Source organism: Heterocephalus glaber, unplaced genomic scaffold (assembly GCF_053883595.1).
Source record: "Heterocephalus glaber isolate CG9 unplaced genomic scaffold, H.glaber_assembly_v1.0 deba00000281, whole genome shotgun sequence".
NCBI lineage: Eukaryota > Metazoa > Chordata > Mammalia > Rodentia > Bathyergidae > Heterocephalus > Heterocephalus glaber.
The window spans coordinates 5,837,395-5,909,483 of record NW_028258139.1 but is presented as its reverse complement, the minus strand read 5'-3'; the positions used below and the strand labels follow the sequence as shown (position 1 = coordinate 5,909,483).

At 34.3% G+C, this 72,089-nt stretch overlaps 1 long non-coding RNA gene across 1 annotated transcript; it reads left to right on the top strand.

The window, feature by feature from the left end:
* The first annotated feature begins 36,187 nt into the window (after positions 1 to 36,187).
* Positions 36,188 to 63,755, top strand: LOC147830196 (uncharacterized). Its single transcript, XR_015440676.1, has 3 exons — positions 36,188 to 37,032; positions 38,660 to 38,739; positions 62,289 to 63,755. It is a non-coding gene; the product is annotated as an uncharacterized LOC147830196 (long non-coding RNA).
* Positions 63,756 to 72,089: the final 8,334 nt, after the last annotated feature.

The window sequence follows — 72,089 nt, the reverse complement described above, 5'->3', positions numbered from 1 at the left end:
CCATTTAAAAATCATTCTTCATTTTTAATTTATCAAAAAAGTTTATCACTTCACAGACTCCCCAAGTTCATTAAATGTGAATGAAGGAATCATCTCAAGATCTTAGCTCCTATGATTTGTTCCAGTTAGTGGAAGAAGAGAGAGGGAGAGAAGGAGGAAGAGGAAAAGAGGAGGAAAGGAAGGAAGAATAAGAGGAGGAAGAGAAAAAGAAATACAAAGAGAGAACATGACAGGAAGAATTCAATATCACTTAGAATGCTAAGCTGAATCATGATGCCAAGTTAAAATTGTGTATGTGATAATTCTGTGTTTGGAAACTCTTCAGTTGTTTTATGAATTTAATACTTTTTAATTTGGTAATCAGAGAGCATTTTATAGAAGAAAACTTCAGAGAGAGAATTTTGAAATAAATAAACCTAGATTTTATTTTTAAAGGCAGAAAAATATTTTAGATACAAAAGACTTATTATTTTGTGATTTGAAGTTATGCAAAGAAACCTCATAAGAAAAAGCCATGACCACTAGCACACTTTACTTCAATCCTGGGCTTTCCTTTTCCACATCTAATAAGTCACATTTTATTATTCTCCAAACAATAAGTAGCACATTTTTAATTTCCATCATATGGTTATTTTCAAATTTATGCTAAGCAGGGAGCTAAGAAGACTTCAATTACTCAGCTTGAAAAATTGATGAATTTTCTATATGGGTTTCCTATGTATACAATAACCCAAAAGCTACATTTGTATTTGAATACTTGTCTGTCATCTATAAGTCAGATGTACATTAGGAAAATTCTACTTCTAAAACTCAAGATATGGATGGGGTCTTATGGGAAATTGTACTTGTGATTCTTAAACAGGGAAAAAGTAAAATAGTATGTAATAGGAACAATACTTCACTTAGAAGCTCTCAATTAGAATTTGTATTTTTCTCAAAGTACTTTTGTTTTTGTGGTGATCACAGCATTTCAGAATGGGTAAGAATTGGTGCCAGAGTGAAAATATATTGTTGTCCATGATAAATGCTAAGGAAAATCTGTAGCTTCTAGAATAAGACAAAATGAAACAAACTTCCTTGTTGTGCTGGAATTTAAGATACTTGATCATACTACCACATATTCTTGAGCAAGACTGAATGAGGAGCAATTGTAAACTTAAATTACTTAGGTTTGGGCAGCTGATAGCAAGTATTCTCTTCAGTAGATTCCTTGTTTCTGCTGACAATAGGTCTATATCTGTAGATTCCCCGACATTTTGCACAGCACCCAATTTTGAGATTGCGTCATATACAATGCTTGCTTTCTGGACCACTCACACAGAGTGGGAGAGAACTCCACTGCCAAACGTTCGCACTGTACCGATTGTGAATAGTCTAGATGAAAGAGACTGTTCTGTTAAGTCAAGGAATAGCTCTGGTAGGAGATTTATGATTTTGCTTACAAATACTACAGCCAGAATCTGGCATTTTTAGAAGTATTTGCAAATATATAGGCTTAGGAGTAAAGTGATTGGAGTACATAAAGTCCACATATGCATCAAATTTCCATAAAAAATAACAGTTTCAAATGTCTTGAAATACATCTTTGTCTGGAATAGTCTTCTTTATACTTTTCATTCGTTTTTTTTCTATATAGGATACACAGAAGTGCAAAATATTTTATTTCCTTCTAAATATACCATGACAAATTTTAGTCACTCTCTTACAACTATTTATTAAATATTGCTGGAATGATTCAGAAAGATATTCTATGCATTCTTATGATTGCTGACAGATGTACTCCTCAAACCCACAAAATAGAAATAAATTGGCATGGATTGAATTTATAAAAGCTTGAGCACATAACATTGTTTGCTGGGAGTCCTTAGCAGAATTAGTTTAGAAGCTGGATTCCCAGCTGTTCTCTGTCATCACTTAGTTAAAGGTGTTGAAGATATTCTTTCATTTACAAGTTAGAATAATAACTATATCACAGTATTATAATAAATATTAAATGACAAATTTGATACATTAATATCATGCTACATATTCTGTATGACTATACCAAATACACACACACACACACACACACACACACACATACACGGATACACAAAAAAAGGGGCTGCTAGGGTAAGCATTTGCCTGCATGTGCCGTTGTAATGCAGAAGCCTGGCTTGCAAAAGTTGGTGCATAGGAAATGCTGGTTACATTCATGTACATATTGAGCCAAAAAAATTTATTGTAAATTTACATTTATTTTTATTATTCATTAGACAGCAAAATATCTATGGGTCTTACAGGCAATCAACAAAAACTGAAAAATCCCCTCCCAGGACTACATGTAATGGGACATAAACAAATCATTATAGACTGGTAAATAGATATTTGTTGGCATGATTATGAATTTTAGAATATGAAGCTAGAATTAAGGTTTCTCAAAATCAGAATTCCCAATTTAAGACAGATAATTGTAACTTTTATGTTACTTTTTTCTCATACAAAATTCTATCTAAACGGCCAGAAGACTGCCATCATTGAATATAATTCTGGAATTATTTTATTTTTAAATAAAATTAAAGAATGTTGGCAATTCAGTTGAGGATCTATATATTTATGATGATGTATTTAACTTTATCCAGCACAGGAAGAAGCTGTCCATAAGCGTAAACTGACTATCATGTCCCCTCTTCTCCACTCTGAATTATATTGGGTTATGGAAATGCCAAGCCAGCTGCACTTGATGCTGCATACTCTTTCATGTCATTTTAAAAGGTGGAATTTGGAAAAGTAGGCTCTTCAACCTTTAAAAAGGTGAAGGATGCTTTTCAAAAATGCACAAACCCTTTGCCATTGTTTGAATGCTACAAATCAGGTTAGAATTACAAAGTAACCATGAGTTTTCTCCAAATCCTTAACAAAATCTTACACTTCCTGCATAACAGAAATGTGCTTTGACAGGATCACAAGTTGTAGTGTAACATGGGACAGCCACACATATTAAATGGAAGAAATTTATGATTGCATTCACTTTTCATATGTTTGACAAATGAGACTGGAACTAGAAATTTGCCTTAAAGTTTCCAGTAAACATTTATTCAAAGGTATACCTAACTTTTTTCAAATGAGGTGAGGAACATCGAATTTAAATTTCCTTATATTTTAAATTTTATTTTTAGGAGGTCATATCATACTCCATGTAACCTAAAGTGAAACAAGTTTAGCTAAATTAAGAAAAAAATTTACCATTTCCTAACTATGCTTTATTTTCAAATGAATTAATATATTTTAATCTATTAAGAAACAAAAAAATTACAAAAATAATTTATACACACTTGGGGGCAAAGACTAATTGTAGCCAGAGTTACACAGAGCAATCAGAGCCACTTATCCTTGTAGATACAAAAATATGTGCTTCTTAGAGAATTAAATCTACATTTTCATATTAATCATAATAAATCTATGCTTAAAGTACTCATTAAAGAAGAATAAAATAGACCACATAATGGAACATAAAAATCATAGGTTTAGAAATGAATCACCACCCTGTTTCCTCAGGAAAAACATAACACAAGCAATACACTAAAGGCAACAGAGATTTTGAGGTTTAGTAACATATAGTCAATCCTAGAGAGACTTCAAGACTGGGACTTCATCTTATTAAAAAGCTTTTGCACACCAAAAGAAATCACCAAGAGAGTGAAGAGACAGTCCACGGACTGGGGAAAAAATGGAGCCATCAGTTCCTCAGACAAGGGACTAATATCTAGAACATATAAAGAATTGAAAAAAACATTAGTCCACCCAAATTTAAAGACCCAATCCAAAAATGAGCATCTGAGATGAATACACACTTCTCAGATGAAGTAGAAACAGCAAATAAATATATGAAAAAATGTTGAACATCACTGGTCACTAGAGAGATACAAATTAAAACAATGCCATCCACTCCAGATAGAATGGCTATGATCAAGAAATCAAACAACAACAAACGCTGCCTGGGCTGTGGTGAAAAAGGAACACTGTTCACTCTTGGTGAGGATGTAGACTTGTGCAATCACTGTGGAAATGAGAGTCAAGATTCCTCAAAAAACTAGGGTCAGAGGTCCCATTTGCCCCAGCTATTCTCCTGCTGGGGATCTTCCCAAAAGAATTAAAAGTGTCATCCCACAGTGATAGATGTGCACCCACGTTTATAGCAGCACAGTTTGCAATAGCTAAATCTTGGAAACAATTCAAATGCCCATCAACTGATGAAGGGACCAAAAAAGATGTGTTTACTTTTATAGTAGAGTATTATTAGGCCATAAAGAATGATAAACTTTAGATATGTCTTGGTAAATGGGTGCACCTTGAGAACATACTCTTAAATGAAATAAATCTAACACATGTGTAAATATCTCATTGTCTCTCTGGTGTGAGAAACTGAAAGTGAGAATAATGACCACAAAGAATAATAAATATTGTGAAATAGGAAGAAATTGTTCAAAATTATACAGAATGTGAGGTACTTTGTCAATAATTAAAATGTTCTAGCAAAAAAAAGTTATAGTATTATTAGGAATTGAGCTGAGAGATAGATTAGCAACTAAAAATATATTATTTTGAGATCCTGATACACAGTGTATTTACCATGGTTATTCTCTAGTAATATTTGTTATGAAAAATTATATTTTCTTTATTAATATCTTCTTGTAATACATTAAAATAAAAATTTTTTAAAAAGATGAATAGAGAAGGGAGGGAGAAAAGGAAAACTTGATAAAAAAGAAAAGGAATTAAAATGGATTACATGTGCCCATTCCCTGCAAGGAATATAGACATTATGTTTTACAAACGTCTACTAATAAAAAAATGAAGGAATAAAAAGGCAAAATGAAATGAAAGTAGGCCCTTGATTCTTCATCCAAAAAAAAAAATACTGTTAGCACCTAGTTCATAAGTAGATACAGTGCTCAATAATGTTTTTCTTTCTTAATGCCTTAGTTAGATCAGTCACAGTCCTAATTTTATGCCTGCTTTTAACTTCCTTTCCAATCCTGCACCATTATATTTACTTAATATTGATGTTACTCCACTCAACATGTGGAAAGTGATTTTTCTGTGTGTTTTGTTTTGTTTTAGTTTTTGATACCACTTGAGGAACCAGAATAATGTTACTTAATAAATAATTTAATAAAGATGAGAGAAAAATGAATGGATGCAAATGATTCTTCTTAATCTGAATATCTCCATTATGATCATCTCTTAGGATGTTAGGGGATTGCTGCCATTGGCCACTTGGAGTTTAAGAACCAAATGGAAATTCTTGACTTAAAACCCAGTATGCCTACTTCCTCTACACTGTGTTGTTTTAAGGGTACAGGAGCTAAAAATCCCTAAGTACAGTGCTTTTGTTCTTTAACTTATCCACAAGGTGAAATATGTCATCATTGTCTTTCATCAGTCAAGTGGATCAAAAGTGAGCAAGGTCAAGTGACAAGAGACATAGGAAACTGTCACATAGCAGTGACTCTGGTGTAGGCAGCTCTCAGGACAGAAAGCTTCCCTGGGGCAACTATGAAACAAGCCTGGTGTCTACTCCAATCCCTCTAATAATAAACCCTTGTATGCTTTAAATCTCCAATTCACTGCGCATGATTAGTCATGTTAGTTTAGAGATTTCATTGTTAATGTTTTAGAAATCCTATAATATTCCAGGGAGCTAGGAGAAGAGAAACTAAGGAACAGATGGTTTGGAAATGTTATACTGCGGTCTCTGAACTTTCAAGTAAAGCCCTGGTCCAGGGTGGGAAGTCATTTGTAGGGTGTGCTTCAGTTTCAAGAAGGCCAAATTAAAAATGATTTCTACATCGAACAGATAACAGTTTGTACTCCCCATTTTTAATACTGATGTTTTTCAAGTAGGTGTATGTATGTAGGTTTACCCATATGAAACGTATTTTTACGTATTAACATCTTATCTCTACATCATTTTCTCTCCGTATTCAGAGTGACCTCCGTGCCTTCTTCATTTAATTAATCAGACATAATGGGCAAATAGTCATGGATACAGCAAACCAGTAAGATCATGTTTGAGAGTTGCTGCCCTGAGTTTTTCTCTAAGGGGAGAGAGTGAAGGATCCATGAATAGCTCTGAAGGAATTGTGCAGATTTAGGAGCTGAGTATGCAGTGAAGGTTTTCATGCTGCATCCATTTTAATCTGGCAGTTATGGGAAGACTTTCTAAATGCTTACACCTGAGAGATGAGAAAGAGCTGGCACCAAGAAGACTCGGGGCGGAAGCATGCAGGCAGAATTTTAAAGAAACAAACTACAAGTTCACAGGTGAAAAACACTAAACAGTTACAAGATAAAAAGAGTTTGGCAATTAGCAAAGAGAGACTAAAGTGGATTCGGAGCAGGAAGTCGGAACATAGTCATGCAGAGTATATATTCATTTGCACAAATCATCTCTTGTTTATTTGTTTATATTCCATGTCCAGAAATAATAAGGTCTTGGAAAAATCATAATCAGATCTTTGGTGATCTGACAGATATGTAGAAAGATGTCTTCCTGGAACAGAAACTCATAAAAGCTCAGAGAGATAGTTAGGAATGTTGATTGTATCATGTATGCCTAGATTTATCAATCATTATAATATCACAAATAAATCCACCATAATAAATAATTTTAATGTTATCAAATTACAAAACAATATCCTAAAGCCTAAAAATATGTATACATTTTGAGTATATGTATATTAAGTAATACTATAGTTGTATTTTGTAAATGACATTAGAGGAAATATGCATCAAAAGGAAAGAGGATGAATAAAGAAATAAATTACGAAATAAAAATGCAGCAACTCAAGGCAAATGAACTGAAGCAGCATAATTCTTACAGAAACCAATATTAAATTAAGGAATCTGTGAGGAAATTTAGAGATGAATTTTCTGAAAGAAAAGAGGAAATAAAAAATACTTTTACATTTGTATTACTATAGCTTCATTAACACATGTTTTAAATTGTATTTTTTTCATGAGAAATATGAAGTTCACTCATGACCATATATTACTTTCTTTACTAGGAAAATATCATTGGTAATAAAATATTAACTCAATAATTCAATAAATAGAATACAATTTAACATAAAACACAATGTATTAATATAAGCTGGATAATTTACAAAACATACATTCATACAATATGCTATTCAATTTCAAAAATTAAATTTTAATTGCTGATATAAAAGTCTTACCAGATTTCAGTGATTAAAACTACATTTTATTATACTTTTATTCTCTAATCATTCATAAGTCTACATTTATTTACCTAACTACAATTCCTTGCAAATTTCTACTTATAGGAAAGCATATATGAAGACTTATAAAAATAGAAATTTCCCATAAGCCTATTTGTACTTTCAAGCTCAGAAGGTAACTATGTTTTGAATCTTACTTGATTATATTAATGTTACTCCTTTTCAGGAAAAACAATTTGCAATTTGTGGAGCATAATGTAATATTTAAATCCCCAGAACTAATGTCAAGCAAACATAAAGAGGAAAACTTATTTATGCATTTAATTATACTCTATCTTTGCCCAAGTAAAATGAATTTTAAATGATGACTAAACCAAAGTAGAAGTTTCTCTTTCTGAAGTCTGTTGGAAGGTTTTATTTCACTAACATTGATCCCAAACATCGAAATATTTAGCAAGAATTTGCTATCCTTTCACATTTGCCTTTTATTTTGCATTTTTTCCTCCCCTCTTTGGCAATTTTCTCTTCATCTGAATTCACTGAAGAACTGCTCTGGGGACCTTGGAACCTCTTAGTTATCTGCTTTTTTTTTTCTTTTCTTTACAATATTTGATTCCACAAATTGGGAGAAAAACTTGGACAGGATTTCCAGCCAGGCCTTGAGGTTTCTGAGTCTCCCTAGACCTGCTTTGCATCACTTCATTGGGAACTGCAGGACTGATAGATCCCTGCAGCCACCCACATACAGAGAACAGTCATTCGCAACTGCCTGTGGCCCAGTGTTCCTGAGATTTGGGTAGAGATTTGGAATTCCTCTAGTTCTGGGTATGCAATTTAGTACCATGTTCTACACTTATAAAATCACTCTTTCAATCCTTCCTATAAATAAATAATCCTTCCCATAGATAATAGGAAAGTAGGGTTAGATCTTTTACAAAATGAAAGAGGAACAACAGATGGAGGGAGGTGGGATGGAGGGAAGGGAAGTGGATGAAAAAAGTGTTAAGATGTTATGCACATGTACCAGTTCCCCATGGTGGATGTAAATGTCATATGGTACAATGATGTATTAAGAAAAAATGAAAACGGAAAAAAGATCAAATTATTATAAAGTAAATAGAAAAAACAAGATAGAGTAAAAATGCATAAGGCATATCTACTCTGAATTGGAGCACATGATTCATGAAATTGAGCTTCTGCCAGTAGTCTTTTTTAACCCTGAAAAATTGGTTTGTTTCTAACCCATTTTCTCCCTCCCCAGAGCCACGTGTGCATGGAAGCTGAAGCTCGAGACTGAAACCCAGAGTCTCTATATGTCTGCAGCTTCTGCCAGTGACCTGGTATGCAGCTAAAGGGAAGAAAAATACATATGTTTTATCAGTATCTTTTTAGGGTAATTTTCTGAGTTAGTCCATGAAAATAAATCTCTTTCATATTTTTAATAGCACTGAGTAGCTCCAACAGGGCTCAAAGTGTCCCTTGTCTTGAATTAATAGGCCCACACTCGAAGGGAAGCTTTTGAGTTGATTGCTATTTTCTATCTTATTTCCATGTGTCAGCACCTGCTGCTGTGTTCTCTTTTTGTTATTGCACTTTGTTCCGTGAAGATGTTCTCCACTTGGGAAAATTTAGTTACTTTTTACAAACTTAATTCTTTACTATATCGCTTATCTCACTGCAACCAAGGAACTCAGTTCTCGTGATTCAAGGAAGCACGACATAAGGCATCAACTTTTACCTCCCATTTCATTCATTCATTTATTGTAGTACTGGGGACTGACCCAGGGCCTTCACATTATGCTACATCTCCAGCTCCCCTTTCTAACTTTTATTCTTATTTTTATTTTTTTATGTTGAGATAATGTCTGGCTAAGTCATGAGGTTGCTCAGTGTCTTAGTTACTTTTCTCGTTACTGAGATGAAATCCCAACAGCCAAAGTGAAAGGAGGCAAGGTTTACTTCAGCTCACAGTCCATAATCAGCTGGCTCCAAGGTAGAGTGGCATGGCAGAGGGGCATCACAAAACAGAAACAGTTCTTGGCAGAAGGCAGCAAAAGCAGCAAGCAGCATGCAACAATAGCAATCCTCTTTCTGTCCCTTATATTCTATCCAGGCTGGGCAGGTAGCACTCACACCCAGGTTGAGACACCCTTCATCATGTCATCGCACCATGAATCAATCCCAGAGTCACACACTCTAGATCCAGCTACCTCTGAAAAGCCCCAGCTATGACCACATGAGGCATCAGGGGAGGGGAGCATGTAGACAGAAATCCTAACACTCAGTCAGGACTCAGACCTGCTCTCCTCCCCTCCGTCAGCCTCAGCCTTACTGCTAGGGTTGCAGGTGGGCCAACAAGCCTGGCTTTGCCTCCTGCTTTATAAGTGATTCAAGTTAGCTCACCAAAGGAAATTTTCTATTTGGTAGTCACCATATGAAAAAGAAAACTAATGCTCAGGTATACTTAGTTTCTTGAAGAGGTGTGAATTTAATTTAAAGACTGTTAGGTTTGATTATCAGTGTTTTAAACTGTTCCTCCCAAAATGCATCTCAAAGATTATAAATCACAAAAATAATATAAAATTTATGGATTGTTAAAAAGGTCATAGTATCGTGTTACTAAATCTGTTGCAGCAATACATGACGTTGAGATGCTAATGACTATAACCATTACACTTCTAAAAATTTAAACATGCTATACTGATATATTGTACGTTTACATCTTTATCTAAATTATTTAGCATAGCTCAACATCATCTCCTGAACTCTTCAAAGTTGATTAAAATTGTCTCTTTTCTCTTTTCTACATAGAATGTGTGTGTCTGTGTGCGTAATTTTGCTAGTGTGTATTCTTATGTGATCTTTCTAATCATAGTTTTACAGTATCAGATTTTTCACTTCATCTTTAAACCATGAAAATTATGCAGGATTCTTATAAGCTCAAAGCATCTAACCAGAAAATAGCTATTAGTCCTGACATATTTAACCTTAACTAATTTTAATGCTAAAATAGTTGCTTGTTTTACAAATTTGTTTTCTGTCAGAAGACAGAAATATTCTTTACAAGTTCATTATTATCATTTTGAAACCATATAGTAGCTAAAATGTAACCTTACACTAATAACCAATATCTCTTCCATTGGGTCCCCGGAGGAACTATCAATATTTGTTCTGTTCGGATCTTCGGCTTAGGTTGCCCCATTATAGGGTGCATTAATGATTTTATTTCTTCATCTCCTACTTGAACTTAAATAAACTGAGGCTTTGATAAAAACGGGTTGTTTGTAGCTAAGAAACATGGCCTTCAGTGTCTCTCAGCCACTTTTCAATATTAAATATTTTTGATCCTTAGCAGTGTATTAGGATTTCAGTAACACTATTCCCCTTTCCTTTACAATAGGCTTTTTTGTTAATGAATTTAAAATACTACATCTAGTATATTCCTAAACTAAGGTACATCTATAGATGTTAATGTCGTAGACGCATATAATAAAACCATGATAGTATTTCTCATTTTATATTGCTATCAACATTTCTAATATTCATGTTTTACTCCTATGCTTTTCTTATATGCTTGTTCACTGGATTTTATTACACATTTACAAAATAATACAAAAAAACCGCTGTGTTACTATAAATTGATGCCATTTGTTTTTAGGATGAACTCCAAAGGCTTCCATTGCTTCTAATCTATTTGTAAATGATCATGTCCTTGAGTAGTTGGAAGTTTCCCATAAGACTAGTTGAAAGAGTTAGATGCCATTAAAATTAAGTTCCCATCTCTTTTCATATTTTAAGCTCCAACACCAACCATTAATTTATGTTTAATTTTTGTCTGACAATGAAAACAATTTTCCTAATGCAGAGTGAATTTGTACATATTCACCTGCAATTGTCCATAGTTAATAGAGGGTAAACTAAACTCTCTTTCATTCAATTAAAACTTATTAAGCACTAACAACATACCCAACATTATTCAAATAGACCATTATAATCCAGGTCCATAAATCCTTATTTTTTGAATTCTGTAAGAGAACACAGAAACAAATGTAAAATTAAGTTGTTTCAAGTTACTTTCCTTTATTTTCCTCTCCTCTCTCTTCTTTCTTTCTCTCTCCCTTTATATTTATCATTTATACTGCCTTCTTTTTTCCATTGTCTTCTTATTTTGCTTCTTATTTTGACTCCCATCACTGTGGTGAGATCACAGGGTTGGGGACAGGTGTATTGTAGCTGAAATAAAATTGTTACTGTGGCCAGGATGAACTGACAGATACAAATAATACTCTGTAATCCTGTTTAATGATATATTTGAGACCAAAAGATAATCATTTTCTGAACCTTAAATTTCTTTCCCCATTTCCTCACGAGAGTGTCTTAACAATAATCCACCTAAATATGTCTTGATGTAACTGTTGCAAGCTTCACATTGTTTCTTGAAATTCCAACAACCACACACGTTGCCTTCCTAAGGAGGCTGAGTGAGATGATTAGGAAGAAAGCAGAGAGCTACACAAAATGCTCAACTGGGCTGCACCCAAAAGTACCATAGAAGACCCTAGTGTCCAAACCAGGAGGCTTCAGATGATTTAGGTGTTTCATACAGTTTGGTATAAGTGTGATCGAGACTTGGAAGGTCTTACCACTGTACTTCGTTAGAACAGCTGGATCCAGTATTCTGAATTAGTGGGTTGGTATACACAAGAATGGCATATTTGCACATACTCTGTAAATTCTTGGACTTTAATTGTCGAGTATCTCAAGATTTATTTATTAAATATTTATTTAAATTTTACCTCCAGGTGAAATGACTAGTACCTACGTCTTTTTCTGTTTTATTTCTTCATTTTTTACCCTACTTGGGATTGAATTCACAATCTTTGCAGTGAGCTACATCCCTGGACCTTTATTTATTTATTTATTTATTAATTTACTTACTTACTTATTTAATTTTTGGGAAAAACTTTTGCTAAGTCACTAAGTTGCCAAGGCTGGGGTTGAACTTCCAATTCTTCTGCTTCAGCTTCCCAGAGTGCTGGCGTTAGAGGTTTGTATGACCATTCCCAGCTCTCATTGTGTTTATAAGTGATAAATAATCCACAAAACCTTCCATACATGTTCAAACTGACACGAAAATATCATTGCTTTCTCAAAATGTGGCCTATAATAAATTTCTATTAAAAGAATCAAGGGAAAGGAAAAAATATGAGAAAAGGAAAAAATGGAAACAAAGTCTCTATAAATAGGGAGGGGTGGAGGGGTTGAAGGGAGGTAAGGGGAATGGGGAAAAAATAAGAACCAAAATACATCATGTAAAGGTATAAGTTCCCAATGATGAACATCCGCAGTGATGTACTGTATACCTAAAGTGTACCAATAAACTTAATGAACAAAAAAGAATCAAGTGATTAGAATTCCACCTAAGGAGGTAAAATATTTTTGAACTGAATTCATAAATTCAAAGCACTTTGTAGACTCCATGAACAACACATAGGTATTTACAATATAGTTTTTAACCTCCAGGTCTAGAAAATAACAACAGTAATAAAGGGAGCATGTAAGTGACTATGGAACACACTTATAAACTGGCTTAGTAAGGAAGAAATGTTGTTGCAAGAAAACATTCTTCCAAAGAGTAAAATGCATGTTAAATTATTTATTAATTTGAAATTTTATTTGTCAAACACTTAGAAAAGGAAAAATGCTCCCCAGTTTTTTTTTAAATTTCATTTCCTCTCTCTTTACTTGAAGTATCTCACTCTGAAAATTTTTTCTACTTTTTCTACTCAGGCTTGCCAATTCTTTATTTTGAAAAGGAGCTGATTAATTTCATTGTTTGGTTCTGCTTTCCTGAACACTTTTGCTCTTTCCTGCTGTGGGTAATTCTCCAAAATTAAAGGTGCCTTGTGTTATGTGTCATTTTACTGACAGTGTGATGTGACACTGCCTCACCTATCCCTCCCTACCTGTTCATTCTAGTGAGACTGTGACAATATATCTGCCTTTTTTCCTAGCGTTGCGCCTGTGCTGGCTCCCATGTTTTCTGCAGGAAGTGCTCCTGGGGGGCTAAAGTTCATCTCCTCCAAGGTCAAGCTCAGCACTGTCAGCAGGTGTATTTCTACCAGAGAGACTGATTTAGTAGTAGTGACAAAAGGGTGTCTTTGTCATGTAGAGCAAGCTTGGAAAATCACAGGCCCACAAATTGGGACTCCTTTTGCCTCCTATCCTAGAGCCCTTACGATTTCAGAGGTTTTTCATATATGCAAAATGACATGGAGGTTCCTCCTTATCCTGGGCCCTGCTAGGAACACAGAATCAAATAGACCCTGGACTAGTACAGAGTTAATCTGAGTGTCTACCTAGTAAAGTCCTCTTCTAGTTGGGGTCGCACCTCTCTGAGTTCTGACCCCGATGTATTGGAAACAGCTCTGAGCCACCTGGCCCTGCCCTATCCTGACCCAGGGAATCATTTGCTTTTCATTCTCATCCAGATTCTTGTCAACAATTTTTTTTTAAAATGTAGATGATTCTACTAAGCAGCCCTTTGGAATTAATTGTATTCCTGTCATTATCCTTCATGCATCAAAAATGTCACCCAATTCACTAGAAATCTGACAATCCAAAAGGGTAACAAAAAGAAATTCTCCTTAAAAATTGAAATAAATAGGACACACATGTGTAAATACTGAATAGTTTCTCTGGTGTGAGAAACTAAAAGTGTAAATAAGGACGAAAATATATAATTAATAATGTGAAATAGGAAGAAGTGGTTCAAAGGTGTAAGGGAAGTGGGAGGGGTAGGGGAAAGGAAAGAAGGGAAAGGAAAAAATATAAGAAGTGGAAATAAAGTCTGTAAATAGGGAGGAGTGGAGGGGTTAAAGGGAGAGCAGGGGAATGGGGAAAAAATAAAAACCAAGATACATCATGTAAATGTACAAGTTCCCAATGATGAATGTAACTGTGATTTTTACCTAAAATGTATCAATGAACTTAATGAAAAAAAATCACTAAAGCTAAAAAAATAGAAACTTCAATAAGATTTTTGGTAAACTTTGTCAATTTAAGAAGACATTCAAAGGCTGTTATAACTTTTGTTATCTAACTATTATAATATACTTTTCCCCCCAAACAGATTTCCTCTTCATCGTAGGGCCTAAAATGTTCTAGAGCACACTTTGGGCAGCATTGTGTGTACTCTAGACTCCCTTGGGGCAAAATGCATTTTGCATCAGATATAGGGCAATTATATTATTCCAATGGGCATCTGAGTACGTGGTTCATATTTAAAATCCGAGATGATGACTGCCAAAATTATAATTTTTAAAAATATCCTATGGATAATGTTCGTCATACATTTCAGCCTTTTTGAAGCATTGAGAATTAAGTCACACCTCAGCCCATTCAGCTAAAAATAATTTATAAATTATTTAAGACTCTAGTATTAGTTCAGAATCATAAAGAACTCTTTATTCCCATAAAAGCTCTTTTGGTCCATGCCACTGGTGTGTTTTCTTTCATTCTACTGCCGTTCAACTCCTGATCTGATCAAGTCTCTTTCCTCTAAATTCCACCCAAACCTCTGCAACCATTAACATTTATTTGTAGCGTAAACCTTAGACACTGATACTTTCTCAACTCATTTCTCTGGGACACTGACATGCCATTACCTTGTCCAAAACCCCCTTAGCCACCCACTTGTCAGATCTTCACAAAGGGTGTATGGCAAGGAAGAAATAGAAAATCAAAAGAAGGAAAGAGATGGGTTAGCTAATAAAAATAGTAGCTAGAACAGGCTGCAGTGGAAGACAGGAAGTGTGGGGTTGAAAGGAAGGAGCTGAGGAGAAAGTGGAGGAGGAAGCTGGTCATGTAGAGAAGGTGGGCATAAATCTGAGTGATGAGACATTTATGGCCACTGAAGATGCAGGTGGTAGAGAACAACAGTAGGTAATACGAAACAAAGAAATTGAACAATAAAACCTGCTTTGTAAGCCAATAGCACCATGTCACTTCTCCTTTCATATTCTAAACTGATCCCTCCAGCAGGGGGTCTGACCAGTGAATCTTACCTACAGCTAATGCTTTCCTCTGACCACTGGCCCTGAAGAGCATCAGCTGAGGTGCTTCTGCCCCTTTTCCCCATGAGCGCATGGTGAGGGTCACTCCTCTGGTTCCTACTGTGAATGTTTTTCTCTGGTAATTGGACATGAGGCTTAATTTTGTTTCCAATCTTGTTTTGTGTTGTTGTTTTGCTTTTATAAGGAAATTGATTATTTTTACCCAGATGTCTAGGATTCTTTTCCTGTTCTGAAAGTTCAGTGCTTTACCTGAATATATCTTCTTGTTTTAATGTTTCAAGTTTTGTCAAGAAAAACTCTCTGGCAAGGTGGTGGTGGGGTAGCTCAGTGGTGCTGCCAAATGCCTCTCAAGCATAAGGTCCTGAGTTTGATCTCCAGTACCAAAAAAATTGTTCTTGAATCATTTATCTAAATATTATTCATGTCTGATTATTTCATTTTTCTTCAGGAACTCAAATTCTTTATATTTTAGAATTGTTTGTTTTAGTCTCATATCTTTTTTTATCCTTTGAATACTTTTAAAGCCTCTATTATTTTTCCATATCACTTTTCTTAATTTTCATCCCCTCTCTTTTTCTCTCTCTTCCTCTGCCTCTCTCCTCTATTCTTTTTCTAAATGATATTTTGTCTGTACTGCACAAACATAAAGAAACTGTGAGTGCTATGTAAGTCCGTAACTATTAATCTTTGTTACTTTTGTTTGGAACCTGGCTGTCTGGGTGAGAAGCACAGCTTTGTCACATACAATCTGTGTCAATACAATGTTAAAAAATTGTTTTACTCTGTGCTTCTGCTGATCTCCACTCTTCTGCTGAGAGTACTGATAGTGCCCAATTTTGACAGTTACATACACTGATAAATAGACGTTTCAGTCCATCGTCAGTTGCTACCAAAGAAGGGCAGCATGGGAGAGGCAAACAAAAGCCCATGATAAGACAGGCAGGAAGCATCAGCCTTCCTTCCACTTTCCCTTTTCTTCAATCCAGGTTACACACCTATTGGTTGAGGATACCCACACCCAGGGGGATCTTTCCTCTTCAGTAAACTCGTCACCCATACCCTGATCTATGCCGAAACATCCAGGGGACTAATCCAGCATCACACATGCATGATCCGGTCACTCCCCAAAGCCTGTGAGCACATGAAGATTAGGGCAATATCTGGATAGAAGCCACAACTTCTAGATAGTTGTAGCTATAGACTTTTAATATTTTAAAATTTACAAATTCAAAAAGAACTAGAAAGACCTATCACACCTACTCTATGTACCCTAGATACCTATACTGAGGAAGTCCAATTAAAGTTTTTTATTTTCACAGAAACTTAAATATTATACATTTTTCCAAAATTATCTTACATTTCAAGCAAATGTTTTTACTTTGCAAATCTTTTTTATATAAACACATTTAGGGTCTTCTTATCATGGTCCCAAAGCCTCTGCAATATGAAAATTAGATACTTTGGCATTAAGAAAAGTAAAATTCCTATGCTGATTTTTAAAAGACTGAGATTAAAATAATGAGCATATGATAGGTAATATCATGCATCCCATAATAACAGACAGAAGATAAGCCCATAGGAGATATATATTTGTAATTTAGAAGTTACAAGTATATTTCTTATAATTTCTATAGCAACTCTTGTATTTGATTCACTTTATAATTCAATGTGGAAATGTAATTGAGATGTTCAAACATTCCATATTCACTGATATGAACTCCTGAAAGTTTTTTAAATATGGCAAATTTAAAAGATGAGATTGGCTTGAAACTTGAATATTTCATAGCTATTGATCTTCATTTTACCCCTGCTTTAAGGTTTCATATTTGAAACTACTCTACAATTGTATTTCCAATTCAAATGAGGGAAATTCATCATCAAACTAGCTCACAGAAAGGGAATTGATTCCCTAAATGGGTACGTTCAAGTTGTAAGTTTTTTTTTAAACAGATAGACTTAATATAAGCAGAAATCTGAATCTCTTTATCTCTTCTCTCTGTATTCTCTATTGTATTCATTCTCAAATATGTTCTCTTCTATGAGACAAAAAGCAATAGTTCTTGTCGGCTTACATTGTCTTATCAGTCACATTTCTCTTATTATCCCACAGAAACCCTGAGCATTTTCTACCCTAGATTATGTGATGACTATCACACTATTTGTTGAATCTAGCAGTATGGACTCATACAATTGGATAAGATCAGATCATGTATCCATTCTGTAGACAATGTGCAAATATAGTATTTTTATATAAACCACAAAGAAAAAGGGTCTTAACAGTAAATACATATTCTCCCAGTAAAAGAAAGGGGAAAGAAATAATAAATTGAAAGCAGCTGTGTTTTCCATACTTAAAAAATTACAATGATCTGTGATACATACATATATATATACTCAACATATTAATAGTATATTGAGTTTTTATTTAATTATTTGTGATTTTAATAATTTGAAATACAATGGAAAAGAGCCAAATCAATAAAAATTCTTCTTGAAAGATAGTTCCTATCTGTCTAAGGCAGCTGTTAAAATTAATATAGTTACAACATGTTTTATAGGGATTAGCCAGTCCACATCATATAGTTATAGACTTCATTTATGGATTTTGAACTACACAGACAATAAAAATGGAAGACTATCCTTGAAACTATATATAAATGATAGGACTTTTTCAAAGATGTGATCACGTGTGTGTGTGTGTGTGTGTGTGTGTGCACGTGTGTGTGACATGCATGGGCATCAGAGATTATTTTAACTGTTTATTTCCAAAATATAAACAGTGAATATTGTATGAAACCAACACATTAATTTAAAGCTACCTATTAAATTATAAGAACTACTGTACACACTCAAAATGAGTTAATCCTTTTTTAGTTTTGAAGTAACAGAATTGTTTAGTTTTTCTGATAGCTTTGTAAAGTGTTAAAAAAAAAGCTGAGAAGTTTAAAACATAAAGCTCTTCTTTCTTCCATATCAAAGTATTACCTTCCTACTCAGGATGGTTTATGAGATACACATTTTTAGCACTGCTCTCTCTCAATGTTCTATTGGAATAAATGACTACATATAAAAATAAAAATTTAATTTATTTTACCATTTTAAAACTCAGAGGAATGCCACCAGCAGACCTGAGCAGTGAAGGAATAATAGACCTAATAAAGCAGGTGAGAAAGAAAGGACATAAAAATAAAATCACATTCACATAGAGCCTGGAAATAGTACCAAGAAGGAAGCAGCAGAGTGCATGCAGTGTGGGAAGAAGTCATCTATGCACTACCATCCAGCTCATAAATGAAAGGAAATATTAAAAAATATGTTAAGCCTTGGAGTGGGCACGTGGATGGAAAGGTTATCTTGGATTACACATATGTGCCCAGTATAAAGGTATGATTTTACAAATGAAAGGAAAGACGCAGGAGAGTTGGAGGAGTTGTAGTGACAAAAGTATGAATTGAGTGACGCGGGCAAGCCTCGTTTATATCCTGTCTTCATTATTTAATGCATTAAAACCTATACCATCTCATCCATGTTGCTTCAGTACACATATTTATCTCAAAGTCTCATATAAATATTTCATATGAGTATTTTCATAAGAAAGATAAAATTAGAGTGAAAAATGTTAGTCAACAAGTGTCGTCATAGTTTTTATTAACTCTGCTGTGCCCATGTGCATACTATTTTTTTAATTTTTGTATGTCTAAGGAAGTGTGCATAACAGCTTGGGTGGCATCAATTAATAGGATGTATTTGTGCTGTAAAAAAGGAGAGGGACCATCTTGAACATCAAAAGAACTGGTCAGGAACAGTTGACAACACTATTTTAGTTTAGAGATTTAATATAGTTTCTGACATGAAATGAACATACTTTGAGGGGAAAGCGATGATAATAAATGTGTGTAACTAATATTTAGTGAGTGCTTCTTTTGAACTAGGTATCATTCCATATTATTTCCATTTGCTCACTATTTTTCAAGGAAGCCCTGTGGTGTATTTTTAAAAGGTCCTTATTTTGCCCATAAGAAATATCTAAATATTTCTTAGAATATTTCTTAAAATGCTAATATCAAAAGAAAATTTCCCCAGCCTTCAATTTTAAAAAACTTAGAAGTATAGAAGCAAAAGTGGATACTAAAACAATGACTTTAATTGAATACTTTTAACACATGGATTATTCTGAAGGTGACAAGTGTTGAATGTGATAATTTAAAGCGAAGGAGAAGCGATACTTTTTTGAAAGAGAAGCAATATTAAAATCAAATCTGAAGGGAATAAATATTGCTTCCCATTATATAAAGTGTGGACTAAAAACGTTTATTTGTAATTTTGAAGTCCAGATAATAGCAACAACAAAATATCGACATAATAGTAACTATGTTTTGATGGTAGTTTATTGTACTAGAGAAAAAGTATTTTAAGATTTTTAGTCAAATTCAGTATAAAAGTCTCATTGGTTAAGATGTAATATATGATATTTTATTTTAGCTTCTAAGGAATATTTCAAATGGAAATTAAAAGAATGCATCTTTTCCTATGGATTGTGGAGGCAAGTGACAACTGTCTTGGAGCCATAAAACTATCTTCTTGAATTCAGAATTGTACATAAAGAAATGAAGTGAAACAAAAAGTATTGTAACAATCAAGGCTCTCTGGAGAAACAAATAGGAGATATGCCTCTCTCTCTCTCTCTCTCTATATATATATATATATGATTATATGTTAATATTAAGATTAATATTAAGAAATTGACTGACATTATAGTGGGGATTAGCAAATTTCAAACATTCTGAGGCTACAAATTAATAATTCCAACATGAGGAGAATTTCTTCTCTGGGAGAATCAGCATTTTCTTTAATGGTTTTTGTTGCATCAGATGAGAACCATTGACATTATCAAGCATAATCTCTTTAACTTAAAATCAACTGCTTATAGATATTAATCACATCTACAAAGTACCTCCACAGCAATATGTAGACTAGTGTATGTTTAAGTAACTGGGAACTATGGCCTCAACAAATTAACACATCAAACTCACCACAATAAATTCCAAGGCTACAATGGCAGGAGCCCACAGGTTCATTGTTGAACTTCAATACAGTGAAAGCAATGAATGTTTATGATGGCTTAACATCTGTAAAATATCTGACAGCACAGAATAAAAATAACAGTTCAACAAAGAATAAAATAAAATCCTGTGGCTTGATTAACAGAAGCAGAGGAGAGAAAAAAATCAGGTCCTGAAAGAAGAGCCTCAGGGCCGGGGATTTAGCTCAGTGGTTCTGGCACCTGCTTTGCAAGTGCAAGGTCTGGAGTTCAATCCCCAGTACCAAAAAAACAGAAGAGCCTCAAAACAAATAAGAAATCTTATACATTGTTAGACAAAGATTCTGACTTGAAGATTTAAAAAATATGAGCTGCTCCTGATGAATACATTGTCTATCAATATTTGGTGACTTAATACTTTCTTTCATTAGAAGTGTTTTGATGGCCGGGGATTTAGCTCAGTGGTTTCGCCGCCTGCTTCGCAAGCACGAGGACCCAAGTTCAATCCCCGGTACCAAAAAAAAAAAGAAGTGTTTTGATGATATATGTTACCACATAATTTACACTCACCTTATGCAAATAAGTACAATAATGTCAAGTTCTCACGCAAAATCTTTCACTTTCTTTGTTCTCTGTAAGGTTAGGGAAACATATATACTTTGGGGATAGAAACTAAAGAAAAATGATTACACAATTTTTTAAAGGAAACAAACACACACTAACAACAAGTTAATGAAATCTGAAAATTTTCATTTCTTTATATATCTCATTGCAAATATCCTAATATGGTGTTGTCTAAAAATGGGTCAATAAAAAGAACAAAATTGAATTCACAGGAAATACAAGAGTTGTAATAGCTAGGTTACCCATCACAGAGGGAAAATATCTAATACCTACAATTTAAAAGGGGAGAGGTTTAATGTAGATCTCAGTTTTAGGAGATTCAGTTCCTGTCAGGCTTCAAGGCAGAAACATCATGGTAGGAGAGCTTGATGAAGCAAAGCAGCTTAATTTAAAACAGCTGAAATACTGGAATACAGTGCAGTAGTAATCTTCTAGGCATTGGATAATCCAATGAAGTGAAGTTGATGTATCACAATTCAACTCTGGTCAATTCATACCCAAACACATCTCTTTAGATCATATGTAATCTCCAAATGAAGACAACAACAACAATGCTTAACATTATACAACTATCCTATGTACAACCAAACACACAATAATCCCTTCCTGACAGTCTCAATAGTTCCAGTATTTTTCAAAAGTACAAGTCTCTTCTGAGACTCAAGGCAAACTCTTAAATATAAACCTCTATAAAAATAAAAATCAATTTACACAATCCCAATTTACAATGGGACAAGGTAAGAATTCCCATTCCAAAAAGGAGGAAGAATGAGAGGTAGAAAAGAATCAGACCAATGCAAGAGCAAACCAAGCAGTACAAACATTAAATTCTGTTGGTCCATGTCCAGCATATAAGACACATGGTGGTAAAAAGTGAATTTCACATCTATGTCCTTTTCCTACATGGTCTTTTTGTTGGGCTGGCTCCACTAATGGCCTGAAGCTTTCCTGGACTGATGTTTCACATTCCTGTCACCTCTAACTTCTTAGAGTGTCCACTGAACTTTGACTTCATTTCCACAGCTTTACTCTTTGTCTGGCCTCCCAACTACTCCTTTAAAATCTAGATAGAAGCCTCCCTGACCCCTCAATTCTTGCATACCAGTAAAACAACAAGATTTGGACAATTCCTAGTTCTGCTGACAATGGACAAAGTAGCCATGGCCTTTTGGGCCCTGGCTGCAGCAGCTTCTGAGTGCCTGAATGGCTAAGATCAGTGAAATGAATCCTTGGGATGCAATTCTCTAGGAGTCCCTTCTTGAGCAAGGATCCCAGTAACTGTCTTATCAAATTAAAGTGACACCTTTGCATCCTTAAGCCTGCCATGAATGGGGTCTTGCTGATTTCTGATATGTCCTTGAGGCATCTTTGTTCAGGTCCCTGTACAAAGTACTTGATTTATTTTAACATGCTAATCTCTTTAGCAGCCACACTTCATTTGGCCTGAAATTTACATATGGTTCCTTCTGGACCAAAATTGAAGTTTTCCAAATTTTTCTACTCTTCCATTTGTCCCCTAGTCTCTCTAGAAATCTGTCCAAAACTGCCAACCTTACTCATATATAGCCTAAATGTGGAAATGTCTTGAAATTTCCTCCTCTTGATCAATTAGTGCACTGCTCTTAATTTCAGTCTCCTGCAAATTCTCAGAACATAGACAAAATGTAGACACATTTTCTACTGGAATATAACATGCATGACCTCTATTTCAACTGCCAATGGAGTCTGTGTTCCCATTCTGGATGTGGCCTTTGCTGTCTGGATTTTTTTGCCATCTTCTTGGTCTTCTGAAATCCAACCAGAATTACCCATTAATCTCTGATTATATCATTCTAAGACTTCTCTAGTTCACTTCTTCAAACCTTTTCAAATTCCTCTCATAAACCAGCTCCAAAGACTTCTAATCCACAGGGTTAAATTAAGTACACTTACAGGAATGACCTCACTTCTTAGGTAGCAATTCGCTGAATTAAGACACAATACCTAAAACTCACAATTTAAAGGCTGAAGATTTAATTTAGCTAAGTTTCAGGAAATTCAGTACATGGTAGGCAGACTCTAATGCACAATCATCAGGGTGGGAGGACATAGCTGAGAAAAGTTCCTTAGTTCATAGTACCTGGGCAGCAATGTAGGAGAACAGTACCAGAGAAGACTGGCAAATATGGAGCCTAAACCTACACCTCCACTGCCCATGCAAACAGACCCAAAAATGTGCTCTATTAATCTGTTAGGTGTTTCTTAATCCAATGAAGTGATATATCAGAGGTAATGGTCACAAGGGGAAAAAAACTCTATTTGCAAACTCTGCACTAAAATGCTTGGTTACTCTCCTTAATTTCTTATCTATATCTTTATGGCCATGGACAAACTAGTTACTATTTCGGTACTACAGTTTCCTCATCTATGCATCTGAGAAACCAGTGTCTACTCCCAAGTAGTTACGAGGATATAGTGAATTCAGAGCTCAAATAAATTAAGTCTTTCTGGCATAGAGTCTATGCTATATGAAGATTAATAATTATAATAGTATCTTAGATGTTGAACTTAATTTGTTTCATGATTCTGGAAAAAATGGCCACATTGTGTTCATTTGGGAAAGATGGATGCAGAATTTGTAAACTGATGCAGAGTTTCTAAGCAAAAATCAAAATTTTGCCCAATGCTACTGTTTGCATACAGAATTGTTCTCAATCCAAAGCATTCATGAACAGAGGTACCACTGTATTATTAATCTGGAATAGTAATTAAGAGGATTAAATGATTAACCATATATTAGGATGGATGTAGAGAATAAGAAAACATGCTATGAAAATGGACAAGGTAAAGACATCCTTAAGTGAATAGGGAACAGAGAACTCAGATAATGAGAATATTTTATAATTAAATATTTATAGCTCCAATATCACTCTATAGGAAGACAGGTAATATTTACATTATAGTGTATGATATAAAATATAGATTTCTAGAAGAAGTGGCTTAAATTTTTGAGATAAAAATTTAAATAATTTTTGACAGTTTGACAGACAAGTCACTAAATGGATTTGTACTCGTACTGAATGGGAATTATGCACTATAAATGAATTCAACCTAGTGCACTTGATTTAAATATCTTAACACATTGTTTTGTATAAAAAGTTTTTGAGATATAATTAGGAGAAGTGAAGGGGAAGTAAACAGGATAAGTCCAATTCCCCAAGATGAAGGTCCTCATTATACATCACAAACATATACTAATAAAAAATAAATTTGAAAAAAATCATATACCAAAACTTAAGCCTGTCAAAGTGTAAAACTCAGAGTTTTCTAGAGATAACAGAATTGTGCAGCTATCACAGCTTTCCAATTCTGTCATGATTTTATCATTCTTTTTTTTTGGTACTGGGGATCGAACTCAGTTCCTTGTGCTTGTGAGGCAGGCAGTGGAACTTACTAGGACCTACTTCCTCTCTTCCAACTGCACCCTAGGCAAAGATCCTCCACTTTTAGTCACTATTGTATGAATATTTCACAAGTGGAACCACACATTCTGTGGAATTTATGGCCAACTTTTGTCACTCAGCATAATGCTTTCAAGATTCATCAATATCATAACATGTGTCAATTCTTTATTCTTTTCAACAAATGAAAAATATGTATTGTGTGGATATACCTTGTTTAATCAATCTACTCATACATTGATGAAAACTTTGGTTATTTTTCTTCTTTGTCTATTACAAATAATGTTGATATAAATGTTCATAAGAAGTGATTTCCTGAAATATGTCTATTGCAACATTAAAAGGGATTAGATAAGCATAAAATTAGTAACATAGTTGAAATTTTTTGTGTGAAATTCATGCATCAGTCTCTGTTTCAATGGAAGTGGTTGTGATTCTTAGTTCCCAGGGTACTCTTCTTCATATTTTTAATCTAATTTACACATTGTGTGGTGCATCCTTGAAAATGTGTATTTACTGCTAAAAAACAGTGCCATGAATAAGGCTTAATTGTGAAGTGAGGGATGTTTTTCTGTGAGAAGATAGGTCCTATAAAGTGTAGTAAAAACACATAATAAAACTTTTCTTTGAACATCTAATTGGTATTCTGCACATTCCATTTCAAAATTCACAAGTAGTGTATGTTTTTCAATTATGAGTTAAATTATTTTGTAATTATTATTTAAAATTATTGTTTCACTACAACCACTATCCTTGCCCCACCCTCTCCACTAGTTTCTCACTAGGGCAGTAATGTGCAAAATATATTTTGTTAACTTTAATATCCTGAGGAATATATCTGTATATATTCCAGTGTAACCCAAGGAATGGTATAGCTAGATCAATATGATGGTAGCTCTATTTTCAGTTATTTGAAGAATTTCTATACTGATTTCCATAGTGGCTATAGAAATTTACATTCCCACCACCTTTGGCTTCCTCAAAAGAGGGTTCCTTTTCCCCCAAAATCCTTCCCACATTTTATGGTTTATTATAATCCTGATGATAGCCATTCTGACTGGGATGAGATAGAACTAATATTTTTAATTCCTTTTATATCCTATATATTAATAATGTGACAAAAGAGGAGCTGGTAAAGATTTTCTCTTTCTCTGTAGGATATGTCTTTACTCTTAATTGTTCCCTGTGCTGTGAAGAAACTTTTAAATTTGGTGTACTCTCATTTTTGATTCATGCTATTATTTTCTACATTACTAGTGTACTATTCAGGAAGTCATTCCGTGTGTCTATAGCTTCCGGTGTTTCCCCTATGATTTCTCTTAGCAGTTTAATATTTTAGGTCTTATATCTTGTTATTTGATGAATTTTGAATTGATTTTTTGTACAGGATGAGAAAGGGATCTAATTTCATTCTTACACAGTGCATATCCAGTTTTCCTAGCACCATTTGTAAAAAGTGTATCTTTTATCCATTGTATATTTTTGGCACTTTTGTCCAGAATCAAATGGCTATGTTTTCTTGAGTTTGTTTCTGTGTTCACTATTCTGTTTTGTTGGTCTACATGTCTATTTTTGTGCCAATACCTTGGTTTTGTTGTTGTTGTTGTTGTTGTTAGTAGGTCTTTGTAGTATAATTTGAAATCAAGTACTGTGATGTCTCCAGCTTTGCTCTTTGGGCTTTAAAAGTTTTTGGTTATTCTGGATCTTTTTTGTTTTCATATGAATTTCAGGATATTTTTATATTGTAAAAAGAATGTCAGTGAATTTGATAAGAATTGTATTGAATCTGTAGATTGCTTTTGTTAATATGGCCATTTAGACAATGTTAATTCTTCCAATCCATGAAAATGGAAGGTCTTTCCATTTTCTGGGGTCCTCTTTAATTTCTTTCTTAGTGTTTTGAAATTTTCATTGTAGGAGTCTTTCACCTCCTTGGTTAGATTGATCCTTAGGTATTTTATTTTACTTGATGCTTTTGTGAAGGGAATTGTTTTCCTGATTTCTTTCCCAGCTAAACCATTACTGATATACTGTGAAGCTATTGATTTTATATCCTGCTGCTTTGTAGAGTTCACTTATCAACTAAAAAGTCTTTTGACAGAATCTTTAGGATCTTCTAAGTATAAGATTTTATCACCTGCAAACAAGAATAATTGACTTCTTCCTATTTGTGTCCCTTTTATTTTTTTCTCTTGTCTAATTGCTTTAGTCAAAGTTTCAAGAAAAACACTGAAAAAGAGTGGTGAGACTGGGCATCCTTGTCTCATCCCAAATTTCAGAGAAAATGCTTTCAGTTTTTCCCAATTCAGTGTAAGGTTGGCTATAGATTTGTCATAAGTGGCTTTTATTATAATGAGGAATGATCCTTCAAGACCTAGATTTTTAGGTCCTTTATCATGAAAGGATGTTAAATTTTGTTGTAGGCTTTTTCTGTGCCCATTGCTAGGATCATGTGATTTTTATCGGGGATTTAATTTATGTGTTGTGAATAACTGGTATATGTGTTCAATTCTCTTGGGCATGAATTTAGGAACATTTATATTGTAAGTCTATTTTTAACACTTTAAAGAACTAATGAGCTGATTTTCAAAGTGACTGTATCATTTTTAATCTGTAACTTTCTAATTTTCTGTATCATGTAAGTGAGCCAAAGTTTTCCATAAATTTATCAACATTTATTTACAGTATCTTTATTGTATCCACAGTAATTTCCATAGTGATTGATGTTATTGAACGTATTGTGTACCCTTTGGCTATTTCCTGATCTTCTTTTAATAAATTTATATTCAAATTCATGACTTATTTCATCATTATGTTGTAGGTAACCTCAAAATCAAGAAATAAAATCTTCCAGTTTTGTTCAAGATTATAGTGGGTACTTTTGTATTAGGTCCCTTACATTTTCATTTGAATTTAAGATCAGTTATCAATTTTTCAAAAACTAATCTGGAGGTGTGTATAGGGACTGAAATAACTGTAGATCAATTTGAGGATGAATTATTGCCATACAAACAACATTAAGTCTTCTGATACATGGTCATGAGATTTATTTTTATATATTTAGATATTCTCTAAATCTATGTTGTCTTCTCTAAATCTTTATATTTGGTATTTTCTCCCCACAAAAGCATTATTGCTTTATTGCAATTGTTCGTTATTTACTTCTAAGACCTTTATTATTTTTAATACTGGTGTAAATACATTGTTTCCATAATTTAATTCTCAGGATATTTATTATTAACATACAGAAATACAACTGATTTATATTTGTTTATCATATCACATCATATTATATCAAATCAGTTTATGTTGCAGCACTGGTTATCAAATCTAGGACTTCACATATGCCAAGTAAACACTCTACCACTGAGTTATAACTTTTACTTTTACTTGTTTTGACTAATTGCTAGAATCTTGATAATAATGTTGTATAGAAGTAGTTGGAGCAAACTTCTTTCCTTATCTTACTCTTGATATTAGGGAAGTCTCATTTTTCTGCCATTAAATGTCACATTAGCTATGTACATTATGTGGAGAAGTTTTCCCAGACTGAAGAAATTTTCTTTATTCCTAGTATGTTAATATTTTTATCATGAAAGAGTGCTAGATTTTAACAAAAACTTTTTATGATAATTGAAATGATCATATGGTTTAGGTATTTTGTTCTATGGTATGTATATAGTATTAGGAGATATATAGATGGTGTATAGATATAAATAACATCCAGATGTTGCATTATTGTGATATAGTAACTTGCTCATTGTGTTAATAATTTCTAATTATTGCCAGATTTGGTTGTTCAGGACATTTTGCCTATGTTTATAAGAACTGTAGATTGTGTTTTTTTGTTTTTTCTCATGATGTCTAGGTAATTTTGTTATCATTATATCAAGGTAATACTTAGCTGATATAACTAAACTACATAGGTAGAGCTCCTTTTTGAAAGAGTTAAAAAAAGAAACGAATGTTAATTCTGTTTTAATGACTTGAGAAAAATAAACCAGAGAAACCACCTGAACCTCGGATTTTTATTTTAGAAAGTTTTCAAAAGAAATTAAATTTTTTTAAGTTTTGATAATTAAACTCAAACTTTTATGACTTCCTAAGCATTTTTTCACATTCCACATCTTTTTGGGAATGTGTTCTATCATCTCAGTTATCTATTATGTTGACAAATATATTTTTTCCTTGAAGTTCGCAAAGGATTGGATACAAGACTCCGTATGAATATCAAAATCTGAAATATATAACATTATTAACATATTAGTTACACACATTTTCTCATATTTTTAAATCATCTGTGGATTACTTATAATTTCTAACAAAATATAAATGTTGTGAAGATAGTTGTTACAGCTTAATATTAAGAAAAAACACCTATAATTGTTCAATGTAACATAATCTATTTTTTAATTTTTCAACTCACAATCCTTAAATGTGTAACCCATAGATATGGTACTCATGGACACAGACAAGTACCACAGAAGGGTGACTGTAATCTTGCATAGCATTCTCTCAAAATGAAGTTTTCCTTGGTATGTTTGGTGTTAATGTCTTCTCATTCCTCCTAGATTCTAGCAATTGGAGACCGATGTCAAATTTTTTTTGGACAGTCTAGGCAAATGTTTTTAAGTTTATTGATCTTTTTAAAGAATTCATTCTTGTCTTGGTGATTTTCTCTTCTCTTCATTGTATTTCATTTATTTCAGACCAAATCTTTCTTCTTTTTGCTAACTTTTGAGTTGGTATGCCTTTTATGTATTTTCTTAAACTGAAAGGTCATATATTTGATTAGAGATATTTTTTATTAATATAAATGCATAAAAGTATAAAGGTACACTTAATGTTGTTCCACTTATCTGAAGTTTCTCTTTTTATTTATTTTCATTAGTACATGTTTGTGGTACATAATGTTTGCACTCCATGTGGGAAGTTGATGTATGTACATCACACATCCTACTTACTTTTTTTTTTTTCCTTTCAAAACACTCTGAAATGCTTTTATTTTAGTTTGATTTATTTTTTTTTTGTCTCTCTTCTTTTTTAGTTTTTTTTTCGTATTAAATTCTTTTATTGGTACATTGTAGGTATACAACACAATTACATTTCTCATTGGGAATTGTACCTTTATATAATGCATCTTGGTTCTTATTTTTTCCCCATTCCTAGCCCTCCCTTCATGCCCTCCACCCTTCCCTATTTACAAAAACTTTATTTCCATTTTTTCCATTTCTCATCATTTTTTCCTTTCCCTTCTTTCCTTTCCCCTGTGCCTCCCACTACCCCTACCCCTTTTTTAAGTCCTCCTTTTCCCCTCCCTCCATCCTTGTTCCCTTCCCCTTTAAGAATGACCTATCTCCCTTCTTCCTATTATCTATCTTTCAATTTTTTCATCATTTTGTCTTTCTTTTCTTTAGATACTTGTAAGTGATCAGTCTTCCAATTTGCTGATTCTTCCTTCAGACAATTTCAATCTACTTTTCAACTCCTCAGATAAATTACCCATGTTGTTTTATTTTTCAACTTCATATTTAAAGTTCATTTTTCACAATTTCTATCTCTCTCTTACAATTATCTTGCAATAGAAGATTGTCCTGTTATTTCTAAAAAATACTTTCCTTTAGTTAATTCAACATAATTATAATAGCTGCCTAAATTCTTCAATAAATCTCATATGTCTGCCTGATTATATGCCATCTCTGTTGCTTGCTTTTTTTGCTCTGCAGTTTTCACACTTTATTTCTTTATATGTTTCATAGTTTTATGTGTGTAACTGAACTTTTAAAACTAACATTTTACTACAGCATTACTGTGAACATCACTACCACTCTTTACAATGCTTACTTTTTTGTATATTGTTGGTAACTGTTTAGTGGTCTCCCTGAAAACTAAAGTCTATATGCTACTATAGATTTTCACCAAATTGTATACAATTATCTTACAAATCAGCCAACAATGGTTAGGGATTCCCCTGCATTTCTCTAATCAGGAAGTCCACAGGCCTTTATCAAGGTTTCTATATGCATATTGGTCATGCTCTAGGTGGTGGCATGCAACTTTAAGTTAGCTATCACTTCCTGCTTCAGTAGATCCTCAAAATCTGTCAGACATGAGAGTTTGGGCCTTCTAGGTCTTCTTTGGATGTATGCACAGAACCACGTATTTCAGCAAATCTGCACCTGGATGTGGTCTTCTTGATTCCCAGGAATATGTCTGGTATTTCAAATTCTTTCCATGTATAATTTCCTATCTTTTTAAGAATTTTGGATAGCATCCTCTGTCTGCCTAAACTTATTTTTGCTTCAGAGACCTCCAGTATAATGTGAGTGGTGTTAAATTTTGTGACAATCATCCTCAAAAGAAATATTGTGTGCACCAAGTGAACTTTGATTCAGGTCTGATAAACACAAGCCCTGCAATTGTGGCCTTCCAGGAGATTATCAACCAGATCAAACAGGAAAAGATCTCCAGTAATTATACTTCAGGAGAACTCTAAGTTCATCTGTCTGTTCTAGATGCTCCTATAGTGATGGTTTTCCTCATGATTGCAGGTCTGCTGGTTTTCAGTCTACTGGGAGCAGACAATGTGAGAAAATAATAAGGCAACTTGAGAAGGTACAAAGCTCACTGCTCTTACTGAATGAAATTCAGCCATTTCTCTGAATATACATTTCTCAAAATTCTGCACCTTATCATAATTTACAGAGTGCTAAAAAGTTAATTTTGAAAAATTTTGATAATTTTCTCTTTGCTGTTATTGAAGAGGAATAGTATAGACTTCTGGGATTCCTTTTGACATCACTTTGTACCTCCCTTTGAAATGCTATTACATGGTAAAAGAAATGTCAAGAGACTAGAAGGAAAATAAATGGAAACAAAACTTTTGTAAATAAGGAAGACAAAAAAAGTTGAAGGGAGGGAAAGGGAATGGGGGGAAAAAAAGAAGAAGAAAGATACATTATGTATAGGTACAAATTCCCTATAATGAAAATTATGACTTTGTATATCAAAAGAGTACCAATGCAGTTAACTGAAAAAATAAATAAAAGCAATGTCTTCACAATAATTGTCTGTGGTACAAATGTAATCTGGCAAGTACGTCCATCACAAATATTCCAGATTACCTGCAGTAGAAGATGCAAGAGGGCAGCATATCCACCCAGAGCTTTTATTTGTGGCTCATGCAGGGCAGGCCTGAATGAGGCCATATCAGGATACCTTCAATGATACTGCTTACTTACAGTGGAGGCATGTGTTTGAGATTTTTGCAGGCAGGAATAGCTGGAGATGAATTTCTCTGTATTATGGCTTCAACCCGGTTATGAGTTTAAGATGAAAGAATAAAAACTAACTGCAACAAATGGCTGTATTTGAAAATCACGCACCTCTTTTCAATTGTGCACAGCATGCAGCAAAATGATCACACATGAGTCTTTTTAGTAAACACTTCCACACAGAGAATAATTGCAGTCAATAGTGTTATGGCTCAAACAGGAAAGATGGTAATACAGTATTGGAACAAATTCTCAAATCAGAAAGAAAATTACTATTGTTATATCATATGGCTTTAACCTGAGTTATTTCTGCCAATCTATTGATATTTTTCAAATAAGGACACATTCCTTTTCTTTGTAATACTTGAAATCAGTTCTCATTGAACTGAGAGCATCTCTATCACTGTTGAGGAAAAATTATCATGACATTCATTTAAAAATTCAATCTTAATTCACTTCAAACAGCAGGGGAATAATACTAAACTTTTTTTTTTTTCAGAAAACAGAGGATAAAGACTAGGCTTGTCTCTTTTCACAGTAGTAACAAAAGTGGTTATTCCTTAATACAAATTGTCCTGACCATAGGTATAGTTTTTGACCCATTTTCAATGCTGCCTCAAAATAAAGTCGATCAAACTATTTGGCAACTCTATTCTAGAAAACAATAAAAATAACTAGCATTCATTGTGTACTTGCTCTGTTCTCAGCTCTGTAGTCAGTGCTTTGCTGATGTTATTTCATTTAGTATCATGTAAATTTGATAAGGGTATTTTAATTCAAATTTTACATATGGGTCGGAGGTTATGAAACCCTTTAAAGCATAAATTATCTGACACAGAGACAATAAATAATAGAACAAAGACCTGAATCCTGATCTGTTTTATTTTTATCTAGATTCTTAAAAATTACCCTTAATTGTGGAGCTTCTGATTGTCCTTTTCAATGTCTGTGAATGAAAACTTAGTAAATGTTCTTTCCTAGAATATTACAGCAGGAAATATTTATCAGTTGCTCCAAACACCACTTTTTTTGAGGGGAAAGATTGCACAACAAAAAGAATGATAGAAATGAAGACATTTGGTTCTCACTATCAGACTGGCCAGCAGCTACTAATGTAACCTGAGGCACTGTGTGAAACTCCTCACACTCCTCTTTCCTTTTCTAAGAGGGAATGTGTATTGTCTAAAGACCTGCACTGTGACTCAAATTGTGAGTGGGCCAGGGCCCAATGCTCTTTATACAGTGATACTTTGGTTGTCCAATGGCTCCAAGCTTGAACTTTCCACTCCTTCAACAGCAAAGTTCCAAAAAAAATTTGCTCTGTGTTTATAACTTTGCTCCACAGTCAACCAAAAATTCGACTTGAAGAAACTTTTACTGGCCTAGAATGAGTCACACATTGCCTCTTGCCGTAGCACAAAATGGTGACACTTCAGTCTGCTCACCACCCTCACCCAGACAACGTGTAATGTGTGTGTTCATGCATTAAAACATTCATCATTGTGATGTTTTTGTGCTTTATTTGCACAAAATATTGTAACCATGGCTCCAAAGAAAGTTAGTGATACCAGCAGTAAAGCTAAAGGGAAAACTGTGAGAACCACTATAAAGAAAGAAATCATTGTGAAATTTGTTAAAAGTCCTCAAAAAATGAATTTGAAAGTGTAATTTTGGGGCTTCAGAAACAATTATTTGGTTGTATATTATTTCTTACGGGAAAAATATGTTCAGTTCCTGAACTTTTTGATGTTCAAATATGAATTTGGAGTGAATTGAGCTCAACAACTGAGTTATCACTGTAGTTGGTATTTTATTTATTTTTGTGATGAAAATTGAACTCAGGACCTCACACATACTAGGCAAGTGCTCTGTCTCTAACCTACATTTCCAGTCCTCTGTTCACTCTCTGCACCTGTGTATATATAACAGCAGCTATCGTACAGATGTGTCATGCAGACTAGATCAGAAAAATATGATAAATTCTGATGTCGCCTAGCTAATTATTAATATATATGCAAACTTTATTATTTCAAAGTAGACTCGAGAAAATTTCAAAGTCAGTTTAATAATCTCAAAGATATGATTTGAACATAAGATCGCTGCAAAAAAGTTTATTTCTTTTATTTTGTAAATAATTGTTAACCTTGTAACAACTCTGTCATTGATGCATGTGGTTGTTTATAATTTAGATAATGTTTTTTCCACCTTGATACCTAGTAATTAGAAACATGAAATTTGTGAATTGGATTGCAAAAATATACATAATTATTTTTCAGAGGAGTTTATATTAGTTTTATGCATCTTTCAAAGAAGAAAGAATTTTTGTTCCTTTCCTTTGAGGACAAATGTTGTAAAATGAAAAGAGAATGTTAAAAGTTTCCTTCTGTATTTCACGTTATATTTTATAGTACTATTAAAATTAGAACCACATAATCTCCAGGTCTAAGATACAAATTTACCATTTTTTTCCTAGAAATACTTTATAAAATGTAGTTTTTAAAAATTAAAATGAACTATGATATACAGTTTTAGAAAAACTACTTAAGTCATATGCAACAGATAGTCTTTTAAGTAGACAATGGAAGTACTCAAAACTATAAATCATTAAACTAGATCAAGGACATAAATTCATGTAGAGGGAAAAATAATCAAGGAGAAGTCTTAGAAGTGAGTTAGCAGGAGCAGGTTAGCTATGCCATGTATGGCAAAACACAAAGGCCTGATATGTTCTAAATTTGGGTAAGAATATTCACTTGGCAGAGGTTCAAGGTTGCTCTCTTTTCTGTGCATCATTGACTTGTTAAAAGCAGCATGTAAGGTTGGGGATTTAGTTCAGTGGCACCATGTCTGCCTTGCAAGCACAAGGTCCCAAGTTCAATCTTGGTACCAGAAAAAAGAAAAAAAAGAAAAAAGAAAAAGCAGCATGTAAATGGTGGACAATGTAGATAACAGGTGGATGACAAGACACCCAATGTCTCCTTTTCTTCTTATGTCTTCTTCCAAATTTAGTGGCAAATATAGACTGTTATGTAACAGGTTACAAAGTAATAGGGTCTTTTTTAGCAGTTTGTTTATTAAACCACTAGACTGAGTGAATCATAGTAGCACTCAAAAATATAACTACTAATGTAGGGAACATTATTTTTGAATCACTGCTATGTTATATGTCATTCTGATTTTGACTGTCATTTGGTTCTCAGACAAGTCTTTTTTTTTTGTCAATGTTGGTTTTGAGCTACTATAAAAGGGTAAGTAGATATTATTAAGTGGATGTATAATATTATTTTCAGTTACTACAAAAATATAATTGTAGGACTGTCTAATTTTTCATTGCCATATTCTTAGAAATTAGAAAAATGTTTGACCTGTGATACACAATAAATATATACTGGTTGACAAACTGGATCTCTGCCCCCAAGAAAACCAAAACACAACTACATGAAATTATTTACCTTAATGATTATGAAATATCATATTTTCCAAAAAATGCCCAAACAGTATTTCCATTAACATCTATTCTTTCAAACTATCAAAAAATAGAGTCTAATTCCACTAGACTTCATCTTGGGAAGGTTTGTGTCAGCTCCACCATAGAGTATAATAGAATGTTTGCTATGTGACAAAGCTGAATCATGAAAATAATACAGCTTTCACTTGACATAATGACCTCTTTCCCTTTATGTCTTGCTTTATCTCATGGAATGCTCACCTTTGAAACCTGGCCATCATGCTATTCCAGGGATACAGGAAGAAGCAGAATATAAATGTTTTGAGAACATCTCAGCAAAAGTCTCAGCTTCCAATCAATATAACTACTCAATATCAGAGCCACTGAATCTTTAATTAATTTCCATCCCAAGCCTTTGACTTTTCCAACTAAGAAGGGTGGTATTTTGAAGAAGAGACACACAATTCCCACTGTACTCTCTCCAGATTCCTCACTTACAGAATCTTTCATACTGAGTGATTATTTTACAACTAGGAAAGTTTTTTTTTCTTTTTGGTCAGTAATTATGCTTCTATAGTAACTCGAACAACAATTAACCTAATTTAGAAATATTCACAAAGCCTAGACAGACAAGTTTGAAAGCCTAAATTATGTTTGTCATTAATAATGATATTAGTATTCACAGAGGTAGTATATTTTGACATAAGTATTTTGTGAAAAATTGTTGTTAATTGCTGAAATTTCTTTATTTGACCTGCCGTATCTATCCTAATGGTTTATTGATATGTATCTAAGTGAATGTTTGATTATTCTCATCTCCTTGATTAGAATATAAGTTGTCTGAAGTGTGCACAATGGTCATTATTTTGATCATCATTGTATTTTCACAGTGCCTGGAAACTAGTTCCAGTTCATTAAATGTTATGAAATGGAAAAGGAAAAATTTTTATTACATTTCCGTATGCTTTTCATTTGGCTTTTTCCATCTTTATTTATTAATCAAAAGTTTAGATAATTGTCTTCTCTCTAAATTTATTTTATTTCATCATTTTACAACTCACTTCAGTTATGAATATTACTAAGAATTCTATTTTACATTTCAATCCTCAAAATGTATAATAGATAACGTCAAATAGGAAGAAAAAGTCCAAAGTGGAAGGGGAAGAGGAAGTGGGAGGGTTAGGGGAAAGGTAAGAAGAGAAAGGGAAAAATATGAGAAAAGGAAAAAGAGGAAACAAAGTCTTTGTAAATAGGGAGGGATGGAGGGGTTGAAAGGAAGACATGGGAATGGGGAAAAAAATAAGAACCAAGATGGATCATGTAAAGGTCCAAATTCCCAATGATGAATGCCATCATATTGTATATCTAAAATGTACCAATAAACTTAATGAAAGAAAAATTTTTAAAGAAATTTAGTTAATTTTGTTTGCACAACAAATTTTATATTTTCCCTGATTTATTAAGGATAAAATTTGACTCAAGATTGAGCAAAGACTACGCCATCTTCTAGGAACCATTCTCAGGTTGAGAAACAACTTCTAATTACTCCTGAGCCTATGAAGGAATGAAATCTTGAACCTATGCCACCCACTATCATGAAGCCTGAGCTAAACATCATGAGCTGCATGTTGTCTGACTCATCGAGTCCTTCTTCATCAAGTAGAAGTTCCAACTGAGGCTGTGGACAAGTTATTCTCATGAGTGAGTGACTCAGATGTCCATGGCTTCAACTCCTGATGTGTTGCTTTCTTTCTCACAGCACGTGTCATGTATTCTTTGTGCATCAAGGAACAAAACTTGCTTGTAATTCCCAGATTGTTCACCATAATGAGCTGGCACCATCCAACAGCAGACATTTATAAGTCCATACTCCTGGTCAGATGTGATCTTGAAGGACAGTGATGAAGGTAAATCTTGCTCCCCATTCTGCACTCAATAGATAGAACTTTGAGCAGGGAATCTAGTTATTCTTTCTGGCCTAGAGAGTTAATTATAAGGATCCTCAGTGAGTCATGAACAATGGATTCACTTAAGGATCAGGAGTACTGAGAAAACAGATTGAAATTTGGCAACAAAATATAAAAAAAAGTTCAGAAAAGGTGTGACATGTTCTTACCCAATGAGTATTAAATGAAAATATTTGTATTTGATGCAAATACTAAAAAAGGGACCTTATAGAAGAGACCTTGATTGGACAGGTGAATACACTGAGCTGTTAAGTGGATTCCACATTCTCATTTTCTCAGATGTCCTTAAGCTTGGCCAATCATTTCATGAATAAATCATAGTGGCAGCAGAAATGGGCATTTCAAATAGGCTCAGATGCATTTAGATTCACACAGAACAATCTGTTGACGATTGTGGAGCGCGTAGCTTCGCAAGAGCATAAGTATAACTCTACATTGGTAGTGTCCTCTGAGAAGATAATCCAACCACTTGGCAAATTCTTTACATTGGACAACTTTCTGTTTTGAAAGTGGCTGAGCATTATTTTAACTGGAATTGGAACTTACTGTAAATATGTCAGTGCCTCCTTTCCCAGAATAAAATGTGCTTCGGGACAATTCTCTTCTGGGAACTTACCTAACACATGATTTAATGTTATCACAATCCACACACCATTGATTTCGAACATGAGACTGAATCTATAGCAAATGAAGTGCAGCATAGATACATGTCCCTGGATTTACTGGGTTTATCATATTCTTTATCACTTTGACACAACCAGCCCAATAGCATGTGTGGGAAGTACTTTTGTTTCTCATTTTGTCCCTTTAATATGTAATGACTTTTGAAATATGATCCATTTTAGATAGATTCTAAAGAAAAATTAATATGTATTTCTAAACTTTTCAATATGTTATATAAAAGTTGTACATTTTGTATAATTAATGAACTAATATTCATACATTATCATCAACTAAACCGAAGCTTTATTCAAATTTTTTTCCTTTAAAAATTCACTCAATTATTTGTCTTTTTGAAGTCTTCTTAGCTACACTAGTTGAGTGTCCACACTTTGTGAGACTGAATCATCTCAGGTGTATAATGCCCCTTCTCTGCTAGCCTAGATTTATAGGTCTGAGTTCAGGGAATAGAATTCAAAATGTTTTCTTGTATAGACACTCTAATGATTTACCAGCAAAATGTTTGCTTTTCATGTTTACACCTTTGGGCCCTGCTGGGAGAAGTTTATGTGCTCAAATATTAAATTCTTGAACAACAGAACACAATAGTTTCTTTAAATTAAAAGCTCATAGTGAATTTTAGTTACATTGGGCTTCTCAGCCCGTTGCATAAATGGGCAAAGACGACTAATATATTGACTAGAGTAAGTGTCCTCTTTGATGTCAGAGTGAAACTGGATCCTTATAACACAAGGAAAATAGGGTGATATTTGTATGGAACTCAGGATAGCTTTATTAGTTCTCTCTCCTTTGACAAATGTGAAGTTAAATTATAATAACCCACATAATTTATCTGAATTTTTAAAGCACAGATATCATTACTGACAAAGACTTTCATCTCTCCCAGGCAAGAAAAATGAACAGATGAAGGGCTTCTTGAGAGCAGAGGGAATATAGCTTAAGTTTATACATGCTAACTACAGTCATGTGAGTAGCTATAGGGATGGAAAAACTTGTGGTTATGAGTATTTGTAAGTTATTTTCATATGAATATGTTTGTGTGACTACTGATTTTTCTTTCATTTTTAACCATCATTGGTATATTTTCAACATAAGATTTGTTAAAATGATTAATCTCATGCCTCAGTATATTTGTTTCAAGATAGAAATTAGCTAAAACAAAATGAACAGGACCCAAATATAGTATCACAGAAATTCATAATCCTCTGCAAATGAGAAGATTGCCATGTTTTTAATTATATAAGTGGTGGGTTTAACATAATTTATATAAGTATAGTTTTGTTATTTTCATTATTAAATGTTTACATTTTTGAAATAGATATATGAATGATATGTTAACAAAGTTTGCAGTTTCTGAATGTTTTATTTTTTATTTACTGGAACTTGACAAACATTTCTCAGAATCCCTTTTAGTGCATGAATCCAATGTTCTCTGTGATCAATAGTGACCTAGACTGATTACCTGAAACATGCCACTAAAGTCAGACATGTTAGCTTCTCAAAGATCACAAATAACCACTTTGATGCCCCATGTCAGGAGTTGGACATACCCTAAACATTATAGACTGATTTACTGGTAACCTATCTTTCTCCTCAAAGATCCATTTCATATTTTCTCTTCATAAGGTCTTCCAACAATTTCAGCAAAACTTGATTCTACATAAAATCCCTTATTTAGTAACTACTGCATGTAATACTCTACATATGTGGGGGAGAATGAAGATCACCAGTCAGGAAAAATGTGTAGATAAGGGTCAAGTAACACTACAAAATAAAGCAATAATAACTATACGTTGTGACTTTTATTACATAAATAGTAAAAAGATATAATAATAAAAATGAAAATGTAGAGAGAGCAATAGATAAAGGTTAACTATTGGACATTTCTCAGTTTATTAATAAATACTTAAATAATGAGTTAAGCCTGTATATTAACCTCATCAGAAACCACAGTATAAATATTAATCTTAGTGGAAAGGCAAAATAAAAAGTTTAATGTAAACTTTCATTATTATAAGAAGATTCATACAATGAAGGATACAAAAGAGAAATGAGGGGTGAGGACCCCTCGACAAGCCCACCAGCCACCAGCATAGCGACGCGGCAGCCTGCAACCCCCACCCCCTCCCAGGCTGTGCCGCTACCTGGTTCCACACTACAGAGGCACGTGTGTGTGGGGGGATAAAGGCCATTGTCCTGAGCTGCAGACGTGAACAACAGAGAGAGGGCCTCTCTCAGGCTCCCTGAGGAAAACTGAAGCCCACTGGAAAAGTGAAGAGCGTCTCTGCAATAGAGGTACACCAGACCACTGCACTTGGTAAGTTGGAGGGATCATCACCTCCCATTGGAACCTGGACTATCTTCAGGGGAAAGGGCAGCTGGAACCCGCAGTAGAGCTTTGCAGAGTTCAACCATGCAGGAGAACAGGGAGCTCACATTGGGACTTGCAGCCAGGAATCTGCCTGAATCTCAGGTTTGCAACTGGCTTGCTAAGACTCATTGACTTATATCTGCACACTGCTGCCCACATTGTCTATTGTGACAGCAGAGACATACCCTGAAGTAGGCCCTTCATTTTTATCTATTAGTTGTTATTTTCAAAAATATTATTAGTATTTTTTACTCTTATTTTTAATTTTTTTTCTAGTCCTTTCAAATTTATATTTTTCTCTTTTTTTCTTTCTTTTCCCCACTCCAAGTTTCTCCTTTTCTCTCTTTCTCTCTCTTACTGTCACACATTGTTCTTCATCTCCTTTTGTGTTTCTGTTCTGATCCTAATTCATATTTCTTCTTTATTTTTCTTTTCTTCTCTTTTTCCTTTTCTCACCTGTGTCCTCTGACCTCACTGCTAACCTTCCCCTATCCTTCTACCTACCTATCCCTCCCTCCCCAATTTCTTCTAACTCCCCATCCCAAAGGGTAAAGTTGCTATATTAAAGAGTTTATTCACTATAAACATATATTGGATTGGTCCTTGATTTTGATTTAATTCACACAGTTAAAGGTGATAGATTAATAACTACCACAAATTGCCATTTTCTAAGATGTACTTGATGCTATAGTGTTGATGGCTGTATCACTTGGGCTAAGGTGTTGTGATTGATCTAATCAGTTGCCCTTACTGGTATAATGAAAAGACTCAAAACGTTAAGACTAGCTATATCTGGAAGACACTTCTGAGAAGCAATCATTCCATAAGCATTCTAACTACAAGCAACAAAGATACTTACAATAAGCAACTTCAAAGACTCAGTCCTGAAATTAAATGAAGGACAATACCAAAAGCAAAAATGAGAAGACATTTAAGCAAGGCACAAACTCAGACTTTCCACTCCACAAAAGGCAAATTCTGGGGGAAATGAGGTGGAAAAGTCTGACAATCAACCACTTGAATACCCTGAACTGATAGCACAGTAAGTAACAAAACAGATGAATGAGGCTCTAGAAAAATTCAAAGCAGAAATAATCTCCCAGATAATGCAGAGATGGTGAGTAGAGTAAAAGACATGATTAGAGGCTCTAGAACAAAAACAGATGAAAATATAATGAGGCCCAGAAACATGCTGGAAGCCATGAATGCCCAGCATAAGAAAGAAATGGAATCCATGAAACAGATTCAAGCAGATATCCAGGAGATTAAACACTCCTTTGAAAGTATGCACAGCAGATTAAAGGAATGTGAAGATAGAATATCAGATATAGAAGACAGAATGGCAGGTAATGACCATGAAAACAGAGATCTCTTAAAAAGAGTAAGGAACCAAATCAATCCAGCAGCTGCTAGATGATGCAAAATAGAACAACATAAGACTGATAGGAGTCCATGAAAAAACAGGAGAAAGTACAATTGACATTAAAAAAAACTGTTCATGGAATAATAGAAAACTTCCCAGACAGAGGTAGAAAATTGGACATACAGATACGTGAGGTGTACAGAATTCCAATTAACCATGATCAAAAAAATCTACACTGAGATATATAATAGTCAAGATCCTGGAAACCCAACAGAAAAACAAATATTAATGGACATGAAAAACCAAATAAGCACTAATACCATTGTAGTAGGGGAGCTCAATACCCCACTGTCACAAATAGATAGATCATCTAGACAAAAAATCAGCAATGAAATTCTAAAACTGAACCAAGCTATTGAACAAATGGACATAATAGATGTTTACAGAGTGTTCCACCCCACAAAATCAGAATATGCATTCTTTTTGGCTACACATGGGTCATTCTCCAAAATAGAGCATGTGCTAGCTCGTACAACATGTCTAAGTAAATGTAAAAGAACTGAAGTTACCCTCTATATATTATCAGACTATAGTGCAATAAAATTGGAAATTAATAACATAAGAAACTACAAAACCCCCACAAGCACATGGACATTGAATAACACCCTGCTGAACAACCAATGGGTCACAGAGGAAATTAAAGAAGAAAATACACAGTTTCTACAAGTAAATGATAATATCAGTACAACATACAGGAATCTATGGGACACGATGAAAGCAGTTCTATGCGGGACATTCATAGCAGTGAATGCCCAGATTAGGAAAACAGAGAGAATTCAAATAAATAGCCTAATGCAAAGCCTCAAGCTCCTAGAAAAAGAAGAGCATAACAAACCCCCAGCTTGTACAAGAGAGAAAATTATGAAGATCAGAGCAGAAATCAATGCAATGGAGACTAAGAGAATGTTATAAAAAAAATCAATGAATCGAAGAGTTGATTTTTCAAAAGAATAAATAAAATCAATAAACCTTTAGCCAATCTTATGAAAAAAAGAAAGAAAAGGCCCAAATCCATGCAGTTAAGAATGAAAAAGGTGAAGTCACAACAAAGAAATGGACACAGTGGAATATAAAATAAGCAATATAATCAGGGATAAAGATAGAAAATATAGAGTAATTAATGTGATAATTTAACAGAACGATATTGTAATTTAATATTTTAAAGTCTTAAAATTATTTCTTCCAATTCATAAATTTAAAATTGTCTCATATACACATACTGTTAAAATATAAATAACTGGTAAATGAAGAAGAAATATAGAAAACATATAGAATTGATTATGTGATATTATTATGAAGAAAATTTTAATGAAAAAAGTCTTTCATACTGAAAAAAGTGAAAATGAAAAATTTAATAATCCCTTTATGAATAAATTTAGTCCATAAGTAAAGTTTCCCACAATGAATATTCCAAACAGATATCCTGAAAAACGATTTCAGTAAAATCTTTAAAGAGCAAATTCTAGTCTCACACAAATTCTTAGACAAAACCCAGTAGGAGAGAACACTTTCCTACCTGGTTGATGATGGAGTCAGCATATTCTACATCCCAATATGAAAAAAAAAAAAAACAAAAAACAAGCTCTTGTTACCTTTGCTACCTTGTGTGTGCCAAGTTGTTTCTCCTCTGTGATGCTTAGTTGCCATCCCAGCCTCAGAGCCAGCCTATTATGGATTGAAAGCTCTATAAACTGTGACCACTTGAAAAACCCAAGGGTTTAGAGAGGAGGAGGATTCCTGGCCACCTTAGCACACCTCCCAGCACAGAGGAGGAGGCTTCTGGACTGCCGTACCACAGCTCCTAGTGCAGAGGTGAGCCGTACTGGTGCCAGCAGCACCTCCACCCCAGTTGAAATGAGAAAACGTGTAAACAGTCTCAAAAATAGACTTTCAGATCAGCTACAGCAATCACAAAGGGAAATGAGATGGAACACTCTGATACTCAAACACCTGAACTTGAACTGGCAACAAAAGAGGATCTGGAAAAAATGAAATCAGAAATAATTTCTCAGATAATAGCAGATATTCTTTCTATAGCGCAAGACAGGATTAATAAATCTAGAGAAGACACAGATAAAAAAAATAGAGGAGCTGAGGAACATGATGGAATCCCAACATGGGAAACAAATGAAATCCATAAAACAGATGCAAATAGATTTCAAGGTGATTAAAAGCTCTAGTGAAAGTCTACAGAACAGAATGAGCCAATGTGAGGACAGAATTTCAGATATAGAAGATAAGATTGCAATTAGTGACCAGGAAAAGAAAAACTGTTTCAAAATTGTAAGGGACCATGAGAAATCAATCCAGCAGCTGCTAGATGATGCAAATCAGAATAATATAAGACTGATCAAAGTCAATGAAGAAACAGGAGAGAGTGCAGACAACATAAAAAAATTTGTTCACAGAAGTGATGAGAGAAAAGTTCCCAAGCAGGGGAAAAGAACTTGGCAGACAGATAAGTGAGGCATATAAGACTCCAACTAGCCTTGATTAAAAAAAAATTTACACAAAGACATATGATTGTTAAGATTCCAGAAACCCAACAGAAGAACAAACTTCTACAAGCAGTTAGAGAAAAGAAACAAATCACATACAAGGAAAGCCCATCAGAATCACACCAGACTTTTCAATGCAAGCCATCAAGTCAAGAAGAGCTTGGAGTGATGTATTTCAAGCCCTAAAGAAAAACAACCTCCAACCCTGATTTGATATACTCTGCAAAACTATCTTTCAAAATTGATGGAGAAATAAGATACTTTCATGAGAAAGAGGACCTTAGGAAATGCATGAATACCAAGCCAGCACTCCAAAAAATTTTGGACAAAATCTTAGGAAAAGACAATGAGGATCACAACCCCAGGAAGCCTAGCAGACTAAATCCATCAGGCACAACAAGAAATTAAATGCAAAGGGGGAGAAGCCAACAAAAAGAAAAAGTAATGACAAGGATAATTCAATACATATCAGTTATAACCATCAATGTTACTGGACTCAATTCACCAATCAAAAGAAATGGACTGGCAGAATGGGTCAAGAAGAAAGATCCAACAATATGCTCCATATTAAAAAACACACTTAATTAAAAAAGAAACTCATAGACTAAAAGTTAAATGGTGGAAAACAATACTCCATGTAACAGGAACTTCCTAAAAAGCAGGAGTAGCTGTCCTCTTTGCAGATCAAGTGGGTTTCAGACCAACACTCATTAAGGGAGACAAAGGACACTACATCCTTGTAAAGGGAACAATTCAGGAGGACAAGGTGATGATCATAAATATATATGCACCAAACAGTAGTGCACCCAACTGTATAAAAGAAATACTAATGGACATGAAAAATCAAATAAGCATTAATACAATAGTAGTGAGAGACCTCAATAACCCACTGTCACAAATAGATAGATCAACTTGACAAAAAATAAGCAAAGAAATACTCTACCTCAATCAAACTCTTGAACAAATAAACTTAACAGATGTTTACAGAGTGTTTCACCTCACAAAATCAGAATACACATTCTTTTCAGCTGCACATGGGTTGTTCTCCAAAATAGGCCACATACTCGCTCATGGAACATATTTAAGTAAGTGCAAAGGAATTGAAGTTATCCCCTGTATATTGTCAGACCATAGTTTGATGAAATTGGATATCAATAGCAAAAGAAAAGAAACCACAAGAATTTCATAAACAGATGGAAATTGAACACCACACTTCTGAATAACCAATGGGTCACAGAGGAAATTAAAGAAGAAATCAGGCAGTTCCTACAATTAAATGATAATGACAATATAAATATTGGAATCTATGGGACAGAATGAAAGCAATTTTATGAGGGAAATTCAAAGCAGTGAATACTCATATTAGGAAAACAAAGAGAGTCCAATTAAACAACATGATGCTGAAATTCAAGTTTCCAGAAAAAGAAGGGCATGAAAAACCCAAAGCTCATACAAGGGAGGAAACTGTGAAGATCAGAGTAGAAATCAATGCAATGGAGATGAAGAGAATGATACAAAAAAATCAATGAAACCAAGAGTTGGTTCTTTGAAAGAATAAACAAAGTTGACAAACTCTTAGCCAACCTTATCAGAAAAAGGAAAGAAAAGGTCCAAATCCATGCAATTAGAAATGAAAAGGATGAAATTACAATGGACCCAGCAGTAATCCAGAGGATATTAAATACTTACTTTGAGAACCTATATTACAATAAGATGGAAAACACAGAAGAAATGGACAGAGTCCTAGATACCTAATAATTACCAAAGTTGAATGAAGACCTAAAAATTCTAAAGAGCCCAATATCAATCAAAGAAATTGAAAATATAATTAAAAACTTATCAACTAAGAAAACCCTATCTTGATGGCTTCACTGCTGAATGATATAAGACATTTACTGCCACTACTGTTTATACTCTTCAGTGAAATAGAAAGGGAAACAATACTGACAAACTCATTCCTGGAAGCAAGCAACACCTTGATTCCCAAAGCAGAGAAAGACTCAACGAAAAAAGAGAACTATAGGCCAATCCCACTAATGAACAGAGATGCAAAACTCCTTACTAAGATACTGGCAAATAGAATGCAGAAGATCAACAAGAAGATGATACACTCTGACGAAGTGGGATTCATCCCAGGGATGCAGGGATGGTGCAACATACACAAATCAATCAGTGTAATACACTATATCGACAGAGCCAAGGATAAAAACCATATAATCATCTCAATAGATGCATAAAACGCATTTGACAAGATCCAACACATATTTATGATAAAAACCCTATAAAAAATTGGAATAGAGGGTCTCTACTCAATCTGATGAAATCTATCTATGAAAAACCAACAGTCAATATAATACCAAATGGTCAGAAACTGAAATAAGATACAAGACAAGGATGTCCAATATCACCACTCTTGCTCAATGTAGTTTTGGAAACATTAGCCACAGCAATTAGACAAGAGAAAGAAATAAAAGGAATAAAGATAGGAAATGAAGAAGTCAAAATGTCATTATTTGCAGGTGACATGATATTCTATATAGAAGACTCAAAGAACTCCACCAAAAGTCTTCTAGACTGAATAACCAAATTCAGTAAAGTAGCTGGTTACAAGGTCAACACACAAAAATCAGTACTTTTCTTCTACATGAACAATAGACTTACTGAGAGAGAAATAGAGCAAACAATTCCTTTCACAACAGCATACAAAACCTGATACCTAGGAATCAAACTAACAAAAGAAATCAAAGATCTCTTCTCTGAAAACTATAGCACTCTGAAAAGAGAGGTTGAGAATGATATCAGAAAATGGAAAGACATCCCCTGCTCCTGGGTAGGAAGGAACAACATAGTGAAAATGGCCGTTCTTCCAAAATTGCTATATAGATTCAATGCAATACCAATTGAAATCCCAGCAGGATACTTCATGGACCTTGAGAAAAAAATCCAAAAATTCATTTGGAAGAAGAGACCAATAATAGCAAAAGCAATTCTAGGTAACAGACTCATGGCAGGGGGTATCACAACTCCCAACTCGAAACTATACTACAAAGCTACTGTGATAAAAACAGCATAGTACTGAAAAGAAAGACCTGAGGACCAGTGGAATAGATTAAAAGACGCAGAAACAACTCCAGACACACTCAGGCACCTCATCCTCGAAAAAGGAGCCAAACACCCTCACTGAGGAAAGATAGCCTCTTTAATAAATGGTGCTGGGAAAATTGGGTTTCAATTTGCCAAAGATTAAAACTAGACCTGTATCTCTCACTATGCACTAAACTAAAATCAAAATGAATTAAAGATCTAAATATAAAAACAGAAATGCTGAACTGGCTGCAACAGAAGTTAGGTAGAACTCTTGAAGACATTAGTGTAGGAAAAGATTTTATGAACAAAACCTCAGTTGCCAGTGAACTAGCACAATCTACAAGTTGGATCTCTTCTTACTAAAAAGCTTCTGCACAGCAAGAGAAACCACCAACAGAGCGAAGAGACATCCCACAAGGTGGGAAAAATTTTTCACCTGCTGTCCCTCAGACAAAGGTCTACTATCAAGAATCTAGAAAGAACTTAAAAAAATCAGACCTCCCAAATTTAAAGACCCAATCCAAAAATGGGCATCAGAAATGTACAGACATTTCTCAGACAAAGAAGTAAAAATAGCAAATGAACATATAAAAGAAAATGTTCAACATCACCGGTCCTTTGAGAGATGCAAATGAAAACAATTTTGAGATTCTAGCTCACCCCAGAAAGAATGGCTCCTATCATGACATCAACTGATAACAAATGCTGTCAGGGTTGTGGGAAAAGATGAACACTGCTCCACTGCTGGTTGGAGTGCTGGCTTGTGCAACCACTGTGGAAATCAGTATGGAGATACCTCAAAGAACTAGGACTGGAAGTCTCTTTTGAGCCAGCTATTCCCCTGCTGGGTATCTTCCCCAAAGAATTCAAAGAATCATACCAAAGTGATATATTTGCACCCATATTTATAGCAGCACAGTTTGTAATATCTAAATCTTGGAAACAGCCCAAATGCCCATCAACTGGAGACTGGATAAAGAAAATGTGGGTTTTTAAAAATAAAATAGAGTACTACTCAGCCTCAAAAAATGAGAAATTAGAGACATGTATAGTTAAGTGGATGCACATTGAGGCAATATTCTTAAGTGAAATAAATAGGACACACATATGTAAATATGGAATAGTTTCTCTAGTGTGAAAAATTGAAAGTGTAAATAAGGACTAAGAGGTATAATAGATAATGTGAAATAGGAAGAAAAGCAGCAAAGGGGAAGGGGAAGTAGGGTGTAAGGAAAGGAAAGAAGGGGAAGGAATTAATACGAGAAAATGAAAAAATGGAAACAAAGTCTTTGTAATTAGGGAGGGATGGAAGAGTTGAAGGGATGGCAGGGAAATGGGGAAAAAATAAGACCCAGATGGATTATATGAAGGTGCAAATTTCCAATGATAAATGTCTTTATATTGTATACCTAAAATGTACCAATAAAATAAAAATTTAAAATAAACAAACAAAAAAAACATAGAAAGTAGGAAGGCCGCTAAGGAAGAAAGAAAGAGAAAGAAGAAATTACTAACCAATACCTGTCATGTACATTTACTCAAAAACACAAGAAAATATTGGTAATATGGGTACACAGAAATATTAGAAAATATCAGAAATGCAATACATCAATTGGTGCTTTTTTTAGTGGTACATTTTTTATTATCATTGACAAATAATCAATACAATTCATCTCATTAAGAGAATAAAAAGAAAAACATGATTAGCAAAACAATAGAGAAACAGATTTACTAAATTTAACATACACTTAGATAGACCTTTAGAAAAGTTAAGATGGAAAGAGACATTCTTATTTGATAAAAGATCTCTACATGATTCAACTATCATGATCATTGTGAAATTGAAGATAAAAGAAAACATATGTCTGTTCTGGCTCTTGTTTAACATTACACATAAGGTCCTACCCAGGGCAAAAGGGCATGTAAAATAATTAAACAACATAAAGATTGAAAATGAAGTAAAGGAAGTGTTTATGTGTAGCTGACATGATCCTTCATATAGAAAATGTAAATGACAGATGGATATTTAAAAACTGTTTATATTAAAAAAGAATCTAAAATAAATTCATTAAATAAGTTAATTAAAAAAGGGACTGGATTCACAGTTAATATACAAAATGGAATTATATCATAAATATGAAATTTTAAAAGTGCTATTTGCAAAAATATTGACACTTTATTACTTACAATTGAAACCTAGTAATGATATATAAGATCATTGTGTATATATATATATACATATGTGTGTGTATGTGTGTGTGTATATATATATATATAAAACTTCAAAATATCACTAAGAGAAATTAAAGATGCTAAGTGTAATCATGATGACTTGGAATATTCAGTCTTACCACCTCAGTAGTACCACCTCAAATCTGAATATTCAGTCAGTAACATCTCAAATCTACCTCCATATTTAATGGATCACATCCAAAATCCCACTATATATTTTGGAAACTTACAAGCTATTCCTAAAATTTTATTGAAATGCAAATGATGTAGAATAGCACAGAAAGTATTGAAAAATACAAGAACATCAAAGCTGAAAGACATTATACATCAACAAATATGTACTTTAAAATAAAGATAATATGAATAAGAATGTTGCTATGGGCACATATTTTGATAAATAGATCATTAGAACAGCAGAAAGTCTCGAAGAAATCTCCTACATGAATGAATCTTAGGTAGACAAAATTATATACACATGTATTATAATAAATTGCATGGTAGCTATCTGATATCAAAAAGGTAAAAATAAATGCATAATTTAGTAAGATGGGAAAACTTCAAATTCTAGATAAAAACACTATGAAACCTTATCTTCTTTAGCTTTATTATTCATAAAAGTTCTTTAATAGCTATTAGCTACAAAAGGTGGTACATTGTGGGATTAAACCCAAGAATTGAAAAATTAGTAATAGGTACACTGGCATTCATTAAAATTAATTTTGTAAATTAACTCTTATAGTTAATTTGATACATCTTTTATGAAAGAAATTATGTTTATTAAATGACATCAGTCTTGAGTGAAAAGAAATCTACACACTGGAAGAAAATATTTACAATATATATTTCCAATAGGGAAATACTGTCCAGACTATGTGAAGGAGCCCTATATATCGATAAAGAGCAAATCATAAATACAGAACAAAGAATCAAATTCTGAAAAACAAAGTGTTTGTACCCAATTTTCCAGCTAAGCTAGGAGGTTCTATCCTCGTCTGAAAGTATACATGATCTGAAACGGATTCTTGGCCAGAAAAAAAAAGGATAAATGTGCTAGCTGATTATTTATAATTATGCTGTTCAAAATTTTAAAGTATCCCCAGCGTCATCGGGAAGTTCATCTATAAACGACTTATGCATGGTGTTACCAATCAGCTCATCTAATTTGTCTACAGGAACACAAAAGACACTCCTGGAAATTTTGTAGGTATGGTGCTGAATCTGATACCTTGAATCTCCCTCATTGATTCATAAGGAATAGTAGAAGTGAATATTGAACAAATAGAGAGAGGACTCTGAGCCTGATTAGGGCTTCAATATATGTCATTATTATTATTATTATTATTATTATTATTATTGTTTTATTCTTCCATATCTTTTATGAAAATTTTCTGTGACTATGTTCTGTGACATCCTCTATTTTTAAATTGTCTGACCCACATAGTAACTACAGGGTAAAAGATCTGAAGAAACATTTAAGAGAATATAAAATTTGCCAGTATGCACAAGGATAGGCATTCATCCTATTACTAATTGGGAAATGTAAGTTAAAACAAGAAAAAGACACAACCAGGTACACATTAACATAGCTAAAGCAAACAAAATTTCCAGATTAAACTGAGAATATCTATAAATGAAAAGGACAGGGAGTAACAGGAATTCTTGTACCTTGTTAGTAGGAAGATAAATTGGTACTGCCTTATTAAAAACTTGACAATATTTGTTAATGAAAAGCACATGCCTATCTTATATCCTACCAATCCCACTCCTATGCATATATTTAAATGGATAATTATCAAAAACATTGATAATAATATTCCAAGTAGCTTGATTTATCCTATGCAGAAATTGAAATAATTCAAATACTTTAAAAGACAATGTGCAAGTAAGGTATGATATATTCGCTTATTATGATTCCATATATTTTACTGATAAATTCATGAGCATAGATAATTTTGGTGATATATCCAAGCAAGGTGAAAATTAAGTACATACTAGATGATTTCAGTGGTTCTGTATTAAAGAATCAGCAATGGAATTTGATAGTAAGAGAAATCAGAACGGAGATAAATTCTGAGGTAGGAAATGTTCAGCAAATGGGGTAACAGGTGTGTCTTGGGCTGATGAAAATGGTCACTGTGACTAAATGAACTAACTTTCCTAGTCAGAAATCATGTCATATTATAAACAGTAAAATAACTGAAATACTTTGATATTATTACAGAAAGAAGGTAATCAGTAAATCAAATGAAAGCAAAAATAAATCACGTAGTATTAGCATTATGTTGAACATCATGATTTAAATAAGTGGAAAATATAAAGTAAGAAATGCTCATGGGAAAGTTAGCTATTCACTAAGAGTAATATAACTAAGTCTTCATCTTCTATATTTCATAGTAACGCTTTTGCTTCATTTGAATACTAAGAGAAAGAAGTGATGGAATATGAGAAAAGTAGAGAATATACATATGCACTTTGTCAAATAGCACATCAAAATCCATTGTAATGAAGATTAATAATTTTACAAAAACGAAAAAAAATTCTATACAACGAAACACACTATTAATCAACTATTGGCTGATGATATACTGAGAGAAAATATTTGCAATAATGTATTGAAATTTTGCAATATTCAGCTATATAAGTTCTCAGCAGCTATCTCTCCACGAGCTAAGGAAATCAATGTTGACTTTGAAGAAACTATTGAGGAGTGCATAAAAATTGGCTAGAAAAGTGAAAAAAGCACTCAAGATCATACCAATAACTAGAGGATATTAACATATTAATACCACCCACATCTCCTTAATAATTACATTACAAATGTAATTGTGAATCTAAAATGACCCATTCATTTCTCTTGTGTATATTATGCAATTTTATATAGTAGGTTAATAGGTGTATGCTCAGACTACAGCTTTCATATTAGTTTTATGTTAAACAGAAAATAAACACTGTATGGAATATGATTCTCTAAAATGCACATTTTTCAATTACTGAGAATATAGTAATATTCTTGGTAGTAATTTATAAATCTGAATTGATAGTCCTTACAGTGTCATTATGAGGAAAGTCACTTTCCTTAATTTTGTTCTATCTTAAGAAACTCTACTATCAAGAGAGAACCACGACGTATTTTATGCCACTTAAAAAGACATAGGTGAATGAAGAATAGAAAGTTTAGCTGATTTTTAGTCCCTAGGCAACCTGAACTCTTCTTTAGGAAATGCCTTTACATAGGAACTCATTGTCCCTCCTCATTTGCTTCAACTCAATCCCTCTATACTTTGTTAACACTTCTGTATTCAGTATCAAACCCTTCAAAAGAGTAATTAGGACCTGAGAAAGTCATATCAATGAAGAAATTGAAAAAGTTAAAGTGGCACCGTCATAAAATATGCTGCACTGGTGTATTGATTCTTTCAAGTCAAAATCACTTGAGGAACTGTAACTGCAGAAGGACTCATTTGACCTCTTTCCCTGCACATAGCAAGTGGTAATGATTCCTTTGACACAGATGTCCTTCACACATCAGGCTGGAAAATGATCGTGGTCACCAGAGACTGAGTAGCCCTTATCTTCCACTGACATTAACATCCCCTGACATCTACCTCTTAGTAACATTCCCACAATTGACTGCCCAGGTCCAGAGCTCATGCCTTCCTGTCATTCCTTCACAACTTTGTTTTTCTTTGTCTAAAATATATAAAAGCACCATGCTTAGGTCATTTCTTCAAACTTTCTTTTCTTGAAGATTTTGAAGTACATGTAAAATGATGTAATTTTTATTAAATCAGCTTTTAAATTAATTTGATTCCTAGATCCAGACAAAGAACACACAAATGAATTGAATGGGAGTACAGGGCTCTACCCTTTCTCTTCAGACCATGACACTTACCTGATTTGTGTTCTGACTTCTGATCCCCGTCCTCTCTTAAGGCCCCAGGTGTCCTCTGGAAACCCAACCAAATCATGGTAGTTTTATTGGTTATATATATCTTTGAAAAAATAAGCTAAATGAATAATTTGAACTGTTTTATTCCTTTTTAGTCACATTTTACTATAGTGATGAATTATTGATTAACTTCCAGATTTTCCATTAACATTCTATTCTCCTCATCCATGCAAATAAATAGCAAATGTATTTGCGATTTTTTGTGGCCATTGTGTTACTAGCCTAAAAGAACTTACAGTTACTTATTGTATTTGACATACTAAATGAAAGCTATGAATTGTGGTGATCTTCCTGGGGCCTGTATTTAGAAAGCAGCAAAGAAAGGAAGATATTTATTGTTAGATGAGGTTAGCTAAATAGCTATTTTAGATAATAAACAACGTATACATAGTCATTTCCATTTTGGTTAATTCTAAAAAAGAGTTCAAATCAGAGATTCAGACCTCTACAAGTAATCATTGATTTTCTTTAAAAATTAAGTTCTAATTGAACTTTATCTAGCCTAATCTCTCAAATATCCTTAGAGAATGTGTTTTATGAATGTCAAACAATGGTGCCCTTGGTGCAGCAGATATTTGCAGAAGGAGATTGTTCTCGATTGTGCTGAACTGTAGCTTCAGTGCTGGGAATGTTCACAGAGAGGACTGCGGCCAACCTGCCGTGAGGATATTCTTTCCTAAACTAGCAGGAGGGAAGGCTGCCTGGGTTGCTAGAAGTAAGAATGTTACTTTGCTCAGAGCCCACAGATCCCAGCCTCTTACCTGGTCTGTACCCCTCTGGGGAACACAGAGACTGATTTCCCAGTCCATGATTCAACAGCCTTTTTTGTGGTCTGATTGATTGTGACATGGAAAGATAAGATGTGTTCCTCTCTGACACCCTCATTATGATAAAATCAGTACCATTTTATCTCGTGTTATTAATGACAGGAGTGATAGTACTTCACGGTTCCTTCCATTTTCCTTTGCATAATGAAATGCTTGAACCTCATATGCTTTTGGGTTAGTAGTGCAGGCTCTCTATGTAATTTTATGTATATATGTAATATGTAATATGCATTTACAATGAAAGAGAATTTTTAAATCATATAAACAAAACTTAGCATTTTAAAAACTAATTAATTTAGAGACTGCAAGGGTGTCTCTTTTCTCAACAGACCACAGATTTTACCTGCATTGGTAAATCCATAACCTGCCTTGTGTGTCTAAATTATTCTTTTAGAAATCATAAATCATTTGCTGAAGTATTTTGATAGACATACTTTTAAATAAAATAACAAGCTGAATGACTATTTTAATCTATCTTCTGAAATAATTCTTTTAAAAGATTTGATGGATAATACTTTTGGTGGTCCTGAATACATGATAATTTAGCTGTATTCCATTTTCTTCACATTTTGAAGGAAAACATACAATCTGTCTCAATAGAAAATAATTTGAGTTATTAGAAGAACAAATAAAAGATCATTTATTCAGATATTTAGCTGTAATCTACATAGATTATGGAAGAGTTAAGATTAAAGTTATAAAATTTATCTTCAGATAAGGAGAGGAAAGGATAGAAAAAAGTTTTAAAATAACTTAAAGCTATGCTATCTTTGTAAAAATAATCATCAAATTCCAAGGTCAAAGTCTAAGAATATCATCATATTAGATATTTTGAAGATGCAGTTATTGCCCATGATAAAGTAATTATGTAAGAGATACGAAAAATGTATAAATAATATCTGCATTTAATTCTACTCTGCCTAAAAAATAAAGACATATGCCACAGGCTAGAGGAAATTATTTGCAAATCAAATATCTAATAAAGACTTATTTCCAAAATTATTTTTTAAATAATTCTTAAAAATTAACAGTGGGAGGAAAAACTTATTATTTAACAAATGGGCAAACAGACAACTCACCAAAAATGTTATATTAATGCTAAGACAGTATATGAAAAATTCTTAACAGCATTTATTATTAAGAAAATGGAAATTAAACCCACAATATAACAGCACTGCACATTAGAATGGTTCAAATGTAGAAGTCAACTGATAAAAAATTGGTGGCAACTATCCAGAGTGTTAGAAATTTTTATTTATTGCTGATGACAAGGCAAAATATTCTGAACATTTTTGAAAATATTTTGATGGTTTTGTATATAAAGTTAACCATAGTCTCATTATAAACTTAGTATTTGTTTCAATTCTTAATTATTTACCTGACTTTAAAAACGTATGCCAAAACACATCAGATTTCAAGTTATATTACTGAGTTATAGTGATAGAAAAAGCATGTTACTGGCACAAAAAACAGACATGTGGATCAACAGAACAGAATAGGGGATATAGAAACATTCAACTATTCAATCTTTGACAAAGGGTCCAAAAACATACTCTGGAGAAAAGACAGTCTCCTTAACAAACGGTACTAAGAAAACTGGCTATCTGCATTCAGAACATTGAATCTAGACCCATATATCTCACTATGTACTAAATTTAAAAAATGAATAAAGTTTAGATGGTAAAGAAAAATATGTAATCCACTGGAATATAAAATAGGCAAGCCTCTTGAAGACATAAGCATAGGAAAGGAATTTCTGGACAGAACCTAAATTGCTCAAAAAATAACATCAAGAATCAACACATGGAATCATAGCAAAACAAAATATTTTGCAAAGCAAAGAAACAACCAGCAGAGTGAAGAGACATCCTACAGAATGGAAAAAGAATTGCCAGATATTACTTGGTAGAGAACTAATAACTATAACACCTAAATAACTCAAAAAATTACATCTCCTAAAGTCAGATCCAAACCAAAAATGTGCAACTGATATAGAGACTTCTTAGAAGAAAACTACAAATGACAAATAAATACATGAAAAAATGTTTAACATTTCTGTTGATTAGAAAAATGCATACTAAAACAACACTGAAATTTTCTATATTACCTCAGAAGGAGAGGCTGTTATCAAGAAATGAAATAATAACAAATGCTAGCGAGGTTGTGGGAGAAAAGGAACTCTTTTACATCTTTGGTTGGAATGTAAACTAGTACAATCACTGTGGAAATCAGCACAGAGATTCATCAAAAAACTAAAACTAGAAATTCTGTTTTACTTAGCTACTCCCCTTGTAAGTGTCTTCTCCAGAGAGTTAAAGTCATATAATAATGATACATGCATATTCTTGATTATAGCAGCACAATTCTTAATACCTAAACATGGGAAGCAGCCTATATGTCCATCAACAGGTGAATGAGTAAAGAAAATGTGGCATTTTTATACAGTGAACTACCACTTTGCCGTAAAGAAGGATAAACTTGAGTCATTTGTAGGAAAATGGATATTAGGTGAAAAAATCAGACAGGAAAGCTTAAATATCAAATGGTTTCTTTAATTTGAGAAAAGCAAAATGTAAAGAAAGAGCAAAATAAAAGACAGTAATAGGAAACAGAGATATAGAACTTTTGCAGATGGAAAGGGAACCAAGAGAGGGAGGGAGTGGACAGAGAAGGGAGGGGAAGGAAATGAGATGTGTTACATACATGGACCAACTCCTGATGAGAAATGTGAGTATTGTGTACTGCACATGTGCACTAATAAAATATAAACACTGAAGGAAACACATGATAGTATAAACTATGTTTATTGCAATACACTAATATAATAGTATAAACAAATGTTTATTGCAATATTGTTGATAAACATTTTTACTGCACTAATCTATTCACATTTTCCCAAATTATAAGAAAACAAGCTATCCTACAATAAATGAATCCACTGTTTCATTCACATAGTGGCATGCTTTTCAGTTATATAAGGTGATAAACTATCAGTCCAAGAAGCAACTGAGATCAATCCTAAAGACATATTTCTGAGTATAAAAGCCATTTTGAAAAGAAAACACACTATTTTATCCTAGCTGTATGATATTCCATAAAAAACAAAACTCTTGAGATGATAAAACAAAAGAAAACATCACTGATTTACATGTGCCTGAAGAAGGGAAAAAAGTGAATAAATGTAACGTGTAATATTTCAGGAAGTAAAAACTATTTTTATAAATATTATAGTAGTGGATACAAAATCCAAAGAATTTTATATTCTAGGACTATTGCAGGGTGAAATGTGCAAATGAACAAATAATTCATCTATTGTGCAAATCTATGGCATAACCCCGCAGAAGAACATGAAAGGGCAAGTTTCATAAGTAACTCTGTATATTAGTAGAATAAGCCTATATACATGCCCAAGCTTAGAAAGGCACTGTATTCTAATTAGTAAACAGTGAAATATCCCAAGAGAGCACTGTTTAAGAAGTAATACTTATGGTACATTTATTCTGGAAATGAACAAGTATATATATATTGATGGCTTTCTGGGTGACTCAGAATTTTTACTTTTGGAGAGGAAGATTGCCGAATGGGAAAAGAAGGAGACTGGAATGAACCCTGTGGTATTGAATTAGAGCACATATTTAACTTAATATAGATACAATGGATGGATGGATAAACAGATGATAGGATTTTTATCATGTGTGTAAACAAGGTTACTATCCAAACATCTCTTCCTCCCATCTGCCCATGGATTGAGAAGGCCCAAAAGTAAATGACACCTTGATAACAATGGGGACATCCAGTTTCTAGTACTAATCTCTATTAACTGTATCTTTAGGGAAATAACTCATTTTACAATTGTGTCAAGAATGTACAGGATCACTTTGAGCACCTTGTAGTGCTAGAAATTGAGAAAGTGTTCAAAACTTCAAATTACAGAGAATGTTAAAGGGATACAGAAGGCAACTGAAAGCTCCCAATGGTGGAACAATTAGACAAGCAAAGTATTAATTTAGTAATGGATTATTACCATTTGACTGTCAATCAAAAATAATGAAAAATAAGAGAAGAGATAAAATTCTTATTTACATAAGGAGTCTGAATAATTATATACCTGTAATGCTAGGAGGTGCACATAACTTCCCACCCCATTCACATGGGCTGTACATCAAGATATTATATCCAAGAGTATAGATTGGAAAGGAGGCAAGAGAATAGCAGATATGTATCAAAACCTGGCAAATACGTCTTCAGCCATATGATCAAGAGTTACATCAACAGGGATGAAGTCTTCTTATGAAAAAATGTATAACCCCGGTCAAAATTTGAGAAAAACATCACACAAGCAATAATGAAGGGCATCTCTTCAAAATAACTGACCTGTACTTCTCAAAATTATCAAGGTCATCAAAACTAGGAAAGTCCAAGAAATTGTTACAATGATGAAGAACCTGTGAGCTTGGTGTGGTGGCACATGCCTGTAATCCTAGCTGATCCAGGAGGAAAGAAAGTTCAAGACCAGCATGGGAAACTCTGCAACTTCTTTTTTTCTTTTTTCTTTTTTTGGTACCTGGGATCAAACTCAGGACCTTGCGCTTGGGAGGCAGGCGCAATGCCACTCAGCTAAATCTCTGCCCCTCAGAAACTTCTTAAGACCTCATCTCAAAAGGAAAATTAAATCCCCAGTACAAAAAAAGAAAGAAAGAAAAAAAGAGAGAGAGAGAGAGAGGAAAAGAAAAAAGAAAAGGAAAGGAAAAGCCTATGAAAACATGACAACCAAATGTAACAGTATTCTGGGTCAAATTGTGGGACAGAAATAGGACATTAGGTAAACACAAAGGAAATGTGAATAAAGTCTGGAGTTACTGATTAGTTAATGTACAGTTATCAGTTTCTTGGTTTTCACAATAAGACATGGCACTATTAGATGTTAACAAACATCAAACAGGTTGAAAGCAGTGACAAGAGGAGTTCTGGTAGGGCAGTGATGAGGAAATAGTGGGCTTGGATGTCCTGGCCAATGCCAGACACCAATGGGACCCTGAGGCTGGGGTTCGGGGAGAGGGTCCGGCCTCAGGGCATACCCAGGGCTCAGAGGATCTTGTCTGGGACACAGGAGATCTTGACGTCCTTGCTGCTCTCAAAGTTGCAGCTTAAGCCCCAGGGCCCACAAAGACTGGCTCCGCTTTCACGTTGACAAGCAGCTTACAGTCAATGTCGTCATCTGATCCAACTGTTTCTTCAGCGTGGCAGCTAGTATGGAGAAGGGACAGAGAGAGCATCGCCAAGCAACCCTGAGAGGCATGGTAATCTCTAATTTGTGCTGTCCTGAACTTGTCAAGGAACTGTTTGAGTGTCATGTCCTCACCTTTAAAATGCAGCCCCTGCACCTCAAAATGGTCCCACACTGTCTGTCTATTCTTGGTCACAGTACTGGTGATATGGTGTGGCCAGGGTATCAGAAAAGCCGAGGAAGGCCAGGACCAACTTGAAGAACCCATTTTTGTGGGAGTCCAGTTTTCAGCACCCCCAATTACCTTATAAAGCCCCAAACAAACCAGGCCCACCATGGTGGCTGGGGTCAGGAGGACAGCAGGTTGATCATCCCTGCAATCAGCTTGCTTTTGTGAGCATCTGAAGGGGAGATATCATAGAAGCAGCCACAAAGAATTGCATGTAGAAGCTGCTGTCATCATCCTTCTCAAAGTGTTCATAGGGAGGCAAAAGGCAAGTAAAGGTAATGCGAGGCACTACCTGAAGATGGGGGTCGGGTTCCAATTAACCTCGAGTGCTCATTAAGGACATTAGATCAGTGGAATAGATTTTGTTGCACAGCAATGAAAGGAAGGAAAAAACTAACTTGAAAACCAAGTAGCAAAGAGATTAGTTAGGAGGTATCCTGAGGTCAAAGAACACTCAATTGTATACCACTTTTATAGTGCAACGGAGAGATTAAAACAAAACGAGGACAATGGCACTGGGCAGCAGAAGTTGGAGACATTGCAAAGTGGTGGAGGAGAATCTACTCCTTACCCTGCTTCACTCAGAATATTGGTTTCATATAGCTGCTGTGGACAAGGTCTCTAAATTAAGTTTTCCTATGTGAAAAGGGAGTAGTAAATGTGAGCTAAATTAGTGTGTTAAGTTACAGCGTCATTAGTGGCACAATGTCCAAATGGCTTGTTAGAAAAAGTATTTTTTAAATGCCTGTTCTTCTTGTAGGGTGTGATTAGGGATGTGGAGTGACTGTCATTATGGGATGTGTGGATTCCAGGACATCTAGAATAACCATTCTTCTCCAGAAGGGCTTCAAAACAACGAGAGACAGACATGGAGATTGAGCAAGTAGAGGTGATACGGTCACCGTTATTAATGAGAAAGTTGTTGAAAAAAGGCTGCTTAGCTAATTGTAGACAAGGGCGGATGAACACGATCTTCCTCGCAAGGGAAAGGTCCACCCTGAAAAACGTGAAGGAATGCAATTTATTTATTTATTTATTATTTTTGCTCCGTGGATAAAGGAGGCTCCCAAGCACAAAGAATTGTTGCACACCCTGCAATTCAGGCCTCTCCGACACCTCTTTAGGCAGGAATGAGTGAGTAATACGCAGCATCCTCTTGTGGCAGCCTCTTCTCTGTTGGAAGAGCAGGCTGACTAAGGAGTTGGTGGGGCCACTGGCAACACCATCTGAGGGGCCAGGAGCAGGCTTGGAAGCAGAACAGGGCCACTCTGCCCTGAGGTGGCCGCAGTACAGAGCAGTCTATACCAGAAATCCGGTTGTCTGCCTATTGTTTAGAAGACAGTGGACAAATGATGACTACAGAAGGATATTTTTAGTTACTAAGTGATTTGGAAACTATACTTTGAATACAATGTTTCTGGAGCCAAGTACCAAAACTGTTTCAACTAAGAGAAGAAAAATAAAAATAAAGACATCAAGAATAAAATTCTAGTATAAAGTGCTTGGGTATTCACCTGGATATTTAAAACCAAATTTAAAATGTACAAAAGCATTTGCACAACTAGAATCTAAAACATATGCATTAAATTTTGATATTTAGTGCACATTTATCAAGTTACCCATTCAACATATTTATTTTTACAAGAGTCCAACAATATTACATATATATATATATATTTGGTATTCAATATTTATTAACTGAATGACTAAAAATACACTGGAACATTGAGTTTTATAGCTTTTGTTCAGTCAGAAACCATTCTGAGATTACAATATGTTGCCCCAACCATATTTAAAGTGCAATTTATAATCGTGCTAAAAGTTGACATAATTTCATAATGGACTTGGATTAAGAATAATTACTTTGTAGCCTGGGATTTAGCACAGCAGCACTATGCCTGCCTCACAAGCGCATGATCCTGAGTTTGATCCCCTGTACCAAAAAATAAATAAATAAAATAAAGAATAATTACATTTTCAACATAGAAAGACAGTTTGTGGTCTGAGAAGGAAAAAGGAAGGCTAAGTATAAGTGCAAGTGCAATATGCCATCACATACGTCAAGTCCTTAGAATAGATGTAAACCAGAGAGAGGACTGTGACAGGAGTTGTTGCATTTCATAGTGAGTGGCAGTGAAATTCACTTCTGAAGAGCGACTCTGAGGGAGAAAGCTGTGCAAATATCTAGAAGACCACATTCAGTGGTGAAGAAATGGAGTGTGCAAAGATCGTGAAGTAGAATCTGCCCATTGTTTTGGAAAGACACTGAGATGGCAGAGAGAAGAGCAAAGGTGAGGAGGTGAGATCAGAGAGAGAAGTACAGCTGATCAGTCAGAGCTGTACAGTGCAGTAAGGAGTTTAGCTTATATGCCACATGCATTAGGAGACCTCGGAGAACGACCACATTGCTCTGTACTAATGTGTTTCCCATCAGCCCTCTGACTGATGGGAGGAGAATGGACCGAGGGAAACATGAGTAAAGCAAGGAGATCAGAGAGAAGCTGTGGCAGCACTGTGAGCTGCTGTGGTCCCTCCTGGATTTGGTCTTCCTATCAGAGATCATTTGGGTAAGATGGGGGTGTCTTTTAAATGGATGTGCTTTTAGCTGTGAAGTAAACTTCCGAGGTAAACTTTTGACTGCACTGTATCATACACGAGTTTCGGTCTCCTAGGAAATGCCAGAGTGGAGCTGTGAATGTAGGAGTCATCGACTATGGGCGAGTCCAGGCCCTGGGTGACATCAGTGAGAGGTGAATGTGCACAGAGGACAGGGAGCAGTGTGGCCCTGGGACCCACAGCTCCTGGAGACTGGGAACAGGACACAAGTGCACAGTAAATGGAGAGCACAGTAAGTGAGTCAAGAGGAAAACCGCGAAGATGTTACAAGTGATTGACACCCGCGAATGGTTCTGAGACGTAATATAAGGACTGAGGAAGAACCCGGGACTCTGGCAGGACAGAAGTCACTGGCGACCTTGCAGAGGACAGATTCCCGTGAGGTGATGGAGATTGGATGCCCACTGGCATCAAGGGCATGGGGAAGGCATTGGGCAAGGAGGAGGTGAAGTAAGCATACGTGTTTGTGGACAGTTCTTTCAATGAGTTCAGCACGAAGTGATAGAGACTTTTTTGTTTGAATGGTAATATTAAAATAAAATACAAAACATATTTTAGAGCACAGTCTCAAAGCATTTTCCCAAACACTTAATGTATGTTCACTCTTACCTAGCTCACAACTGAAATAACAATAAACGTGCTATCCTCTTACTACTTTTGGTAGTAGACTGAGAGACTTAACCACAATTGCTACTTGCACAGAGCAGGCATCTCTTCCACATTCTGCACACCTGGACGGTGATGGAAACCCTTCGAGACACAAGAAGAGATCCGGCAGGAGATGGCTGGGAGCTGTGAGATTCCATCCCCAGGTGGCATGAGGAAACAACCCACCGTCCCTCCTCTTACCTACGTGAAACAAGAGGGAAATGGTAATTCCCTTCTCAGACAATGGGTCACAGAGTCACTTTCCTGCAAGAAATATTTTCAACAGTTGTTTTGATATATAATAGACATACAATAAACTGAACAGATTTAAAGTGTACATTTTGGTACGTGTATGTTATTGTAAAACCACCACCAAAACCACCTCAGAAATTCCCTCTGGTCCCTTGCATTCCCCACAGCCCATTCATGGGCAATCACTGATCTGCTTTCCTCAATACAGACAGTTCACATTTTCTTAAAATTCATTCACATGGAATTTTACAGCAGGTATTACTTAACTCTGCTTTTTTAGACTAAAGATTTGCTCTGTGTAGCAATAGCACATTCTTTCTTGTTGATAAGCGGTATTCCACTGTATGAGTGTATTGCAATTTTGGGAGTCTTAAAAATAAACATGGTATATCTTGATTTAATTGGTGTATTTGTGATTAGATAAAGGTAACAAATATCTGATTTTACCAGTGGATTTTCCTGTTTCACCTGTGATTTTCTCAGTTTTTGTGTTCTACATTTTAAAGCTCAGTTATTAAGTGTACTTAACCTCAGGATTGTTATGTGCTGTTGATGGATTTACTCTTTTAAGATTATAAGAATAACCTTTATTTTAGACTTGTGATTTTCATTTCTCTGAAACCTCCTCTGGCAATAATATAGTCACTCGAGCTATTCATTAAGATTATATATATATATATATATATATATATATATATATATATATATCAGCTATGTTATATTTGCTAGCAAATGCAGATACAAAGGTTGATAGTGAGCATGGAAGAAAACATTCCTTGCTCCCACAACTGGTTACAGCTTGGCATGAAGTATAACTTTTGGAGAATCCAGTGGACATAATTCTCCCCATGGAAGAGTGCACCATCATTACATGCACACACACACACACACACACAGAGTGGAGTTGCTAGGTTTTATGTAACCCATATTTAAATATTAAGAAGTGTGTGAGCTGCAGCATTTTATATTCCCACCAATAATGGTACTGTCTTTGACCAAACTCTGGCCAGCTCCCTGGTAACCCTATTCTAGCCTAAGCCCCAATCTTGACTCATACTGATTTGAACGATTAACATAATTTCTAAGAGCCAAAAGCCATTTACTAAGATGACCTTAACTGTTCCTTAAACTGTCTAAGAAAGCTAAAGAATAGTATTTGATTCTATGCATGTATCATGTGATTTGGCAATATAGGACATTATAGTTTTTCCAATTTGGGATTATTACAAACAAAGCTGCTCATAAACAATCATATATCTGTGTGACCATAGGTGTTCAATTTTCTGATCTAAATGTCTTACAGTCCAATTATTCAGCCTTATGATACGTGTATGTTTACTTTTTTTAGAAACTGCCAAAATATTTTCTGAAAAAAATAAATCAAAATATTTTCTGGAGTTCTACATAATTTTATTTTTACATGGACAATATATAAAAGATCTATAATCTCTGTATCTTTGCAAGGATTTTGTGTTATCACATTTTTATATTAGCTATTCTAAAAACCATAAAGTGTTATCAAATATTTACCTTGAGAAAATTTCAGATAGGAAGCGCGATCCATTGTATTTTCTCAGGGTTTCATTATTTCAACAGTTCTTCCTTCCTTCCCAGTATTTCATAATTTTTTCTTTAATTACAATTTTTTTTTGGAGAACATTCTCTAGAAGTTTTTGTAGAGTGGGTCTTCTGATGAAAACTTTTAGTTTTATGTTATCTCAGAGTCACTTCAACTTACATTATCCTTGAAAGATACATTCATTAGGTATAAATTCTGTGTTGATATTTCTTTTCTTTCAGCACTGGAATCATGCAGTGCCAGGTGTTTCTGGCCTCTGAAGTATTCAATGAGCAACCCACTATTGTTTGAATTATTTCTTCTACAGGTCAGGTGTCATTTTTTTTCTTGCTGATGACAATTTTTTTTTGTTTTGTTTTTGTTTGTTTGCTTTTTGTACATAGGGTTGAGGCATTTAACCATGATCTTCCCTGGTGTGTGTGTGTGTGTGTGTGTGTGTGTGTGTGTGTGTGTGTGTATGTGTATATATATATATATATATATATATATATAAATTAGTTTTCTATTTGTAATGTGCTTAGCTTCTTGAATATGTAGGCCTGTGGTTTTCTCATCTTGGAACATTTTCATCCATTATTTCTTTGAATACTTTTTCAATCATACCAACCTTCACTTCATTTATGGGGGAACTTCAATGATCTTTTATTTAATTGAGTTTATTGGTACATTTTAGGTATACAATATGACGACATTCATCATTGGGAATTTGTACCTTTGTATGCTATATCTCGGTTCTTATTTTTGCCCCATCCCATTGCTCTCCCTTCAACCCCTCCACTGAAAAGGAAAAAAAATGGAATCAATAATATTTTTTGATATTGCAACTGTCATAAAGTTCTGGTCATTTCCTTTTTTTAGTACATATTTTCTGTGTTTTTCATATAAGGTAATTACTACATTAACATGCAGTGATATTTTTCTCTGTCTTTTGTATTCTGTCATGTCCATCCATTAAAGTTGTTTATTAGTTTGTTAGATTATAATGATTTTAGACATATGATTTCCACTGATTGTCATTTCATCTGCCATTTCTTAACTGCAATTTCATTTTTTAAATTAGAATTGCTTACTTTTTCTTTTGGTTCTTCATATTTGTAAGGACCGGCATTTTATAATGACTGATTTAAATCTTTAATAATTCCATCTCAATAATATCTCAATGTTGGCATCTGTTGATTATGTTTTATTATTATTTTTTCCGACTTTTGGTATGAAAGATGATTTCTGATGGAAATTTGGACTTTCAGGATATTATGTTATGAGACCCTGGAGCTTGCCTGATCCTGCTCTGGAGAGAGTAGGGTACTTACCCATTCCTGCCAGGTGGAATCAGAAGTCTGGATTCCCTCCTAGCCTCTGATGGACTCCATGAGGGAGAATGTTACTGCTTGTTGTGGGTGAGGCCTCAGAGTTTCCAGAAGCTTCAATGAGGCTATTCTTTGGTGGGATTGCTCCTTGATACTTTCCCCATGTTGCTCCACTAAAACACAGAGGAAGGAGTGGAAATCCTGACTCCTCTTGTTTTCCCCTGCCACCACTTGGGTAAGAGAGAAACTACACATGGTAATAACTAGGCTAAAATCCTACAATCCACATGTGATTCCCAACAACGCCATGAGGTTAGGGGTTTGTGAATACCCACCAAGATGATGGTCCTGTATCCTTCCTTGGCCTTGATTGACACCACCACAGCAGAAGAGCTGAGAGACTTATAATTTCATTGAAGTTCACTGCTATACTTTAAATCCCAAGACTCCTTTGTTAAAGGGTTAGTCCTAAGCATGTGGAACTACTGGAAGGTGCTGAAACATTTAAGAGGTGATGCCTTGTGGGAGGACTTAGGTCTCTGGTGGCATGCACTTAGAGGGCATATGGAAATCCTTCCCCTTCTTATCTCTACCATTACTTCCCTTCAGTCCTGAGGTGAGTAGCTTCCCCTGCCACCTGCTCACACCATTATCTTGTGCTTTTCCACAGGCCTTTTTAAACAATAGTGTCAACCAACCATGGACTAATTGCCTCTGAGACTATGAACCAAAATAAAGCTTTCTCCTTCTTCAGTTGATTTTCTAAAGTATATTTTTACATTAATGCAAATATAACTCATACATTCACTTAATTACTATTATTTCTAAGATTCTTTTGACATGCACAGGCTCTAAATACTAACTATCTCTTTCCTTAAAGAAAACTATATCCCACAGGCCAAAGTCAACTCAAGGTCTGTTTTTATAGAGCTTACAGAGATGAAAATGAATTTGCATTTTTAGAGAAGTGCTTTTTTAAATAAAAGGATATGCATCAGAGGCTTTTGTTCCCCGCAAGCCTATATTATCTCATCTTTTACAGAAAAAGAAATGGCCAGGTCTGCCTTAGAGCAAAAGAAACAAACACACATATATGCACATATCATGAAAATATGACTCTTGGGTTTTAGTCAACCACAGCTCAATAATGTGTGGAAAGAAAAGCAAGAGACACAATTCAAGAGTCTTGAGTCTCTCATTTCATTAATTCTAAAGGCCAGAGGCAAGTGGGTACAAATAATATATACCTTGTTAGTTCTCCAGAGCAATATAAATTGAAGTAAATCCAGTGTTTCTTTCACTTCAACCATTTAGACATTTGCCTCTACTCTGTCTGCCTGCCAATTTCTCCTGTGATGTAGAAGGAAGGACTTTCAGATCCTTGCCTCTGTCCTTTTGGGGAAACCCAAACTGAAAGACTTCATATTGCTTTATTCAAAGCTGGTAAGTAAAGATTAGTTGTAAGCAGCCCCTCCATTAGCATTCAACAGTGAATGTTGTAAATTAAGTAGAAATCTGAAGGAACAGGCAACAGTTGACACATGTACTCTGAAGGCCCAGCTGGGGGATGTCCACTGAACTTTGTTACATAATAATAGCTTAGTGCATTTTTGTACACTTATCACCAGGAAATTTGACTTGTCCACCGCTGAAGAGTAACTTTGCATATTATAATTGATTTTCTGCCTAGTTCTGTTAAGCAGAACAATGTTTATTGAAGAATAAAAGAATGTAAAAACAGGAGCATATAATTTTGACCATTGTGGCCCTATTTAGTGGAAATCTTATAAATTAAAAATAGTTGTTTTCTAAAAGTTGTGAATTACCTAATTGAAACTCTGTAGTGAAAAATAACTCAGTAATGTTGATTTGGATCTAATTAGCTTGATTCATTAAAAAAAGAGCTAAGCAATTTCTCTCAATAGTGATAAATTTCATATGGGGAAAGGTACAAAATGCTCTGTTGAAGTCAGGGACTGGGGAGAGATTCTAATGCAGAGTGGGGAGAGACCCTCTGAGGACAAAATCCTCAACCAGGTCCCCATATCAACCCACCCTGTCAACCCGACAGTGCTCGCAGTCTATGATATCTGACACAGACTGAATGTTGTGTCCTTCCGGGAATCCTAAATTAAAATTTAATTCCCAAATAATGGTTATAAGTGAAGTTGTTGGGAGGTGATTAAGTCGTGAGATCAGAGCCACATGAATGGGTTTGGGACTGTTATTAAAGCAGACCCAGAGAGGTACCTCCTGTTCCACCGTGAGAGAAAACAACTAGGAGGCAAGAGCTGCATTTCAGAACTGGGGAAGGGCCTTCACCAGACAGTGAATTTCTTGCTGCCTGCATTGTTAACTTTCCAGACTCCAAAGCTGTGACAAGTAAATTTCTGGTGTTTATAAGTCCCCCAGACTATGACATTTTTCTTACTGCAACCCAAAATGGACTAAAACACGTTCACTGTATCTATTTTTTCCATTGATTTCTTGAATTTGGTATTGAAAAAAAGAGAAAAAAGTTTATTTGGCTCACAAAAAAATCATAAGAAGATTTAAATAGATTGTAAGTACCATATTCACACAGAGAAAAGGCTCTTGATGTATGTGATGTACATGCAGTGATTTGATTGGTTTTAGAGCAGAAATCAGAAAAATACATTAATTCCTATTTTCCCTTCTTTAAAACTTCTTTCTTTGGTCTTCTGAACCTTTGTTACGATTCTATCTTCGAATGGAGTTGCTGATAATCTCCCCTAGGTATGCTATGTGATATCATATATTCTAATGACCTGCAGTGTTTCTGTCAGGTGTTTGTGGAAGTGGGATGATGTTAGGAGCCAGCATTTATTGGAGGCAAATGATGTGTTGAACCTGTGGGAAGACACACCGTGCAAAGGATTAGAGCGGGTTTCAGTGCTGATGAGGTGAGGGCCCAAACCTCCCACCATATTCTGCTGGTGGGGCCATGTGGTTTGGTCAAGCTGTGACATCTCATTCTCAGGGTTTCACAATGACGTCTAAAGTCACCGAGCTGATCACTTGCTCAGAATTTCAAGTTTGCCTACTTGAGTTCAAAATGAGCAATGTTCATTACTATCTGGGTCTTTTTATGGAAAAGTTGCAAGTAATTGCTTTCTGTTTCTTAATTAGTTTTTTGTAAAATAACTCTTTCACTGGTCCTGACACACAAAACACTCAAATAACTTAAATGGGTGGAATGATCATTTTTATTCTATATCACGGACGTTTTCTTAAGTTTTATTTCAATATTTTAAAAAGATCGACAAGTTTTTGAGACTGAAATTTAGAAAAGATATGAAAGAGCAAGGCAAAGACATTTAACGAAAATTATTTTTTCAGTGAAGTGTCTTTTTCAACATTTTTATTAGTACATATTTGCCATGCATAGTGCTCACATTCACCATAAGGAATCTGTACTTGTACATAATATATTTTAATTCTTCATTTTTTCTTACTCTCCTCCCCTCCTTCCAACCTTTCTTCCCCTCCTCGCATAAAAAAGCTGTGTTTCCAATATTTTCTTCTATTCTCTTTTTCCTTTCCCTTCCTTTTCTTTCTCCTCCCCCCCTTCCCATTTGAACGTGTCCTTTCTACTTCACAATATCAATACTCAATTTGCCCCTTGTTTACTTTTAGGGCTTCTCACACAAGAGAAACAAGGCAATATTTAAACTTGTGTATCTTATTTATTTCACTTAAAATTATGGCCTTGAGGTGCATACATTTATCTACAAATGATTCAGGTTTATTTATTTATGGCAGAATAGTACTCCATTGTATATAAATACCATATTGTCTTTATCTGTTCATCTGTTCATGGGTATCTGAACTGTTTCCAAGATTTAGGCATCACAAATTATGTTCCTATAAACATGGGTATGCAAGTATCACTGTGGGAGGATGCTTCTAATTCTTTTGGGAAGATGTCCAGAAGGGGTACAGCTGGTTCAAATGAAACCTTTTGAGGAATCTCCATACTGATTTTCATAGTGGTTGTAGTAGTTTATACTCCAATCAACAATGGAGAAGGGTTCCTTTTCTCACAGCCTCACCAACATTTTTTATTACTTAATTTCTTGATGATAGCCATTCTTTCTAGAGTGAGATGGAATTTTATTGCTCTTTCAATTTGCATTTTGAATGACTAGTTATTTTGGACATTTTTTATATATTTATTTTCTGTTTGTATTTCTTCATCAGAGAAGTGTGTTCATTTCAGATATCCATTTGTGAATTGGTTCTTTGAATTTGAGGGGTGTGATTTTTTTTTTTTAGTTCTTTATATATTCTAGATATTAGTCCTTTATCTGAGGAGTAGATGGTAAAATAATTTTTCCATTCTGGGGTTGTCTCATCATTCTGCTGGTGGCTTCTTTTGCTGTGCAAAAGCTTTTTAATTTGATGTGATCCCAGTTGTTGAATCCATGTAATATTTCTTGTATGATAAGTATTTTGTTTATAAAGGCTTTGCCTACACCTATGCCATCAAGATTTTTACCTACTATATCTTCCAGCAGATTGCTTTTGTTTTTATATTTAGATCTTTGATATATTTCAATTTCAGTTTAGTGTGTGGTGACAGATGTGGGTCTTCATTCAGTCTTCTGCATGTGGAAACCCAATATTCCCAGTACCATTATTAAAGGGTCTATGTTTCTTCCAGTAAAAGTTTTGGGCCCTTTTTTAGACGATTAGGTGGCGGAGTGTGTCTGAAGTTGTTTCTGCATCTAACAATCTGTTACACTGGTCCTCATCCTCAGGTCTGTTTTTTTTTTTTTTTTTTTTTTTTTGCCAGTGCTATGCTGTTTTTCTCACAGTAGCTTTGTAGTATAACTTGAAATCAGGAAGTTTGGTCCCCCCTGCCTTGCACTTGTTGCTCATAATTGCTTTTGCTATTCTGGCATCTAAGTGGTCAAAACCTGAAATATTTCATTCTAAAATCAGGGGCAAGACAGGGATGCCCAAAATTAACTCCTCCTGTTTAATGTAGTTCTGAAAACATTAGCCAGAGCAATTAGGCAAGAGAAAGAAATAAAAGGAATAAAGATAGGAAGTGAAGAAGTTAAAATGTCATTCGCATTCCTGTACACAAATAACAAACTCACTGAGAGAGAAATTAGGGAAACCACATTTTCTTATATTTGGTTTCTTATATTTGGACATGAGAAAGAAATAAAGGGAATGTGAATAGGAAAGGAAGAAGTTAAATTATTATTGTTTGTGGATGACATGGTACTCTATATAGAAGACCCAAAAAAACTCCACCAAAGGGCTCCTAGAATTAATAACCAAATTCAGTAGCAGAGCAGGACACAAATTCAACACTCACAAATCCTATACATAAATAACATTCTTATACATAATAACATTCCTATACATATGGAATTCCTATACATAAATAACAACTCACTGAGAGAAATTAGGGAAACCACATTTTTTACAATGGAATCAAGAAAAATTAAATACTTAGGAATCAGTCTAATGAAGAAAATGAATGTCTTTTATATTGAAAACTACAGTACTCTAAAAAAGGAGCTCAAAGAGGATATCAGAAAGTGAAAAGATATCTCCTGTTCTTGGACAGGTAGATCCAATATAGTGAAAATGGCCAAACGTCAGAAACTGTTATGCAGAATCAGTGCATTCTCAATCAGAATGCCAGTAGTATACCTCACAGAAATAGAGAAAGGAATTCTAAAATTAATACAAAATCATAATTGGTCAATAGACATTTATAAAGTTAATTGTCATAAAATAATTTATTGTAGTTTAATGAACCAAAAGAAGCCTAAATTCTATCTGTATAACATTGTCTGAATTTACTATAATTAAGCAGAAAGTTACTGCTTAAATTAAAATAATTATATGCCTTTCCTTACATTAATGATTGGTCTTTCAGAGAATAATGTATAATTTTGCTTAAGTTTTAGAAGTTCATTTTTAATGAAATATAACTAGTAGCTTCCATGTTGACCTAATTGCCATGAGCAGCTCCTATGCATATCAATAAATAAACTTATCCGAATTGACAAAGAAATAGGAGTGATTGC